This window comes from Durio zibethinus, chromosome 22 (assembly GCF_047325235.1).
Source record: "Durio zibethinus cultivar Kanyao isolate XHJ-2024 chromosome 22, ASM4732523v1, whole genome shotgun sequence".
Classification (NCBI taxonomy): domain Eukaryota; kingdom Viridiplantae; phylum Streptophyta; class Magnoliopsida; order Malvales; family Malvaceae; genus Durio; species Durio zibethinus.
The window spans coordinates 7,542,901-7,603,848 of NC_143183.1; the positions used below are offsets into that span (position 1 = coordinate 7,542,901).

Below are 60,948 nucleotides of genomic sequence, written 5' to 3' on the forward strand. Positions count from 1 at the left end.
GTGCATACCAACATTAACGTACAACATACAGCAGTTGGCTAAAAGCTAAACATCGTTATATAATTGTGTGAGCTGAATGATTTTATTAGTTTCCTGGTAACAAATGAGAAAAACTTATTTTATTGAATTTGAGTATGAATAATTGATCGAGCAATTCCTTTAGCCATTGTGATTTCTTCAGATGCAGCAGAATCTTACATCACATCACCCTCGATTCATTCACATTCAGATGCTTATTACTTTTAACATTGAATTTGAGTTTCAATCATTGATCCGTCTGACGGCTCTGATCTAACACTTGCTTTAGCCACGTGATTTAACAGAATCTTCCATCACATCACCCTCAACATCTCTAAGTACTACCTTGAAAAGTTCCCGCTAACAATTACTCATGTGGTGGTAGGACATTAAAATTTTAATTTGAGTAATAAATAAAATTTATTGTTTAAAAGTTTATTTGGATAAATAATTAGATTAATTTTAATAAAATTAAAAATAATGACATAAGTTAAATTAGTTATTGTAATAGTAATAATAAAATTAATTGTGAGATAAATATTTGTATGTAAAATTAATTATGATGATAAGGTGAATTGTAATAAAAAAATAATTTAACATATTTGAAGACCTTCGGTCACCGTTGGACCCATGCACACTAGCACCATAAAGGAGCATACAGTAGCTCGCTCGTCTTCACCACGTGATTCTCTCTGAGGAATAGCAGAATCTTCTTTCACATCCTCTTTCAATTGATTTGAAATGTTTTTTTCGTAACTCTATCTCATAAATATTGCTTTTATTTAGGTTTAAATATAAAATTTTCTTTTAAGTATTAAAAAAATATAAGTCAATTATGTAAGAGATTTTTATATTTTATAAAAATTTAAATTTTGATTTTTTATTATAATTTATATAAATTTAATCTTAATATTATTTTGATTTGATAATTTTAATATAATCATTAATATTATCAATTTTTTAATTTTAAAAATGTTGACATATTCATTAACTTGATAACATAAGGATTTATTTTATTGATGTGACATTGATTTTGTTGATATGACATTGATTTTGTTGATGTGATTTTAATTTATTAATGTGATATTTAAGATGAATAAAATCAGTTGTTAAATTTTACAAATGATCCTTATACTTATATATGAAATTTAAAATTTAGTCTTAGTATTCACACGAAATTTAAAATTTAATCCTTATGTTTACATAAAATTTAAAATTTAATCCCTCTAATACAAAAATATTTTAAATTTTTTTAGAGATATTGTAGTTTGTTAAAAAGATTAAATTTTAAGAATTGCCATAATATTTTGTCACAATATTAAAAATCTATCACAATATTCTTTCATAATTTTCATATATTGTCACCAAATCTACTATAATTTTTTGTCACCCATGTGAAATACTATTACTAATTCTGTCACTATTTCTTATTACATTCTATCATAAAATATAAAATCTACTATTAATTTTATCAAAATTTTCTATCATAATTGTAGTATATTGTGACCATATAAAAAAAATCTTACACAAATCTGTTAAAAATCTATCACAAATTTGTCAATATATAATACAAATGTGTCATTATCTAATTTTAATTAAATTATTATTTTTATTAATTTATTAAATGAATTAGAATTATAATTCCATGCCATGAGGATAAAATTATCCACCAAAAAGTGTTTCTATTCTTTTAAATTAAATCATATTTAAATGATTTTTTACAATCAAATCTAGGTTTAAGATTTTAAATTCATTAAAGTAATTTACTAAACTCAATATGTATTGGTTTTAGAATTAACTTTATTATTTAATTTAACATAATTATTTAGATAAGTTTTTTTTTTGCAAAAATAAAAAAATTTTATTATAATATATGATATTGATGTTTTAGTTTATCAAACAAATTATTTTCTCCTTTTGTTTTATTAAGATTTAAAGTTTTATCTTTCAAATGAAAAGGAACTCGTCCCTCATAAGAATTTAAGTTTGAATATCTTATTTTGTGATGGAATGATCATTCCATTCATAATCTATTTTGAGTTTATTACAAATATTACTCTATTTAATAGTTTGGTTAGTTTTTGTTTCATGATTATTTAAACTAATTAAAATAATATTAACTTTGATATATTAATTTAGATTATTAATATTATAATTGATTAATATAAATGATAATAACATTATTATTAATATGATATTATTAATAATTAATTATATATAGTAAAAATAATAATGTTTTTTAAAAATATTTTTATATTAAAGTGACTAAAATATTTTTAAAAAACTAAAAAAATTCAAAAAAATTCAAATATTTTTTCTTAGAAGGATTAAATTTCAAAATTTTGTAAGCATAAGAACTAAATTTTAAATTTCATGTGAATACATGGACCATTTATATAATTTAGCACCTAATTTTATTCATCCAAGTTGCTATATTAGCAAGTTAACGCCATATCAGCAAAGTCAATGTCCACGTCATCAAGTTAGTGGCTTTATCAACATTTTTAACAATAAAAAATTAACGAAGTTAATTATTAGATTAAGATTATTAAATTAAAATAATACGATGACTAAATTTATGTGGGTTACAATATAAAAACTAATTTCTAAATTTTTGTAAAGTATAAAGACCTTTAGCATAATTTGACCAAAAATCTAATTAAGTTGTTATATTAATCCTTTTAATACAAAATTTGAAATTTAGTCCATGTACTCACACAAAATTTAAATTTTAGTCCTTTTAATACAAAAAAATATTTTGAATTTTTAGAAATCTTCTAGTTTTTTAAAAAGATTGAATTTTAAAAATTACAACAATATTTTGTCATAATATTTTGTACAACATAAAAAAATCTATCACAATATTCTATTACAATTTTTATATATTGTCACTAAATATATCATAATTTTTTATCTCTCGTGCGAAATACTATTACTAATTTCGTTACTATTTTTTATTACATTACATCATAAAATATAAAATCTTGCTACTAGTTTTGTTTTATTTTTCTATCATAATTATAGTATATTTTGGCCATATAAAAAATCTTACACAAATCTATTAAAAACCTATTACAAATTTGTCAATATATAATACAAATGTGTCACTATTTAATTTTAATTAAATTAATATTTTTTATTAATTTATTAAATGAATTAGAATTATAATTCAATCCCATAAAGGGTAAAATTACCCATCAAAAAGTGTGTCTATTTATTTAAATTAAACCCTATTTAAATGATTTTTTATAATCGAATCTAAGTTTAAGATTTTAAATACATTAAAGTAATTTGCTAAACTCAATTTGAATTGGTTTTATAATTATCTTTATTATTTAATTTAACATAATTATTTAAATAAGTTCTTTTTGCAAAGATAAAAAAAAATTAAAAATTCTTAGTATGATATACGACATTGATATTCTAATTTATCAAATAAACCCTTTCCTCTTTTCATTTTGTTAGGATTTAAAGTTCGTCTTTAAAATGAATATAAGCTCATCCCTTATAAGAATTTAGGTTTGAATTTCATATTTTGATTGGTTAGATGGAATGGTCATTTCATTCATAGCCTATTTCGGGTTTATTACAAATGTAACTTTATTTAATAGTTTGGTTAGTTATAAATTTTGTTATATGATTATTTAAACTAATTAAAATAATATTAATTTTGATATATTAATTTAAATTATTAATATTATAATTGATTAATATAAATGATAATAACAATATTATTAATATGATATTATTAATAATTAATTACATATAATTAAAAAATATTTTTATAAAAATATTTTTATATTAGAGAGACTAAAATATTTTAAAAAACTAAAAAAAATTCTAAAAAGTTCAAAATATTTTTTATATTAAGACTAAATTTTAAATTTTATGTGAGTATAGAGATTATTTATTTAATTTAACAACTGATTTTATTCATTTAAGTTGTCATGTTAGCAAATTAATACTACATCAGCAAAGTCAATACTCATCTCATTAAATCAATAGTCATGTCAATATTTTTAATGACAAAAATGAAGTTAATGATTGGATTATAATTATCAAATTAAAATAATACGATAATTAAATTTGTATAAATGATAGTATATGAACTAAATTCTAAATTTTCATAAAGCATAGAGACCTCTTATAAATTTGACAAAAAATCTAATTAAGTTGTTATATTAGTATTGCATCTAAATAACTAAAGAAGTATCTTAACTCTTATTTTCCATTATCTAACTCCTTATCGTATTATTACATTTAAATAAATCTTTAAACTTTTATTTTTTCACTATCTAAATCCCTCTAATTAATAAAAGATAAATATTTATAATTATATATAATTAATAAAAAATAAAAATAACTTTTGTAAAATACAAATAGAGACCTTTTTTTATTAACTTTATATAAAATTTTTTCTTTTTTGCTTATTATTTTTTATAATGGTATCAAATAATTAATTTTTATACTAATTTTGCATATAAATATAGTTATTTTTTATTAATTTTATATATAAACATTTCCTTTTTATTAATAACTAATAATTTTACATATAGATATTTCATTTTCACTAATTATTTTTACTAATTATTTTCGATTATGATATCAAATAATTATTTTTTTTATTAATTTTCATATAACTATAGACATTTCTTTTTTATTAATTTTATATAATGTCAATTCATTTCTAATCATTATTTTTTTGTCATGATACCAATTATTAAAAATTTTTGTTAGATCATTTTTTAAAACTTTCTTCTTCTTTTTTTACTCATTTTTCTTTCGTGTGTATAACTTTTTTATCATATTATTATGCGGCAAATAAGAGTTGAGGTACTTATAATTAGATGCACTAATAGTATATAGGCTTAGGTAATAAAAAATAAGAGTTGTGGACTTATTTAGTTTCAATAATAGTATAAGATTTCAATTGGATTTTTTTTTTAAATACTTGAAGGATTTTTTTTTTCATATTTTAGCCTTTAATTTAATGTTTTAGTCAATTTTTATAATTTATAATTTTGCTTGTTTTAAATGTTTGAAAAATATGTTTTGAAAGTTATTATCATCACCATCAACCTATCCATAGCTTTTGGACATGTTCCGGAATTACATTCAATTCCGGCATAAATTGTTATCCGGCAATATCATATTTAGTCTTTAAATTTTAAGGAAATTATTAATATGCTCTGTTTTTTTTTTTTTTAAATGTTCGCTAGGAAAACATAAGTTTTAAAATCTTTCAGACATCTTGAGTTTAGTTTTGTTACTTGAAAGTAGAAAAAAAAAATCTTTTAACAAAAAAAAAAAATCAACAAATCATGGATGTCATGCGGCATCGAAATTGAAATTTTAAAAATTATTCAAAATTTTGAAAAGAAGCTTCAAAATTTTAATTTTACCATATTAAGTGATCTATAATGTTACTCACTTAAGTGATCTATAATATTTAAATAATGGAAAAATAAGATTTAAAAGGAATAATTTAAATATTAAATTTTTCCTTAAATCTTGTCAACACGTTTGGTGAAACTTTAAAAAATCTTTTCATCTGGAAAGTATTAAGAAAATCATTTAATTTTTTATAAGAATTTGTTATCTAACTCATTTGGTATTAGAAAAGGATTTCATTTATCCTTTATTTTTTTTCTTTTTCTCATTGTTCGAGCCTTTCATACTTTTTTTTTATTTTTCCATTTTTTAATGTTTATTATTGTTCATTCTTATCTTAAACTTTTATTTATTTTACCTCATTGTTCTTATTCCGTTTCAAAATTATATTTTGAATTAAAAATGGGTTCACTTTATTGAAACAGTAAGTGAAAATTTTTGATATTGAAAATTTACAATTTTAAAGAATTTTCAAAATTTTCCTCACCTAAGAATTTTGGAAAAGATTGTCAATTAAAATTTTCATGGAATTACATAATTTGTTCGATTTCCCTTTACTTTGATAATTAAATGAAATGCACATAATGCAATTTGCAATTATTTCACAATTTTATTATGATATGTATTCATTTTATTAAACATGCATTTGCAATTTTTGGCCAAAAAATTAATGCTTTTGTAATTATTTAGAAATAATTATTTAAGAGTTACTGAAATTCACCGTAAATCTGGTACTTAAACTCTTTAGTGATTCAATGAAATAAAAGTTCTAGTTTTTGGCATACCTAAATTTAAATTTTATTAAAGAATAATTTTCTAGAATATGGAATTGGTTAATAAGAAAATAAATAAATAAAATTTAGTCAATTTTTAATTTAATAAGAAAATTATAAATTAAGGCTGCAGATCCAACAATTGAGTTTTAAAGGTTACAGATGAAAAATAAAATTTACTGAAAGTTTACTTTAAATTAAGGATTTTTATATTATTAAAAAAATAAAATTATTCAATATTTTAATTAAATAAGAAAATCATTAATTAGTGACAAAATACTTTATTTGATAATATCATTCACTATTTATACTTTTGGATTTGATCCTTTATAATTAGTGTATATATATTTTTGTATATATATACTCTATTATAAAACTCCTGATCACAAGTCCAGTGGCACCAACACAGCTAAGAATTTATATAAAAATATAAAATTATTACAAGAAAATAAAATTAAGGGTATTTTTGTCTTTTATTCATTTTTATAAAAAACCATACTTAAAAATTTATCCACCTTTTAAAATTAATTTATATTTGATACATTAACGGTCTATAAATTTTATATGTTATTAATAAATCATATATTAACACCTCACTTATTAATAAATTTAAAAAAAAAAAAGCGCTTAAAAATAATATTCATAAACTTAATAAATATTAATTAGGAAAAAATGAATTACTAGGGTTTTCTTTCTCTTCAATTGCTTCCTTCTTGGCTTCTTGCAATCTTGCCATGTATTACACAACCAAACCCTCTTGTTGTATTTTCATTTATACCACCTCACTAATTAAGACTTTGGCCATGCCATGAATACGTTTACTGATTGGCGAGGTTTTTGTTTGAAATTTGAAGAGTTGTCCACAATTGATCACAATGAGCAAGTCCAGAAGTTTTACGCTTGGTGGTAAGAAAATATCAAATTTCCTTTACTACCTCAAAATAACCAAACTGAACATGAATATCTTCAATAAAAGTGTTTTAAACCAGGTTATCACGTATTTGAAGGTTTTTGCCATCCAAACTTCAAGTCGATCATAGTCTCATCTCTCTCATGTAGGTTTAACAACGTCCCGAGTGACAATATGCCAGAGTTTACGCATAATCAAAAAATTTTCATGCCTTTCACCCATTATAATTTGTTCCATTCAAAACAATGGTAATTGGCCTAGAAATATAATGTCTCCATATTCCAAGTATAGCAGAAATTATTGATAATTTAAAATATGGTGCATTTCACTTTGAATAGAGAGAATTAATTATTGATGAATACATTTAATTTCTTTTATTAATTTTATTTATATTTTGAATAATTATGTTTGAATAGTAATAATTATTATATAACAAATGATTATAACCATTTGAATATAAATAGATGATTGCTCACATAAGTTATAATTGTATAAGTGATCATACTCATTTGAATAAAAATTTATATTTGTTTATTCATTTTGAATAATTTAGTATAATTATTTTCACTACTTTTGATTGAAAAGTTTAAAGTTTTGATATAACCTAAATGTATAATTGCCTTTAAGAAAGTATTCTTCACGTTTCAAAGCCAATTCTTTTTTATTGTTTCTATTCCTTTATTTATTTTTTTTTTAACAATTTAAAAGTAATTATATGAAATTCATATTTCACATGAGAAAGATATAAAGAAAAATTGACAAAATTGACTTTTGAAACTAGCATGAAAAGTCTCAAATATGCAAATCTTTTATTGGTAAACACATACTAAAGATCAGATAAGTTTAATATTTCTTTTTTTTTTTTGTTTTTATATTCTATTAAAAGAATTTATGTTACGAATTCATAAGAGACTTTGAGCCATATTGAATTTTGCTTTTACATTGACCATAAATTCTTTTAATTTTTCAATCCTGAATTAAATTATTTAATTTATAATTTATGATTTTATAGTCTATCTTATATGGATTTTCTTGATCATGGCATTGAATGGTCGTAAGCAAAAGGGCATGAAGTACTTGCTAGCTTTGGTTATGAATCTTCTATAACCTTATTATATATTGATAGGACCATGGTTAACAAATCAAAACGATAAAATTCTCAAGAATTATTTTAAAACATAAAAGAAATTGTGAATTTATAAATTTTTTCAAAAAAGAAGCAAGTACGTGTCTTCTTATCATAAAATCATATTTTATGGTTCATATTCCATGATTGCATTTTATTAACAAGAGAATAATGCATGATTCATATTATCTAATTTATATGATATTGTTTCAATAATTATTTCCTATTTATTTTGTTTATTTTATATAAGAAACAAACATATTATTTAAAATAATTTCAATTCAATTGGAGAAGTTATATAATTCTTTGTAATTAGTTAAAATGCTTTCTATTTATTGGGTGGAAAGTTTCATGTATTTGATAACTTGGATGCAAACTTTATATATAGTATTGTGTTGTTATACATAAAATTATGATTGTTCTTAATACCTAAAACATGGTGGGTATAGCTTTAGTGTCCATAATAAAATAATTTTATAAGTGTCTATGAGTTGGTATGACTGTCTCAAAAGGAGACTATAGAAGCATGAGTTTACTAAATTGAAGCAAATTATATAAGGATGATTATATTTGGCATCATACTTATTGATGTTTACTCTTATATTAGGTTAAAATATAAAAGTTATGAAATTTTTATGAAAGAAAAATATTAAGATATAGAATATTTGCTAGTTATCTTTCACTGAGAGTGAATTTGGAGGCCTCCTATTTAAAAAAAAAAAAATCCCACCAAATAGTGAAAAGATAATGAAATAGCAACTTGATTAAGTATATATGATATCTTAATAATTTAATGGGACATTCTTTAATAAAAGAATGCATATTTGCACATGGTGGGGTAATAAGAATCAAAAGAAATAAAAATTGCCACTATAGTGTTGTAAGATTTTAGTATAATTTTATGAGCAATTTATTAAAGTAAAATCATAAAAAGTCTTTAAATATCTTAAAAAAACTAAAATGGCTTGGTTTATTAATTGAGTTTATCCAATTGTGCTAGAAGTATAATTGTATTAAAGATGTATAAAAGTATGAAAATAGAAAAGTTAAAATTTATGAGTATAGAATTGTGGCCACAAACAATACTAATTATTTTTTAAAATGATTTGAATAAGGAAACAACATCTAAAGCATAAAAACCATCTGTAAACTGAAAATTTTGGACATTTTAGCCTATGAAGTGGTTATATTAGAGATTTAATCTCAAGTGAAGGTAATTATTATAAAAGAAAATTGAATTCCAAGATATTTGGTTAGTAGTACTACAAATAGAATGGATTTAAACCTTTACTATTAGACACCAATAATGGAAACCCAACTTTAAATTAGTAACCTCTAATTACAAAGTTTAAAGAGTAAAAATAAGTTATTGTTATATGTTTGTTAAACATTAGTAAAGCCCATTCAAATTTTAGAAACTAGTGTGCCCATCGCGTGAAAAGGATGAGTTTTTTATACTTGTAATAAAGTTTATTAGTTAAATGTCTAAAGTAATGAAGATATTATGAAAACTCTACCTATATAAATATTAAAGTGGTGCCGCTTCAACAAAAAATATTGGGGTCTCTTTTGTAAATGTTTATGAATAGGATAAGCATATGGTCATAATAATACTGAAGCAGTTATAAACTTTTTACAGAAGAATAAGTAAGTATTATGTGTGTTATATTTTTTATTATAATACTAGGAGTTGAGGTTTAATTTGTAGATACCATGAACTTCATTATAACTATAAGGTATATATGTTAATTGAGGCTTTACATCAAGAGATACTTTCTTGTATTCATAATATATGTTAATTTTTGTGAAAGGTTAAACATTAAACACTAATATTTCAAAATAGCGGTGGATTGTCATTAGTTTAGAATATGGTGCATCCCATATTGGATATAAAAGATAATCTAATAATATAAACAAGATCATATATGGATAATGATACAAAAGATGTACTTGATTATGAAGGCATAATGGAAGTGTTTTGACAAAAGAGTTATGAAAGTATAACAGAAGTGTTTTTACAAAAGAGTTACGAAAGCATATCCGACTTGATTCACTGGTTGGGGACAAGATTACACATTTAGAAATTGTTCACTCTCCACACATAAGTCTTTAAACACCGGTGCAAGGGATTCTTTGAAGAGTTCACAAGAAATGTCTTATTCCTTTGCTTTGCCATCTCTCTCTTTTCCTAATCTAATTTTCTATGTGACTTATCATATAATCCCATATATGAATGAGACTTGTTTCATACTTTCAATGAATACTCTTTCATCCTAATTCATCATGGCTGAATGCCATGCCACTTTTTGAGAGAGAAAAAGACTGCCATTCCTATCTTATTTCATGATGGTTAAATGCCATAATCATAATCACTTTCATGATGGTTAAATTGAAACATGAAAAATAATTTCTATTAGAATAAAAAGAGTGATCATTCAAGTGAACCAATTTATTTGTTATTATTAAAAAAAAGTATCTTTCTAGTTTAACAAAGTGATATTCGATTGAAACAAAACAATCGAAAGAGTCAACCTTAGATTTAATCTTTATAAATAGAAATTGTGAGTGTTCATTTGTAGATGTTCAAAGGAGTTCAAGAATTTAAAATCATTCTCTCTTTTCTCCCATTCTTTCACAAATAAATGCTAGTTACTTTGATATTATTTCTATAGAAATTAATGCTTAAAGTTTTCCATCTCTCTTCAATGGATGCTTAGTGGTTTAATATCATAAGTCTGAGATGATATCATACAAAACTTTATTGTATCTTAGAGGCATTTTGGTTAGATCTCTTTTATATGTTATAAATGATAGGTACGAAATAAATCTTAAAAGAAATAGTATTTACAATATGTCCTAATGTCATTTCATTTGTTCTTTGAAGTCTTGATCTTAAATTCATTTATTTCTTTAAAGGACTACAACCAAAGTCATAAGTGGATCATTATCAACTACAAATTTTTAATTCGTAGCAAGTCTTGTTAATAACACTGTGGATATACAGGTCGTAGATCTAGGGTTTTGTTGAAAGGGGAATTATTATGCGGAGAAAACACTGGATGGCTGAAACAAAGTGATAGACACGTCTTTTAGGTAGGATTTTAGATATAAACTAGAAAGAGAAGCCCTGACATCATGTTGTACAAAACAAAATTCTTGTATTGTCAAATATGTAAAAGCTAGTACAAGAGTACCCTATATATAAAAGATTCTCAAGAATCATATCGTAATCATGTCTACACGATGCTGGTATTGTAATGCTAATATCTTTCTAAATTAACGGTGTTCAAACTTCAAACTCTGAAGAATTTTTTTTTCGAATAAGACAGCATTTTCAATACTCCGAAGATCCAATCATAAAGAATGATCCGATTGTAATTGAAATATTCGTTCAATATGATTTCAAGTTATATTTAGTACACAAAATTATAATAAGATAAGATATAATTATACTATGAATAGGATTAGATTAAATAATGTCATCTTATCTTATGTTTAATGCTAAAATTATTCTTCTTCAAAGTTGATACAATTTAAATTATTGATGTAATTTTTAAGAGTATAATAAAACATGTAAGTTTAATACTATGAATAAAAAATAATCATCTCTACTTTAAAAGGATTGAATCATTGCATACCAAGAGCATGATAATTTTTCTTATAATCTTATCTTTTCAATTAGATAGAAATCAAATATAATATAAAATGACTATTGTACTATCCTATCTATCATTTTATGTATCAAATATGAACTCATAATATTAGTTAAAAGCCTAATCGAAGATTGCAAAATTATTGGTACTAAGAAAGAGATTCATGGAAAAAATACTTATATGACCTTTAACTTAAAACAATTAGGGCAATTTCTTTTGTTTATTTCCTTTTTCTTTTGATTTTTCTATGAACTGTGAATGCGATCATTTTATCCCAGAGATTAATGCACTGTTACAAACTTAAACGCATATGGATGTAGATGGTACAGAAAGTTCAATCCTTGTACATTATTTTCCAATGTATTGTTCTTAAACTACTAAAAGCCAGCTTAAAGCTAGGGCATAAACCAACGTGAAAATTAAACAGAGAAGTGATTACTATCTAATTTTCTTTCTAGTGATTATGATGAGATGATATTCTATACGACTCTCTTCTTATTTTCAAGAAATCTATGACTCTGTTGTGATCAGGGACGTTGTCTTTGATTACAGGCTCTTCACTGAAATTCTTCATCCATGCATGTAGGCGGGGGAAGGTATCGGCTTTAATAAGCTTCACTCCTACTACCTCTTCCATAGGCACTAACATATGAATAACCATTCCAAAGACAAGATCAGGTAGACCAATTTTGTCACCACCAAAAAACTTCTTCTCTCCAAGTCCATGCTTCTCTATTGTTCTCAAGATTTCTAAGTTAGTAGTGATTGCCTTTTCCTGTTCTTCACCAAATTTCTGAAAGAATTCCCACATAGTTCGAGTCTGCAAACAGAAACATAATAATAAGGCTAGAATCAAACATCATCAATCCACAAATGGCTTGAAACAGACATGAGCAGACCTCTAAAAAGGTACAAAGTAAAATAAAAGCTCTTGTGCTTTGAAGAAAAAGTAGATAAATTAAAGACTGGGACGAAAATGATGAAACTTATGATTGTTTGAAGAACAAAATCCTGATAACATATACCTTTTCATCTATAAATTTGGCCCAAAACCGGGCAACGGATCTCTCATGAGCATCATTTGGCAGCAGGGGATTCTGTGACCACACCTCATCAATGTATTCTAAAATAACCAATGACTCTGCAATTGCTTTTCCTCCATGAACAAGCACTGGAATCTTCTTGTGAACAGGGTTGTACTGTAGCAGCAAGTTGCTCTTACTATGAGGGAGATTTTCCTCTATGTATTCATAATCCACACCTTTTAGTTTTAGAGCCCAAATGACCCTTCGGCTAAAAGGACTTGGCCAAAATCCAAAGAGCTTCACTTCATCCATGCTGTGATGTGTGATCTCTATTTTGATTGAATGGCCTTTATATACTAGTTTGAATGGGGATTTTGTTGTTCTTAGTCAGCCAAAATACAATTTAAAGTAGTAAAATTGTAATTGTATTGTACAAATTATAGACCTATATCGGCCAAATTACTTGTTTAATTAACTATTATTGCCTGGGGTTGAATTTTCATCCAATCATATGCGTCATGGATGATGCATCTGAATGTCTATGCTTGCTGCAAAATATATTTTGTGAAATTGTGTTTCCGGGGATGTGTTCAGCTTCCACAGAAAAAGCAAAAGATTTTTATCTGTCATATCTCAAAATAACTACTATAACAACGTATATGCTGACTTAGTTTCTTATTTGGTATTATATCTTTCAAGCCAAGCAAAACTATTTTATCGACAGCGCCAAAGGGTTAAGAATTAGTTGTTTATTCTTTTCGCTTGAATCGAAGCTATAGCTATACCATTTTAATAATTTATGATTTAATCTCTAAATTATATTATTTTTTATGATTTGATAGTTATAAAAAATTAAGATTAAATATTCGAATTTTTTGTATTCTAATTATATAGAAAAGATGAAACTAAGATTTCTTTTCAACGTATATAGAACTTTAAGATAGAGTGGGCAGCACTTTTAGAACTCCAAAATTCCAAAGTGAGAAAAGGGTGCTGTTGAAAATGTCTTTGATCTACACGTCATGCATGATGCATTTGGATTACTTAGATCTCAGGCAAAACTATCGTCTCATGGGACAGCCTAAGGTTGGGAATTAGTTGTTTTTTCTTTTCGCTTGAATTGAAGCTAAAGCTATACACTTTAATAATTGTGATTTAACCTCCAAATTATCTCTTATTTATGATTTGATATCTATTAAAAATTTACAATAACACATGACATTTTTATTGGTTAATATTTGTCACAATAATATTTTAACTAACGATGATAGTCAATAGTCAACAATATAAAATATTTGATGGAAACAAAGTTTATGTAACCAACCATGAATGGTTAAAGCTTTCTTAAATTTGAACTAATAGGTGTAGTTGTTAGGAAAATGGGGTCCAGCCTCATATAAGTGATTTTGGACCAAGTAAAGGTCATGGGCCTTGATTTTTCATTTTACACAGAACCTTAGCTACTTAATAAAAAAGAAGTGGGATTGTTTTAAGTGGTTGTCGAAAACCAAGTAAAAAAAGAAGAAAAGCCAGAAAAAGCAGAGCGAAAAAAGAGAAGGGTGAGTTAGTTGAACGGAAGTCGATCCGTGGTCCCATTGAGTTGGAACCTTGTCAGGAAGTTTATGATTCAGAGTTCTATATTCTGAATGGTGAAGATCGGGTTTGAAGCTCTTTAGGAACAAATTCATGATGTATTTGTTGAGTCACTTATTTGGTGAGATTTCTCCAATTGTTTCTCTAATTGTTGTTTAGCTCTAGTTTTAGCTAGAGAAGAACTTTGTATACATATTATTTGATAGTGAAGATTTTTCTGGTGGTCCGTTATTTTTTCCCTCTACATTGGAGGGTTTTCCACTTAAATCTTAGTGTGCTTTATTTTTCTTGTATTTTTTATTATTGATTGTTATCTATTGCTTCTGTATTGTTGTGATTATTACTTCAGACGCAACAAGTGGTATCAAAGCGAGGGTTATTTTGAGACATCGATACAGAAACAACCTAAGATAGAAGTAAATTCTATTTGAAATCATGGAGGGTGATACAGGTTCCATGATAAAATTGACAGCATCGAATTATTCAATTTAGAAGCTTATGATGGAGGATCATCTATACTGTAAAGATTTGTATGAGTCAGTATTGGGTGATTTGGCTAAACCAGTAGATATGAAAGATGAAAGCTGGAAGAAGCTAGGTAGAAAAACGCTGGCTATAATCAGAAAATGAGTTGATATCAACGTGTTTCATAATATAGCGTAAGAGTCAGATGCTCACATTGTTTGAGAAAAATTAGCAGCATTGTATGAGAGAAAAACAAGTATGAATAAAGTTATGCTTGTTAAAAAGCTTGCAACTTTATAGTATAAGGATTGACGATCTGTTACAGAGCACTTGAGTGATTTTCAAGATATATTTAATCGGATGACTACTATGGAGCTTAAGATGGATAATGAAATGAAGGCGTTATTTCTTTTGGGTTCATTACCAGACAGCTAGAATACTCTAGTTGTGACTGTTCTTAATTCAGCTCCTGATTATAAGGTGAAAAGATGTAGACCCTGGGAATCAAGCTCTGGTCACAAAGAATAGTGGTAGAAACATCGACAGAGGTCAGGACTCAAAAAACCATGGTAAAGTGAAGTGTTTCTATTGTGGTAAGGCAGGTCATATAAAATGAAACTGTAAAATCTTGAAGCAATAGCAAAAAGATGAGAAAGGCAAGAGTTTAGATGATGACAATATTGCAGCAGTGAATTCAGATAATGATTCAGTTACTTTGATTTGTACACATAGTGATTGTAATCATGTTAGTGATCCCGACATTGAGTGGATAGTTGACAGGAGCGGCATATCATTGTGTTCTTAAGAGAGAGTTGTTTACAACTTACAAAGTAAAAAACTTTGGTTGTACCAAGATGAAAAACAAGAGTGTGTCGTAGATTGTTAGAATTGGTGATATTGTTGTACAAACTAGTACAAGCTATATGTTGACTTTGAGGGATGTCAGATACATTTCAGATATGAGAATGAACTTGCTTCCTATTAATGTCTTTGATAAGGAGAGATATGAAAGCCGACAAAAGAATGGATAGTGGAAGCTTCTCAAAGGATCTATAGTAGTTGCAAGAGAAAAATTATGTTGCACAATGTATAAGACATGGATGCAATTGAACGATAACCAGGTAAATGCCATTAAAAATGATGCTTCAGCAAACTTATGGCATAGGAGGCTGACACACATGAGTGAAAAGGGGTTACAGGTTTTGACAAAGTAGTCTGTTATTCCTTTGACTAAAGGTATGTCTCTCGATTCATGTGATTATTGTTTGTTTGGTAAGCATCATAGAGTTTCTTTTCGTAAAAATTTTCAGAGAAAATAAAATAGATTAAAATTAATTTATTCTGACGTATGTGGTCCCATTGAGGTTGAGTCATTAGGTGGTAGCAGATATTTTGTTACTTTAATTGATGATGCTTCACGTAAGACTTGGGTGTATATGTTGAAATACAAAAGTCAGGTACTGCAATATTCTCAAAAATTTCATGCCATGGTTGAAAGGATGACAGGGTTACCCTTGAAGTGTATTCGAACTGATAATGGTGGGGAATACACATCTAAAGGTTTTGAAGAGTATTGTTCAAAGTATGGGATCAGGCATGAGATGACAGAACCTGAAACACCGTAGTATAATGGTATAGCTGAAAGAATGAATCGTACCATTGTGAAAAAAGTCAGATGTATGTTGAGGATGGCAAAATTACTAAAGCCATTCTGGGGTGAAGTAGTTAACATGGCTTGTTATTTACTTAACAGATCACCATCAGTTTCTTTGGGCTTTGACATTCCAGAAAGAGTGTGGACAGAAAAAGATACTTCATACTCTCACTTGAAAGTTTTTAGGTGTAAAGCATTCATGCATGTGTCAAAAAAGTAGAGATCAAAGCTTGACAGTAAAGCCACACAGTGTATGTTTGTAGGATATGGTGATAAGGAATTTAGTTACAGGGTATGGGATCCAGTAAATAAAAAGACAGTCAGAAGTAGAGATGTGATCTTTCATGAAAAAGAAATCATAGCAGAACTTGAAAAAAATGAGAAGACTACATGGATTATTGTTGAGTGTGATGTTTCAACACCGACAAGGATTCTACAGGAAAGAGCCACAGATGGTAAAAATGAGCAAGAAACAGAACTTGGGAATATGAATGAGCCAGTCACAGTTGGTGATGAGCCAGATGCAATTAGTTTTGAGTAGGGAGACCAATCTTCTCTACCTGAGAGTGTTGAGTATGGGGAGCTACCTTTGACATCAAGTGATGTAGAGTCTCAGCTCAGGAGATCTACTAGAGAGCGTAAGCCATCTACTAGGTATCCAAGTTCAGATTTTATTTTAGTTACCAGTGAAGGGGAGCCAGAAAGCTTTCAAGATGTGTAGGCTACTTCGGATAAAGAGCACTGGTTAAAAGCAATGAAAGAAGAGATGGAGTCATTGCGAAAGAATGATACTTATGATCTTGTTAAACTTCCAACAGAGAAGAGGCCATTAAAAAATAAATGGATGTTCAAGTTGAAAAATGATGGTGACAAACTAGTGAGGTACAAAGCTCGATTGATAGTAAAAGATTTTTCTCAGAAACCAGGCATCGATTTGATGAGATTTTTGCTCCAGTTGTAAAGATGAGTTATATTCGAGTGGTACTGGGATGAACAGCTAGTTTGAATCTTGAGCTTGAGCAACTTGATGTTAAAACTATATTTTTGCATGGTGATTTATAGGAAGACATTTATATGAATCAGCCTGAGGGTTTTGAAGTGAAAAAGAAAGAGCACTTAGTTTGCAAATTAAAAAAAAGCTTGTGTGGCTTAAAACAAGCTCCGTGACAGTGGTACAAGAAGTTTGATTCTTTTATGGTGAATCATAGCTGTAAAAGAATAATAATAAATTCTTGTGTGTATGTTAAACAATTCCCTAATGATAACTTCATTATCTTATTATTATATGTTGATGATATGTTGATTGTAGGATAAGATGCTAGTATGATTTGCAGGTTGAAAGAACAATTGTCTAAGTCCTTTGATATGAAAGATTTAGGTCCAACAAAATAGATTCTTGGTATGGATATTATCCGGGATAGAAAAGCTAAAAAGCTGTAGTTGTCACAAGAAAAGTATGTTGAATAAGTGCTTCATAAATTTAACATGCAACATGCTAAATTAGTTAACAGTCCATTTGCCAACCATTTTTATCTAAATAAGAAATCTTGTCCAGTGTATAAGGAAGAGCAACTAGCTATGTCTAGTATTCTTTATTCTTCTGCAGTCGGTTCTTTAATGTATTTTATGGTTTATACAAAGCCTGACATTGCTCATGCAGTTGGTGTAGTGAGCAGATTTTTTTTTAATCCGAAAAGGTTTACTAGGAAGCAGTGAAATGAATTTTTAGATATTTGAGGGGTACCTCAAAAATGTGCTTGACTTACAGAGTTTTACAACCAGTTCTAGAAGGGTTTACTAATATTGACATGACAGGCGATCTTGATGGTAGAAAATATACTTCAAGATATTTGTTCACTTTTACAGGAAGAGTTGTATCTTGGCAATCTAAGTTGTAGAAGTGTGTTACTTTATCAACTACAGAGGCTGAGTATATTGCAGTAATCGAAGCAAGTAAAGAAATGCTTTGGATGAAATATTTTCTTTTTGAATTGAGGTTGAATCAAAAAGAGTATGTGGTATTTTATGATAGCCAGAGTACTTTAGATTTGAGTAAGAATGTCATGTACCATGCTAGAACAAAGCACATTGATGTTAGATATCATTGGTTATGTTTAGTGATTGAAGAACAACAGATACTGTTGAAAAAAGTTCATACTGATAAGAATGTAACAGATATGTTGAGTAAGATACTTCTCAGAGAAAAGCTTGAACTTTGTAGTAACTTGGTTGGAATGAGTTCTCTAGCCAAGGTAAGTTCCAAATGAAACTACTATGGTGATGAATCTCCTCCTAATAGGGCTGGAAGAAGAGATTGTTAGGAAAATGGGGTCCAGCCTCATGTAAGTGATTTTTGACCAAGTAAAGGCCATGAGCCTTGATCTTTCATTTTACATAGAACCCTAGCTACTTGATAAAAAAGAGGTGGGGTTGTTGTAAGTGGGTGTCGAAAACCAAGTAAAAAAAAAGTCAAAAAAAGCAGAGAGAAAAAAGAGAAAGGAGAGTTAGTTGAACGAAAGTCGATCCGTGATCTGATTGAATTGGAACCTTGTCAAGAGGTTTATGATTCAGAGTTTTACATTCTGAACAGTGAAGATCGGGTTTGAAGCACTTTAGGAATAAATTCAAGGTATATTTGTTGGGTCACTTATTTGGTGAGATTTCTCCAATTGTATCTCTAGTTGTTGTTTAGCTCTAGTTTTAGCTAGAGAAGAACTTTGTATACCTATTATTTGATAGTGAAGATTTTTCTGGTGGTCCGTGATTTTTTTCCTCTACACTGGAGGGTTTTCCACGTAAATCTTGGTGTACTTTATTTTTTATGTGTTTTTTATTATTGATTGTTGTCTATTGCTTCTATATTATTGTGATTATTGCTTCAGGTGCAACAGTAGTAAGGAAAAGGAATGAAGTTGCCCACAACCTAGCTAAGCAAGGTCTGAATGCTGATATAGAAATGTATTGGATAGAAGAGCCTCCACTTTTTTTATTAGGTAATGCTTGCAGGTTGAATCTTTTGCTAATGAAAGAATGATGATAACCTTTTCTCAAAAAAAAAAAAGTAGTATAATTCATGATGGGAAGGAACTACTTGGTCGTGTACCGAGCTTGGGATTAGGCCCTACATGAGGACCTTAATTTCCAGGACTTGGTTAATGATGAATTATGTTTCCAGGACAACGGTTTTGGACTATAATGAGGCAACACAAGTATCACATGATGAACCAAGCCTGCCAAAACTATCTCTGAACATTATATTTGAGGAATGTTTGATGCCGATTGTGTGTCTTTTTCTATCACATTTTTTTATTAGTGATTAGAGATTTTATGTTAAAAAATTTTAAGAAAATAAAAATAATAAGAAAGAAGAAATATAACTTTAAAGCATGAATAATACTATTTTACAGGCAATTATGCCTATAAGATACAATAAAATCTTAAAAAATTCTTCAAATTAGAAGTAGTGAAACTAATCAAACAGAAAAATCTATTTATAATAAACGAACGGTTATAAAATAAGTCAATTCAAGAAATCATGACATCTTATATAGTTAAGTTTTTTTGTTTAAACAAATTTATTTAAATAATCATATTTTCTTAATCAGATTACTTATTTAAACCATCATGTTTCCTCTATTCAAACATGCTTATTTAGAATAAAAATAATATTTTATTAATATTTTGAAATGAAAAAATAAAAAATAAAAATAAAAAATAAATCTATTTACTAAATAAATTCAAATGTCCATATTTTACTTTTAAAATTATGTTACTTATTAGGAAAACTCATAACAAATCCAAATAACTTAGTCCATTCCAACACTTAACTCAATTATTTAAATAACATAAGTAATCTCTTTTAAACCATATGATTTTCCTATTCAATATAGGATACACCACGTTCTAAACTACCAACAATTTAAATTCTATATTCATGGATGAAAAAGGACTTATAATTGCATCACTGCTTTTATATCATTATAAATTAACTTAATGCATATTTTTTTGCAGGTAATACAAAGTTGTTCTAAACTGAGTAAAATCTTCTTAATTGTAATGATTTATGAGCTCTATAAAACAGGGATAAGGGAAACTACATTTGAAAAGGTCAACACCACAAGCTTATTTTTTCTCTGATTTTTTTTCATGTGCCATGATATTATGAGTTCTATATTTTTATGCCATGTGATGTTAGAAGCTTTAGATGTCATTCCTCAAGTACAACAAGTATTTATTACTTTTGATGATTAACTTCTGTCTCTGTAAATTCTCTGAAAGATTTTTTTTCTATGTTGTGATTAGCAATGACTATTTCATATCTTTGCATAAGCAACGGAAAAGCATTTCCTTGTTGGGACACACTTTTGAAAGTTGGGCAAGCATCTTTTCTGACTTCTTCAAGCACATGGAGAGAAGAACGCGGTTCATATTTTTGTCCATAAAATGGTAGTTTTACATGTAACTTTTTGGGCTATAAAAAAAACTTGACATTTTTTCAAACTAAAGTATCTTTGTTACTAAAGACTCAATTACAACACAGTTTTACATGTTAACTTTTAAGAATATTCCATTTCATTCTATCATTGGATCATTAATTCAAATCTTTCTTAGCTGAAGCAATTCATAGTCCATCTTCATGTTTGTCTAACATGAATCTTTATATAATAAACTACACAGGTTTATTATAAGTAGATGCAGCATTACAACCATACTTTTTCAACCTTATGAGGCATTGAAAACTTTACTTTCAAATAGGGAGCTAAGCCTATGAAGCATATAATAGACTAATTAGGCTGGCCCAATATCATATTATTAGCAAATGCGACATCTACAACCATAAATTTTACAACCGATGTAATCATCCTTGGTTTCATCTCTAAAGAGATCGGTAGTTTGATAGTCCCTTTAATTGGTACCTATTCATTTTTAAATTCGATTAGAGTCGTGGTGATTAGCTATAGCTGGTCTTTCATGATTTTCATCTTTTTTATGATGGCATGGTACAAGATGTTGATTAAGCTTTCATTATCAAACAAGATCCTTTTGACCACATAATTATACACCATAACAATGATCAATATAGCATCATCGTGGGGGTATTAAATTTCTTTCAAGTCCTCATAACTGAATGAGATTGGGTTATCTTTTTAGTCTTTCTTTTTTTTTGCTAAAGAACCGATGGCCACGACTATACCTTAATCAAAATTGCTTTTGGCCAAAGTAGAGCTTTCCCTAGTGATAACATTGATTATCCCAACTATTGGTCCATTATCAACAACTCGACCCTCCTTCTATCTTTACTCATCCCTCTGAACTTTTTTTTTCTTATTTTTTTCTTGCCTACCTTTCTTGCCCCTTGTGAGTTCTCTTTGGTCCCTTTTATAGTCCGACCTATTTTATCCTTGTCTTTATCAATCTACGAACCTTATTACCTAACTTTTTCTGATTAAAGCTTCAATCTTTTCAGGTCGACACAGTCTTCGATGTTATGGCCTATGTCTTTATAGAAGGCATATTTTTTGGTTGAATCTCTCATTGTGTTTTACCTTAGTGGCTTTAGCCATTTGAGCTTTGGATTTTTTTCAACTTGTATTAGAATTCTTTTTCAAGAGATATTTAGTGTTGTGTAGTTTCTTTCACCACTAGGGCTTCTGGCCTTATGTCATCTCCCTCTTACGAAAAGATCATTAAAAATTTACCTTTTTTATGGTCAATAGAGGGATAAGCCTCTCTCAATTCGATCACCAAAGAGGGTTCTCTCACCTCAATTGTTTCTCATGGTAGCTTTGGCATTTATATATTTCTCGATCATAAGTAGGACATTGACCGACATTTTTTATAGCCCTAAGAACAAGGTCAGCTTAAGATGGTACTCTCTATCACTGAGTCCACTTGTTAAGGTGGCTACAGTGGTAGTTACTCTAGGTCTTTCACTATAAAGCCTTCACATTAAAATGCATAACATAATCTTTCAAAGATTTATTTCTATCTTGATGAACTGACATCAGGCTCAAGGTTATTTTTTTATTCTTCGACTGCTTACAAATTGAGACAAAAAAGAGTGGCTAAGCTTTTTAAATGTCATTATCGACCTTAACTTCGGACTACTATACCAAGATCGAACTGTATCCTTGAAGGTAGTAACTAGGCCCTTACACATCAAAGCTTCGTCTGTACCCTGCATCATCATATTAGTTTTATAAAGCTCTAAATGATCAAAATGGTCAAATGTATTGTCATAAGTTTCTAAGGTTAGCATTTTGAACCCTTTTGAAGGCATAGCTCTATCAAATTCTTTAGTGAAAGGTAAGATTTCCAAGAACTTGAGCTCATCCTCCAAAGCAACCCCCTTACCTTTCAATTTTTTTTTATGGCTTATATCCAAATTTTCAGGTCTTTGTTCAATTAGGGTTTTAAGTCAATTTGTTTTGATTTTTAGGTCATGACGTGTGTCGAATTATGGCTAAGGTAATGGTAAATGGTCGAAACATTATACTCTTTTTCTCTGAATATGGATGAAGCTTCTACCTTTTCATAACTTAGTTACCTTTCTATAGCCTATCATCTAAGGGTGACTAGATCGATACCTTTAAAGCTTTAGGTGGGGTTATAGTTTTCAACATTTGCTTGAGGGCTTGTATTTTTCTCTGTTAAGGTTTGAAATTGCTCCATTTTCAAACCAGTTTAAGTTAGAGCATCTCAATCCATGTGCTGGCTGTTTTGCATTTTTGTTCTAACCAAAATGGTCGTCTCTCCTTCCTCCAAAGCTCCTTTCCTAAGAGGCATAACTCTAAGCTTGACTGATGAATGAAAAAACCCCTACCCGGCATGCCAAATATTTGTGCTAAGCTTTGACTTGAAAATATTCTTGAAAAGACAAAAGAAGGAAAAAATGATTAGATGCACAAGCAGGGAGTGTTTCCTATGTTTACACTTCAACGTGCAAGTAGAGACCAAAATTAGGGAGATTGGTAGCAAAAAAGTATAAAAGGTTTAAGAACATATTGAACCTAAAATGATAATGCTTGGATGTCCATATTTATAAGTGAGAGGTAAGGGACCAATAGGGGACAAGAATGATGTGACCAAGCTGATGTAGCGCTAAACATGTCAGGCTGACTCAAATGTTTGAAATGCCTCTAGTTGTCTATTGATAGCCTCTAATGGGAAAAAAAGAACACAATGTCTTTTTGACAACTAAATGCCCCAAATAGTAATAAAGTCCATTGGTATAAGTAATTTTTAATTTTAATAATTAGGATTCAAATTTTATGAACTTAAGTATAAAAAGAAAAGAATGAAAATTAACTGGATTTAAACATAGCACACTACAATATCATATATATTTATAAACCAATAAACGAGAAAGCATAAACTATGAAAAATCATATCCATCAAATCAAAAGAATATTTACCTTATCATTAGTAAATTTAATCTAGAAATAAGCAACTACTCTTTCTTGGGAATCAATTGGCAACAAGGAATTTTGTGGCCATATCTCTTCAATGTATTGAAGGATGATGATGGACTCGTATTGATTTTTCATCATGAACAAGCCCAGGAATCTTGTTATGAACTGGATTATATTGAAAAAGTAAAGGACTCTAATTGGAGAGATTTTCTTCTATGTATTCATAAGGTATGCCTTTGAGTTTCAAAGCCTAAATTACTTTGTAACAATATGGACTAGTCCAAGCTCTAAGCAATTTCACAATAACCACAAATATGATAAAGAGATCAATCAATTTGGTAGATCTTAAGCACCTTAAAAGTAATTTATAATTATGATTATAGGTTAAAGTTTACACTAAGGTAACCAATTCCATATCATAAAAATAAAGCTAAAGTATAAAATAATTAAAAACGGAATTAAAGAAAGTAATTGTTTAAGAATTAAAAAAAAAAAAAGACATATTTGAAAAGTCTATATATCAATTTCAATGGATACGAGTGGCTAAAGTTAGTAATTGGGTGGATTGCATTCAATAATTTTGAGTCTAAAGAAATTCGAATTATGTGGAGTTTGGAATCATCTTGAGTTTGTGTTTAGTATTATTTTGATTAGGTGAATTAGGATATTGAATTTTAAAGTAAAATTTATTTAATTAGTTTCGGATTATTTTCAATTAATCTTTAAGATATATCATTATTTCAAGTTCATATCATTTAAAATTCAAGTTAATTTTGATTCAATCATTTTGAATTGAGATTAAATTGAATTAAATTGTGATTTTTTTTTAGTTGTAGTTTAACATTGTTGTTGAAAGTAACATTTGCATTCAAAAGTTGCTTTAACTTAATTTCAATGCTAAATAACAAAAAAATAGTTTTTCAATTTAAAAACTTAATTTGCAAACTCAAATCAGAAAGCTATTCAAGGTGTTTTATGGTGAAATTGTTGGGCTTACGTTTCTCCAATGTAGAGTAGCCCTTAACTAAAGCCCACATTTTAACGATATTTTAGTCTTTGTCTACATTGTTGAAGGGTTTTTAACACCCTTATTTATATATTGTTTTATGTGACTGGCTTTTAGCAACATAGAGGTCGGCTAATAACAACAACAAAAAGAAAGAAAAAAGAGAGAGAAAAAAAATAAGGTTTGTACACTTTTGATCAAGTAGTTTGATCAAGGTTAATTCGTGATTTGATTAAGTAAATTTTATCAATGTATTCTTGACTCATTTTTTATATACTGAATCTATGGGTACTTATTAATCCCTAAATTTGGTGAGACTTCTCTAATTTTTTTTACAAGAATATTTAATCTTGAGATATTATGATTGTATACCTCTAGTTCTAACTAGAGAGAACTTTGTATTCACATTATTTTGATAATAAAGATTATTTGTTATTGCTCATGGTTTTTACTTCTCATTTTGGAGAGGTTTTTCACGTAAAATTGCTTGTGTCTTTATGCTTGTGGTTTGATGATTTATTTGTGGCTCTATTTGTTTAATTCCTGCTAAATTCACATAAAAGTGGGATAATTTAATTTTTGCTGTGTGACATGTTCGATTTAAATAGTGTTTGAGGTTGTTTTGTCCTATTAAAGTGATATCAGAGCCAGGTTATTTGATTTGTGATTTGTGTTGAACAATAAAAGTCAATATAAGTAGAATAATTAATTTGAATGGTTCAAATTACCATGTGTGAAAAGGTAACATAAAAGACTTACTTTATGTGAATGATTATTATTTACCCGTGTTTGTCACTTAAAACCTTGAAAATAAAACAAATGTAGAATAAAATTTTATTTCATTCAATAAGTATATAATTATATTAGACAATGGATAGATGATAATATTTTGAACCATGTTAATAGAGAAACACATGCATTCTTTTTGTGGAATAAGCTTGAGGAGTTGTATGCCCAAAAAATTGAGAATAACAAACTGTTTTAATTAAGCAGTTGATGAGTTTAAAATATCATGATGAAACTCATATAACAAATCACTTGAATGCATATCAAGTTATTATTAATTAGTTAGCTGGCATGAATCTCAAGTTTGAAAATGAGATACAAGATTTATGGCTTTTTAGTAAATCGTCAAACTTGTGAGAGAGTTTAGAATGACATTGTTTAACTCAACTCCAAATGGTGTCATCACTATGGATTTGGCTAAGAATGGTGTTTTGAATAAAGAGATTAGAAGAAAGTCACAACGTTCCTTTTTATAGTTAAAAATCTTAGTCACAAAAAATATGGGGAGAAGTAAAAGTAAAGGTCTAAAAAACAAAAACAGAAGCGAAAGCAAGTCAACATATTTGTAAATATTTAGTATCATTATTGTGGTCTTAAGAGGCAGATAAGAAAATATTGTCAAAAGTTGAATAAAGACTACTTTAGTGATAAGGATAAGGAAAAAAAATGGTGATGGTAATGATACTGATAAAGTTACTACTATCATAGATAATTTTTTTATTTTATATGATGATGATGTTGTTAATCTTAAACACCATAGAACTAGTTAGGTGATTAATAGTGATGCTACAATTTATGTTATATCTTGGAAAAACTACTTTACATCTTACACACCAAGTGATTTTGAAAGTGTTAGAATGAGTAATGATGGCTTAGCTAAAGTCATTAGTATAAAAAATGTTTTTTTTTTTAAACCAATAATGGCTCTATGTTGGTCTTAAAAAATGTTAAACATATTTTTTATATTTGGATGAATTTGATTTATGTATGAAAGCTTGATGACGAAGGGTTTTGTAACACCTTTTATGATAGCCCACTAAAGGTTCTATGGGTATAGCTAGGGGTACGAAATGTTCTTCGTTGTATTTGATTTAGGAAAAGGTATCTAATTCCATTATCAATGTAGTAGATAATGATATACAACTGAGCTTTGGCACAAGCGATTTAATCACATTAGCAAGAAGGGTTTGAAGGTTTTAGCTAAAAAAAATATTCTTTCTAGAGTAAAGAATGTATCATTAAATAAGTATGCTTATTGCTTGGCAGGGAAACAAATCAAAATTGCATTCAAGACATCCATTCCATCAAGAAAGCCAAATATACTTGATTTAATATATTATGATGTTTGTGGTCCTATGAGGAGAACAAAAACACTTAGTAGTTCCATCTATTTTTTGGCTTTTATAGATAATCATTCAAGAAAGATATGGGCGTACACCTTAAAAACAAAATATTAAATGTTAAATGTTTAAATAGCTTCATGCCCTAGTTGAAAGATAAACTAGGTTGAAATTAAAATGCATAAAGACTAATAATAGGGGTGAATTCACTTAACCTTTTGACGAGTATTATAGATAGCAGGGTATTAGACATCAAAGGTCATTTCCTAAAACTCCTCAGTTAAATAGGTTGGTTGAGAGGATAAACAAGTTATTAGTGAAAAAAGTGAGATGTTTGCTTTCATAAAAACAATTATCAAAATTCTTCTAGGGTGAGGTTTTGAGTATAGTTGTACACATTTTGAATCTCTCACTATGTATTTTTCTAGATTTTGATATTTTAAATAGAGTTTGGTCAAGCAATAATATGTCCTATGATCACTTGTGTACCTTTAGATGTAAGGCTTTTGTGTATATTCCTGAAGATGAGAGGTTCAAGCTTAATGTCAAGACTAGACAGTGTGTGTTTTCCAATTATGGCCAAAATGAGTTTGGCTACAAGTTTTATGATCTAGTGCAAAAGCAACTTGTGAAAAGTAAGGATATTGTTTTTATGGAAAACCAGACCGTATAAGATATTTAAAAGATTGATATATCAATTCCATGATGTAATGATGTGACTTGGATCTAGTTCCCTTAATATATGTGCCTATAGAGGTTGAAGATATTCAAAATAAATATTATAATATAGGTGATGTTGATACCAATCCTACATAGGTTGAGGTGGGTAATGATACCCATAAATAGTCATCAGTACCAGAGGTTCTACCAAAGGTTTTACCAGAAGTTCCACTCAAGAGATATACTAGAAATCAATATCCTTTCACACGGTATTTGTTGATGAGTATATGTTACTAATGATGAGGGAGAACCCAAATGTCATGTAGAGGCCATGAAAGATGAACACAAAAAAAAAAGTGGATTGATGCCATGTAGGATAAGATGAAGCCTTTGCATGAGATTAATACTTTTGAGCTAGTAAAGCTACCTAAAGGGAAAAGTGCATTGAAAAATAGATGTGCATATATAGTGAAGCAAGAAGAACACATTTCACAACCACATTTCAAAGTTAGATTGGTTGTCAAGGGATTCAGTCAAAATAAGGGTATTGACTTTGATGAAATCTTTTCTCCAATTGTTAATATGTCATATATTCATATGGTTTCGAGTTTAGCAGCTAATATTGATTTGGAAATTAAACAAATGAATGTTAAAATTGCTTTTTTCCATAGTGTAATTAGACAAGGAGATTTACGTGGAGTAGCCAAAGGGTTTCATAGTAAAAGGAAAAGAGGATTATGTGTGCAAGATAAACAAAAGTCTTTATGGAATAAAGTAGGCACTGAGACAATGATATAAGAACTTTGAGTTAGTTATGGCTGAGCAAGACTACAAAAAAACCAATTCTAACCATTATGCATTTGTGTAAAAATTCTCTAATGATGATTTTATTATATTATTATTTTATATTGATGACATGTTGATTGTACATAAGAATACTTTTAAAATTGATTAGTTGAAAAAGTAACTGAGTAGGTCATTTGCTATAAAGGACTTAGAGCCAGCACAACAAATTCTTGGATTTCAAATTCATCGAAACTGAGCAGCTAAGAAGTTATACATGTCACGAAAGTACTATATTGAAAAAGTACTTCAAAGGTTCAATATGGGTCAAGTTAAAGTGGTCAGCTCTCTTCTTGCTACACATTTTAAGCTAATTATTAAGCAAAGCCCTTCTATAGCTAAGGAGAAGGAAAGCATGAGAAGAGTTCCATATGCTTTAGTAATAAAAAGTTTGTTGTACGCAATGATGTGTACTAAACCAAACATAGCCCATACAGTTGATGTTTTCTATCAAATCCAAGAAAAGAGCATTGGAATACAATTAAGTAGATTATGAGATATCTATGAGGCACTTTCAACTTAAGACTCATTTTTGGAAGTGTTTGGAAGTGGAAAATTAGTGCTAGTTGGCTACATTAACTCATATATAGTAAGAGATGTGGATTCTTGAAAGTCCACTTCAGGTTATTTGATTACATTCTCAAGAGGGGCTGTGTTTTAGCAATTAGGACTACAAAAACGTGTTTTATTTTCTATAGTAGAGGTAGAGTATGTTGTAGCCATTAAAGCATGTAAAAAGTTATTATAGATGAAAAAGTTCATACAAAAGCTCGGTTTTAAGTAGCAATATTATGTGATATTTTGTGACAACCAAAGTGGAATTCACCTTGGTAAGTATTCTACTTTTCATTCAAGATCAAACCACATTGATATGAGGTATCATGAGTAAAAGATGCTTTCAATGATAACTTGTTTAAACTTGAAAAGATTCACATCGATCATAATGGCTTTGATATATTGACAAAAACACTACCAAGGGAAAAGCTTGAAGTTTGTTGTTTGATCATTGGGATGACGATTCTCTCCGCATAATCGAAAAAGGAAACATTTTTTGGGCTTAGCTCTTCTTTAATGTGGAAGCCCATAAGTAAAGCCCATTCTTTAATGACTTTATAGTCCTTTCCTACATGGTTGAAGGGTTTTTAACACTCTTGTTCATATATTGTTTTATGTGGTTGGCTTTTAGCAACATAAAGGTTGGCTAATAATGACAACAACAAGAAAGAAAGAAAGAAAAAAAAAATGAGAAAATGAGGTTTGTGCAGTTTCAATAAGGTAATTTGGTTGAGGTCAATCCGTGTTACAATTGAGTTGAAATTGTATTAGTCTGTTCATACTCATTGTTCTTTAATTTGAATAATGAAAAATGGATTTCAAGTTTTCTACTTATAGAATTCGTGAATATTTGTTAATCCTTATTTTTGGTGAAATTTTTTCAATTATCTCTTATAAGATAATTTCTTTATTGAGATTGTTTAATCTTGAGATATTGTGGTTGTATATATCTAATTCTATCTTAAAAAAATTTTATATTTTTTTTATTTTGATAGTAAAGATTATTTATTATTTATTACTATATGTGGTTTTTATTCCTTGATTAGGGAGGTTTTTTACATAATATCGCTTATTTATTTGAGTTTGTGGTTTAATGATCTATTTGTTAGTTTTATTTATTTAATTTTTGCTAGATTAACGTAAGAGAGAGAATTTAGAAATAATTTGATTTTTTATTATGACATATTCGATTTGAATATTATTTGATATTTTTTATCTCATGAAAAATTATATTAGGAATAGATAATATTACGTTATTTTTATATTTTTAATATTTTATTTATATATTTTTAGATATTTTAATTATTTAATATTATTTTTTATCACAATTTTTAAACATATTTTTTTTCAACTTAAACTATTTTCAATCACAAAACACAGTACTAAATTAATCCTTAATCAAAATTGAATTAGATTGAGTTTAATAGCGTTGCAGGAATTTTTTAATACACCTTTTTGTGCTCAGATATGACCAAGGTTATTGATTCGAGTGTCCTGAATTTAATTGTATCACTTGCTCGGTATTAATTGGTTTTGTACGAGTCGAAGGAAACTTCACTACGTCCTCCTTCTTGTCAATTATGAAAACAAAAAATCACAGTTATTTGAAAAAACACGTGTCTTTTTTTAAAGGGGCTTTAACAAACAGAAATATCTAGATATTTTTCAGTTTTGGGTTATCTCCTTGCACACCTCAACTCTTTCATTTCCACTTCGCCTTTCTATTAATTAATTAATTAATTACAGGTGACATTTCCCTTTGATGCCTTAAGTAAGCAAACATGCAATCAAGGTCAGGGAGGTTTTCTTTGATGACGGGAACTTGCTTGAAATTTTTGAGCCATGCCTGCAGGCCATGGAGCTTATGAGCTTCAAGTAATTTCTCCCCTCCCAACCAGTGAGCGAGTCCAAACACGATATCCACCATGTTAATCTTGTCCCCTCCAAAGAACTTCTTCTCTCCGAGTGCTTTTTCTTCAATGATTTTTAGCATCTCCAAGCTCTCTTTCTCAGCTTTTTCCTGTCCTCGATCAACCATCCACATTGCTGGGCCCTGTTAAGAACCGAAGAAATGGAAACATTTTCATGTTAGAAATGGCTTTACCCATGCAAAATTCAAGTCTCAAATTTCACAAGTGAAAAAAAAATGTACCTTATCTTCAGCAAACTTCACCCAAAATCGAGCGATGGCTCTCTCATAAGGATCACTTGGCAGCAAGGAATTCTGTGGCCATATCTCTTCAATGTATTCAAGAATAACCATTGACTCGCAAATGGATTTTCCACGATGGAAGAAAACTGGTACCCTCTTGTGAATGGGGTTATGCTGGAGAAGCAAAGCACTCTTATTGCAGAGATCTTCTTCAACATAGTCAAACGTTATTCCTTTCAATTTCAAAGCCCATTTGACTCTGCAAGTGTAAGGACTAACCCATGTTCCGAGCAGCTTTACTTCAGCCATGTTTGAGATCGAGAGATCAATGGAGTATTTTTTTTTTTTTTTCTTTTTTTAACATGGACCAATATATAACTTAAAAAGCAAAGACTACCCAATTGAACAATGGATGGATTCAATGAATAGGTTAATAATTCCCGAAAGTTGAAGTCAATAGTCAAACAAAGTTAACAATAAATTCAAACTTGGGAGGCTGAACCAAAATTTGATGGGTGGGTTATTTTAAATTTAAGCACTTGCCTGTTTATTGCACCAAAAACAAAAGTAATCTAGGCCGATGCTGATTCTATCAATTATTATGGATTAATTACATAAGAAAACTTTATGATGTATATTAGATGAAAGAGCAGCAGAGAAAATGAAATATATCAGTATATTTCACTTTGAGATTTATAGGTGTCAATTGGCCGGTTTGTGTTTTAGATTCGGATCTTTAGATATTCACATTCAGATTAATAGGTTTGAATTAATTTTTTGAATCTTCAAATTTGAGCCATCTTAGATTTAAATTAATTTGCGGCTTGTTGACTTTTTCATATAAATCAATCGGATCAGATTTAAATTTGAACAATTTGGATGAGTTTTTAGCGTTCAGATGAACTTTGGAACGATGGAGCATTTGAAGCAGAATGAAGTAATCACTCAATTCCTTCAAGAACTCTTTAACTTCTCGCGAATTGGCAGTAATAATCCAAAGGTAGACCACTGATTACGTTAACTTGAGAGCTGTTAATGTTTTCTTTTCACCCGGCATTAGGTGTTTTAATTTTTATTTCTAGAATATGAAAATATTGTTTTTCTTTTGGGTGAAAAATAATTTAGATAGTTTTGAATATGGAGTGGTTATTTTAAAAATTATAATGATTTATATATGATAATTAAATCAATAATAATTAAATCAATGTATTTTATAAGCATTTGATGATTCTATATAGTAGTGATTTTGGATCTTCAAGAGCGATATCATTATTCTCATATAAAAATATAAAAAAAATTTTATCGTTGAGATGAAGTGATAAAATTAATAATAATTAATTTTATCCATTTAATATATAAATTAAAAACTTGATGTATTTGAAAATTATAATTATTTTATATTATAAATTTTCATATTTTCAAATTAATATTTATGGTAATAAGTTCAAAAATAATTTGTATACTTTTTTATTTTTTTAAGATTTTATATAATATAATTTTTTGGTTTTCTTTTATTATAGTTTAATAGATTGGTTTGATTTTTTAATTCAAATATTTTTTACATAATTTTATATTATAAAAATCAATTTACCTATCAATAATTATATTTTATTATAAAAAATAAATATTACTAATATTTTACGAATTATTTTTTAAAACAATCTTAAAATTATTAATTTGTGTAATTATTAAAATTTGCATTGCTATTTTTATACTTTTAAATAAAATAATGTTTAATTTTTAGTAATATAAAAAACAATTATATTTAATTTTTAAAAGTTAATGATTATTAACTAAATAAAATGATTTCAAATCATAGACGTTAACATCACTTTGATAGTAAGATCACTCCGATGATTATATTTATAACAAATATTGAATCACGTTGATGTAACTTAAAAAAACATTTAAATTAACTTTCTAATTTTTATTAATAAAGTTTTAAGTTTTCAATCAAGTATCAAAAGTGTATTATTTTTTTAATCGATTGTACTTATTTTTTCATTTTTTTGTGACATTTTAAAATTTTTTGTTTAATAAAACTTAGAATAAATTGATTATATTTTTTATTTTCCTAAAAATATTCATGTTCAGTACATAATAAACGTAAAAATAAAGGTTGGATAATCTGAATGTAAATATAAACTAAAAAAAAAAAGAATATGTTTATATTGGACACATATCACATCCAACACTTATTCTTAAATCTATATAACATAGCAAATAAAAAATACATATAATTTTAATTGGCCTCCAAGATCAACAAGTGGTTGGGAGGCCAAAAGAAATGCACCTAGCAGTGAAAGTAGCGTGCATAAAAACAAAGCAAAGCTCCAGCAGATAAATTTGTTTATTTGGGTACATGAAGTTCAAGCAGATGATGAACATCTACGACTCTCGCTTGAACAGACGATCAAGATCAGGGAGGTTTTGTTTGATTTCAGGAACTTCCTTGAAGTTGTTGGTCCATGCGTACAGGCGAGGAAACATGTGGGCGTCGAGTAGATTTCTGCCAAGTTCTTCTTCAGTCATTCCTGACCAGTAGGTGAGTCCACCAAAGGCTATATCCACCATGCTAACCTTGTCTCCCCCCAAAGAATTTATTGGCATGTTCTTCTATGGTTTTTAACATTTCCAAGCTCTCCTCAATTAGTTTCTTTTGTTCTTCGCCTCTAGTTCCATAAATCTTCCATATTATTGAACCCTGTTTGAATCAAAAGTCATCATCAAACACATTCTCTCAATAACAAAATGTAACATTTTTCCGTCAGCATGATTTTTTCCTTTTTTTTTTTTTTTTATGTACCTTATCATCAGCAAATTTGATCCAAAACCGAGCAATGGCTCTCTCATACGGATCACTTGGCAGCAAGGAATTCTGGGGCCATATCTCTTCGATGTATTCAAGAATAACCGAAGACTCGGAAGTCGGTTTTCCACCTTGAATGAGCACAGGTATCTTCTTGTGAACCGGGTTAGACTGGAGAAGCAATGGACTCTTATTGAAGATATCTTCTTCTATATATTCATATGCTATGCCTTTCAGTTTCAGAGCCCAAATGACCCTGTAACTATATGGGCTAAGCCACATTCCAAGCAGTTTCACTTCTTCCATCTCTGAGAAATCAATCAGAGTGGCCAATTTTTATACTAAAAAGACTCCCAATTACAGAATCAAGAGGTGCTAAAATTCCAAAATGGAAGCAAATAAAGAAAATTGGTTTTATTTATAGAATTGTAGATGAAATCGAGAACGTTCAATTTGAGGAGCTGGAAGTTTTTGGATCATTTCCGCTAATGAGACAGAATTTGGAGGCATATCTATATGCCTAGAAATCTGAAACCAGTGTAGTGTACATCGAAGGATAAAGGGAATTGGCCTCAGCTATTGGTAGATTTTCACCTAGTGTAAAATATTATATTCATTTTCTTTGTCTATTGACTAGTTCAATGACAGGAATTATCATCTTTTCTAATTTTCCATTATAGAATTATGAGATATAATAGAGTTTCCAAAAGGACAACCGGTTTTCAAATTCAACCAACAAAATTTGAAACTGGAGAACTCCATCAATCACAAGAAATTGACTTTTATATAAGGCATACAATGTCTCAATAATCTGAATTCCTGATTGCTCAATCATCCAGAAAAGTGAAAAGCATTAAGAATCTGAATATGGTCAAGTCCTTTTTTACAGAGTGTTGTGGGCGCTGAAACTTAAAGGAGTAGCATATGAATACATAGAAGAAGATATATCTAGCCAACAAGATTCCCTTGCTTCTCCAGTATAATCCAGTTTGCAAGAAAATACCAGTACTCACTCATGGTGGAAAACCGATTTATGAGTCTGATTATTCCTGAATACATGGAAGAGATTTGGCCACAAAATTCCTTGCTGTCAACTGATCCCTATGATAGAGCCGTTGCTCTTTTTTGGATTAAAGGCAAATCTTTTGGCTTTCAGACATGGTTTTGAAGCCTGCTTTCTATATTTTAATTTCATTTATCTCCATTGTACAAGATCAATTTAATTGTCATATTCCATCCTTGATTCATACAGAGTCCAGCAATGTGGATGATTTTTTGGGCCAATGGTGAAGAACAGGAGAAGGGTGTTAAGGATAGCTTGGAAATGCTAAAAACCATTGAAGAAGATGCCTTGGGAGAGAATAAATTTTTGTTGTAAGAATTGTATTAACTTGTGAAGAATTATTTCAACTTGCATAGGTGGTTGAACGGTCTTTCAAAAGCCGAATGCTACCAAGATAGAGAATAGAACTTCAAGGAAATGTTTAGTGTGATTCAGATATCACTTTATTTTAGACTAATTTTGCCTCCAGCAATAACAGTATGCAATAAAGGATTGAACCCAATAGTTTAAAATACCTTCGCTTTTAAAGAAAGCTCCTTCATCAAATAGGATGGCAATGGATACTTTGGCACTTTGCAACCCGATTAAATAAGATTAAGGTATTTTATAGTCGAGTTCAAATAGGATTCAGGCAATAAAAAATATTTTTTATCACGGTTCGAGTTGTGATCTTAGGATATCCATTTTTCGAATCCAATTAAAAAAAATATTTTTTTAATATTATATGTTATTTATAAATTATTTATTATCAATGTAATATTTAACTAAATTAATTCATTAAATGATCTAGTTATAATTTTTATCTTTAATTTATTAACTTAAATTTTTTAATAATATTCAATAAAATTAATTTTAAATTTAAGTTTAAAAATTAAACTTCAATTCAATAAATAAGTATTTAGGTTATATTTAATATATAGGATAATGGATAAGATCGTATAATAATAATTTTATATTATGTTTGATTTATATATAATTAAAAGGAATAAAAATACAAGAATGATTATCATCCTCTCGAAATAAGATAATTCAATAATTCCAAAATAGAAAAGATTACTTTTAATATATGAAATTAAACTTATATCTTTTATTATACTTTAAAAATTACATCAATAATTTAAATTATATAAACATTGAAAAATGATAATTTTGACTAATAAATAAATTATCATATCTTAATTTTTACATATATAACATAAAATAGACTGATATTATTTAATCTAATCATATTTATAATATCATCGGTTTCTATCCTATCATCTTGAATGCAAAATATGACCTTAGTGGATTCAATTAGTTAATGATAATTGTCCCCAAGTCTTTAGCCTAATAGCTAAATAAGTTTAAGGAGACATCAAAAATTTGATTTCGAGCTAGGTCTTTTTCATTTTCTTTACTTGTTTTAGGATTTTACCCTCTTGATGTAATAAAAAAAAATTAATTAACCATAATTCTTTATATTGTACATGTGGAATTCAAAAACAAAAATTAAAAAATATTCAAATAATTATCAAATTTAAATATCTTGATAATTATTCAAATTCGGATACAGAGGATAACTTAGCCCTTACCATCACTACTTGAATGGGCTGCCTTAAAAAATTTAAATTTGTCCCTTCATGCAGTGCTACCTTTTTTTTTATATAAAAAAAAATTAAAAAAAAAATAAATTATTCAATCTTTCAAGTCATGATAAAATATATATCCTATCAATATCTCAAATCAATGATAAATTTGATTTGGATCTTACTCCTGCCTAAACGACACCCGAATTGAACCGAACCATTTGTCAGGCTATTATTCTCTTGTTTTGTTCCTTTAAAGTAATGGAGTAAGACATCGATTTCTCAAAAGGATCAATTTTTTTTGATTTTATGATAGACTCCCCTGAAAAACATTGGCACGCGTGTAAACGAGTGCTCTACCTAATTGAGCTATAATCCTTGTGTTTGTGATACATATTTTATCGTATTATTTAGATAATTTCTTGTCAAGATAAATATTACATGATCTAATAAGTAAGATGTGTCATACCTAACGATAGATGACTGTAGATTATATATTTGAGGTGATCTCAATAAATGATCACCGATGAGATTAAAACTCAAAATCTTTTTATCGAAATAAACAATCTTAACCGATTAAATCATTTATTTATTAGTTGCTTTTTTTATGGTTTTGTGGGTTTTTTGACATGGGTTTCATATTTGGGCTTTGTTGGGCTGCTATCGGGTTTGAGCTACTTAACTGGAGTTCTTTCCTCGGCCGATAGCTCCGTTTCTAAAGAAAGCTCATCATCTTGGAGAGTAAAGCAGTTAGTCGACTCCCAGAAAAAGAAAAATGAACTCCTAAAAATCCACAATCTCCGCCAAAGTGTCCTTCAACCATGTGGCGAAACTCTGCCACTTTAGGCTTCTATTCGAAACTTCTCTCCCCTTCTTCCTCCACCAATCCTAATTACTTTAATTACGCTTCCGCTTTTTCCATATTCAGTCAAATCGGCATTGTAGAACCGGCACTTTCTCCTTCTTATCATCGCTTTTACTGTTCATCGGAGGCGCCTTCACCCTCTCCCTCATCGGAATCCGTTATAAAGCTAAGGTTTCTTGCCTACAAATCTGATGTGTTTCGACCCTTAAGTTCCAAAGCTAGAGATGCAGTCCATCTTGTTCGTCACTACGGCCGATGTTACTGGGAACTCTCCAAGGCTCGTCTCAGGTCAAATCTCATTAAGACTTTTAGGCAAATCTTTGAATTTTTTTCTTTTTATAATTTGACTTTTTTTTGTGTTCGTTTTAATAGTATGCTGGTGGTGGCGACTTCGGGGACTGGATATGTACTAGGGAGTGGAAACGCCGTTGATTTGGTGGGCCTTTGTTGTACCTGTGCTGGAACCATGATGGTTGCTGCTTCTGCAAATTCGTTGAATCAGGTTGCGTTTCTCCTTTTTTTTCAGTTCTTGATTGCTCTCTTTGAGCATTTTGTTAAGCATAGTCGTATCATTCAGAAACCTGAATTAAGTTTTAGCTGATCCTATTGAAATGTGCAGTTTTATAGAATAGTATCATTATCAATTTGATATCTACTATTGACTATTTATATTTGCAAGCATGGTAATGGCTCTATCTTCAACAAAAAGTCACATATCAACAATATTATCTCTTTCTTTTCTTAAAGGGTTCTTGTAGAAAGATCTTTTGTCTATCTTGCTTAGTTGAACGTATAGCTCATGAAAAAAATAAGGAAAACATTGAGGAGAAAAACATCTCTCCCTTTAGGTGTGCCTTTCATTTAGCTGTTGCTATAATGAAGAGGTACCTTTTAGGTGCCAAAGGCTTGCGCTTGAGTAAAGGCTCATTGCCTGATGGTTGAGAGGGAGAGGCACTTTAATTGATCTCTGCTTCACCTTAGCACCTAAATGCACCTCGGCACACACCTTGACAGTACTAATTGGGACCAAAATCTTCAATTCAATTTATGCTTTTAATTTTTTTCTTATTAGCCTAAAAATGCCCTTATCTAATGTTCTGACTTTCTTTTCCTTTTATTAACCTTAGGACAAACTAGGGAATAGTACAGCTAGTATATAGATATTTACAAATACACATAATTTTACAAAAAGTAGCACCTACACCTTGCTAATACAAGGATCCTAGTGACACTTGTGCCTTTGAGGACATATTGAATTTTTTATATATTAAATTATCAAGGCTTTCTCTCACCCCTGCCCCTTTCTTTTTATTAGTTTTAAAAGATTAATATGAGGGTATAGCTGACTTTTTAGGTTATTTATCTACAAATCTCATATTAGGAATGTTGTGTTAGTGGCTCATTATCAAGTTCGATGAGTTCTCTTGCACTACAATTGATGATGAGGTAGATTATAGCTCATTGGGCATTATTTAAATCCATCAAATAACTTTCCTAATATAAGAGAGATAAATAACCCTACAAGAGGAGAGGAAAAGAAACAATATAAATTCTTTGAAATTCTAAGAATTGAATTCATGATTTGTAAATTGTAATTTTCTATCACCTTTTTTTCTTGACCACTATGTTTTTATTACCTTTGGTTAATTGATTGGCAAGCATGGTGATCATACATGATGATTGTATTTTAAGTTGCTTTTAAAATTTTGACTAGATTGACTGAATTTCAATTAACCCATGTATTCATGTCCCTAGGTGCTTGAGATAAATAATGATGCCAAAATGAAGAGAACAAAGCAAAGACCTCTACCTTCAGGACGCATCACAATACCACATGCTGTCACCTGGGCAACTTCTGTTGGGTCTGCTGGCACTGCTCTGTTGGCATGCAAGGTGACCAGATGAGTTCACTCAGTTCTTTTCTGGATTTCTTTAATTCTAAAATTTGATTCTTTTGTGTTCACCAAACAATAAAATGTTGTCAGCTGAGTGACTAATATTGCTGCTGTGACAAGATTATTGCAGGCTAATATGTTGGCAGCTGGACTTGCTGCTTCCAATCTTGTTCTTTATGCATTTGTGTATACTCCATTGAAGCAGATTCACCCTGTCAATACATGGGTTGGGGCCATTGTTGGTGCTATTCCTCCTCTTCTAGGGTAATTTTGTCTTGAAATTCTATTAACTTTTTTGTGGTGATTGTCTCTAAAGGTGTGTTTGGATGAGGAACTTAAAAATTTTGAAGAATTTTGAAATGAAAGCTTTTTAAAATACATCAAATCAAAATACTATATTTGTAATTGCTAAATATTTTTTAGAAAGAAATTTAGAATATTGGAATTTGATGAAATAAAAAAAAATAATTATAACCGAGAAATAATCATATTAGGGATAAAATAAGAAAAATATTGAGAAAAATATGCAATGAGTATATTTGATTTGTAAAAGCACATACATATTACTAATAATACGAAAAAAGTAAAAAAAAAAAAAAGTGAAATGAGTTTTTGTAGTTAGAAGTAAAGAAAATAAAAGTTGCATAAAAAAGGGAGCATAAAAAATATCGATATTTTATCAAAAAATCAAGGAATTTCACAAATTCCACCGCTTGAGGTGGAATTTAAAAAGAGAATTGAACCCTCTAAAATTCCTCTTTCAAATTCCAAGAATTTTGACAATTCTAATTTTTATTTTGCCAAACAATGTAATTGCATTTTAGAATTTTGAAAGTCTCTCAATGAATGAATTCCCTCAAAATCCCTTATCTGAGCACAACCTAAGGAAATTTTAGTTGTTCAATTTTTAATGGTTGGTATAGTATTTAATTGTGTCAAGTTTTTCCCATTTGTTAATACTTGTTTGTGCCATACAAAAAAATTGGAGCTAAAATGTCTTGTATGGGACTCCCACGATATGCTACCTATTTTATTTGATCTTTGTGGTTAAAAGAAGCTACTTGGAATATAGAATCATTAACTAGCAAGCTAGTAGAGATAGGAGAGATAATGGCTAGAAGAGGAATTAATATTATGTGTCTCTAAGAAACTAAGTGGGTAAGGGAAAAGACTAGAGAGATAGAAACACGAGGCTCTAAGCTTTGGTACACAGGTAAGGAAAGGAGTAGAAATGGAGTGAGAATAATTGTAGATAAGAATTTGAGGGATGATGTGGTTGAGGTTAAAAGAAAGGGAGATAGAATTTTACATGTTAAACTTATATTAGGAGAGGAAATTGTTACCGTCATTAGTGTTTATGCTCCGCAAGTTGGTTTGGATCAAACGAGGAAGCAAAAATTTTGAGAAGAGTTAGACGAGATAGTGTGAGCTATACCAAATAGAGAAAAGTTGTTTATTGGACGAAACATGAATGATCAGGTAGGCAAAAATGGTAGTGACTTTGAAAGAGTGCATAAAGGATATGGCTTTGGAGAGAGAAATGAGGTCGGAGATAATATTCTTTACCTAACTATATTAAACACGTATTTAAGGAAAAGAGAATAACATTTGGTGACTTTTAGGAGTGGGTCAAATGCAAGTCAAATTTACTTTATTTTACGAGGAAAGAGGATAGAAGTAGCTGTAAGGATTGGAAGGCTATACCAAGTGAGAGTGTGATAATACAACATAGACTGTTAGTACTTGATATCTTTCATCTCAGGGGGTCAAAAAGGATATATCAGAGTTATGAACCACGTATTAAGTGGTGGAACTTGAAGGGGGACAAAATGTTAGCTTTAAGGGAGAGACTAGTAAAAGAAATTGATTGGAATCTTGATGAGGATGTAGAAGTAATGTGGGAAAATATTACTACTAGAATTTAAAGAGTTGCTAAAGAGACGCTTGGCGAATTTAGGGGTCATGCACCATTAAGAAAGGAATCTTGGTGGTGGAATGATGATGTGAAAATGACAATTAAAGCTAAGCAAGAGTCTTATAAAAAAAAGAAACAATAGGCATGAGGTGAGTTACCTGCTGTGTAAGACAACAAAAAAGGAAGCCAAACAGGTTATTTGAGATTCATGAGGAATTATATAGAAAACTAAAGATAAGATGGAGAAAAAGAATTGTTCAAAATTGCTAAGATAAGGGATAAGAAGAGTAAAGATCTTAGTGGCGTAAGATGCATTAAAGGCAGGGACGAAAGAGTTTGAGTGAAGGATAAAGAGATTAAGAAGAGATGGAGAGATTATTTTGATAATCCTTTTAATGGCAATTTTGAGCATGATATAAGTGGGCTTAACATACTTTTTAAGGATGTAAATTGTGTGTTTAAACGAAATTTTAAAAGGTATGAGGTTAAAGAGGCTTTGAGAAAGATGAAAGTAAAGAAAGCTATAGGACCAGATGAAATCTTGATTGAAGTTTGGAAATGCTTGGGTAAAATAGGGATAGAATGATTGACGTATCTTTTTAACAAAATTTGGCATACTCAAAAGATGCTAAAAGAATCGAGGAAGAGTAGTCTAGTGCCTTTATACAAGAATAATGTGATATACAAAATTATTTGAATTATCTAGGAATAAAGCTTATGAGTCATACTATGAAACTTTGGGAGAGAGTAATTGAATGTAGGTTGCGACATGTGGTCACTATTTCATTTCCTAAAACCAACTTGGGTTTATGCTAGAACATTCCACAACAAAGGCAATCCACCTATTAAGGCTTTTATTGTAGAGTTTTCGAGTGAGAAAAAAAGATCTACATATGACATTTATCAACCTAGAGCAAACATACGATAAAGTTCCTCGAGAGGTGTTTTGGTGGGGCTTAATAAAGAAAAAGAGTTCCTTTAAAGCACATTAACATAGGTAAATATATGTATAAAGTAGTAATAATGAATGTGAGGATGGTTAGGGGCATGACTAAAGCTTCCCCATTACCTCAGGATTGCATCAAAGCTCAACACTAAGTCCATTTCTTAAAAAATTAGTTATGGACGAGCTTATTGGACATATACATGATAAGGTGCCATGGTGTATGTTATTTGCTGATGATATAGTCTTCGTTGCTGAAACTAGTGATGATCTTAATGTGAAATTAGAATTATGGAGGCATACATTGGAGTCTCAAGGTTTAAAATTGAGTAGATCTAAAACTTAATATAGGGAATGTAAGTTTAGTAATCATAGGGAAGCGAGTGCTAGCATGATTAAGTTGGATGGTGAGGTAGTACAAAAGAGTAGTCATTTTCAATATTTGGGATCAATTATTTAGAGCGATGCTAAGATAGAAAAGGATGTAAATCATACAATTCATGCAAGAGAGTGAGCTAGCGATGTGCGTTAGTTGTGTTGTGTGATCACAACATGCCTTTAAAGGCGAAATTGTATAAAACAACTGTAAAGTATGCATTACTATATGGAACTCAACGTTGGGACGTAAATCATAGGATTCAAGAAGGATGGTGAGGTGGCGAAGTGTATCATGTGTGTTGTATGATCACAACATGTCTTTAAAGTTAAAGGCAAAGTTATATAAAACAATTGTAAAGCTTGCATTGTTGTATGGAACTCAATGTTAGGTTATTAAGAAACAACATGAGAAGAAAATGGGCATAGCTAAGATGAGAATGCTTAGATGGATGTGTGGTAAGGCTAGAAGAGACAAAATCATAAATGAAGAGATTCTAGGAAAATTAGGGGTAGTCTGAATTGAGGAAAAGATGAGAGGATGGTTTGGACATGTGAAATGTATGCCTCTCTGTGCACCAATTAAGAGAAATGAGTTTTTAGATTTAAGAGAGATCAAAACTTCTAGAGGTAGAGGACAAAAGATGCGGATGCAAGTAATAAAAAATGATATGATAGTACGAAAGACATGGATGCAAGTAATAAAAAATGATATGATGGTTAAGGAAATAGATGAAAAGGTTGTTGTTGATAGAAATGAGTGGCGCAAGAAGAGTCAAAACTACGACCTAATATGATTTTCCTTTTTTGGCCCTTCATATAGTCGACTCCAGAGTTATGAGATATAAGGCTTAGTTTGTTGTTGTTGTTTGTGGTTAAAAGACTTGTATGATAAGTTGATGTTGATGGCATGATTTGACTACTTAGCAGGTTCAGCGAGCTTAGGTTTCTGAATCTTAGTTTATTATTTTTACTGTAACTATGGAGGTCAAGAAATAGGGATAGCCTTTTGGTGCTAGAAATATTGTTTCTGCAAGTTCCTAGCTTGGTAATATGAGATTAGCACAATGAAGTGGCATCTTGTAATATGCCTTTTTTCCCTTGTTTTCTGATTGAAACAACCAGGTTTCAGCCCTACTGTTTGGCTTCTGATTGCATCATAAAGAGATTTGGAAATAATTGAAGGTACTGTCCAGTTGCTGGAACCCCATATGACTGGAGGTCTGCAGCACTATTTTTAGAAGTGTTAGCTAGGACATTGAAGAGGTTGCCTGGCTCTTAGATAGCTTGTAATGGAGCTTTCCTTGAATCCTGTGGCCTTAGGGAGGGGTTTATAAAATCTTCAATTCATCTAGGTTGCTTATAGTTAAGAACTTTTTTCAAACATCTATGGGCAGAACTTGGACATTAGAGCGTGAATGGTTCTAGTTTCATGATAAACTTTCCTGACATGGATGTGATACCCCATCTCGTGTAACCAACTCAGCTGATTTTTCTATTAACTTAACATATTATTGTTGACTAGTGCTTCTGCTTTTGTTTAACTTTTTTCATATGAAAATTGCCCCTAGTTGACATCGATGATGGAGAACACTTGCCAATGTTCTGCAGAAGAATTATTCTCTTTTTGTGGTCTCTGGAGGCTGATGGAATTCTGAAGTTTCGTATATCGCTTATAAACAAATCTGTGTATGACTAATGAAACAGGGAAAAATAAAGCCTCCTCAAATTTAAGGGAAAAAGGAACAAAAGATCCCCATATTGTGTTGAAAGATGTATATGTAATCCCTGTTTCAGAATTATAAATATAAGTAGCATATGCTGAGGGGGTACAGAAATGCGTAAAATCTTTTGCTTGAAATATAGAGGTCATTTTATTTGGAAAAGGAAAAGATGATCCTTAACTAGGCTTTGCTTTGGGTTGCTTTTAAGTTTTATTTTAAATTTAATTTAACCACTTATACTCAGGCTTACTTTTTTCTGTTCTGAATTCTTAGGTGGGCTGCTGCTTCTGGTCAGATTTCCCTCAATGGATTAATTCTTCCAACGGCTCTCTACTTTTGGCAAATACCCCATTTTATGGCCCTTGCATACTTATGCCGCGATGACTATGCTGCAGGAGGGTATGTGGATGTTTTTGCAATAGACATTTTCTGAACCTGTTTTGCAATCAGTCAAGCAACCTTTTATTCTTCCCTGCAAAAAAATAAAAATAAAAAAAAAAAAAAAAATTGAACTTCTCTATTTCGGCCCTTTCTAAGTAATCTTTTTTGAAACCTAAGCTTTGGCTTGGAGAAATGATCTTAAGTTTCTCGACTGCAGTAGACAAATGCCATAATATAACGTGGAAAGTGGAGACTTTTACCTTTCTTGAATTAAGAAATGTATTTGGTTTACTTTGTCAGAAGATATCATTGGGATGATTCTTTCATTGATAATATCTAAGGCATCTCAGCGCCTTTTGCGTGTGAATTGGTGAATTATTAATTCATTTCACTTGATCTTGGTCCCTTGATTTCATTTTCTATGATGTGTTATTTTTTCAGGTATAGGATGTTCTCTCTTACAGATCCTTCAGGTCAGAGAACAGCTGCTGTGGCTTTCAGGAACTGCCTGTATCTTATTCCTTTGGGATTCATAGCCTATGACTGTAAGTTACCTTATTCCATACATGAAAACTATCATACCAGGCTTCCTTTTGCCTTAGTCATTTATATTTATTAAAATTTCACATTGCAGGATTTAGCACCATATACTGACATAATTTTAAAACATTGGGTATGCACAAAAACTATATAACCTGAATATGAATTTAGTAGTTTCTGTTTATACTATCTTAATTTGTACTACGGTACATGGGGTATGGACTCTACTTTGTCTTAATTCACATTTTTATTTCATCATACAAGCTAGTGAAATTTTTTTTTTCCAGGGGGGGTGGCTTCTGGGTGGTTTTGTGTTGAATCATCTCTTATTACCCTAGCAATAAGTGCTGCAGCATTTTCATTTTACCGTGACCGTACTACTCAAAAAGCAAAAAGGATGTTTAATGCTAGCCTTTTGTATCTTCCTGTGTTTATGTCTGGACTCCTATTTCATCGGCTCTGTGATGATCAGCAATGCCTTGCGGATAACCCTGACAGGATTGTTGAGCTTTCATCTTCCTCACAAGATGTAATTGATAGTGGAGAAGATGATCAAAAGAAGAAAGTGAGGCATTTCACTGCTGGTCCACAAGCACGCCCACCTGTAGCATATGCATCCATTGCTCCATTTCCCTTCCTTCCCGTCCCTTCATATGTTGATCCTTGATGCATCAATTGGCTTCAAATTTCCTATACCAAACAAAATTGTTGGAAGGGAACCCTGAAATCTTTTCAGCTTTCTTTAATTTCTCTCTCTCTCTCTCTCTCTCTCTCTCTCCATTTTACACATTTTTGCTTCTCGACTTTCATTAATTTGAAATTAATGTAATTGTGATTAAGCTGTTAATGCACTCTGAGTAGCATTAAACTTGCAGGTCTTCTGCATGCGCTTCCTTTCAAATAAACCCGTTATTCATGGATCCTTGGCAATGTACTCTGCCTTTGGTATTTGGTTTTGATGTCATACACTTTAGCCATGAGCATTTGAAAAATTCACTTCTATTTGATCTTTCAACATATAATCGGTTGTTTATAAAACGATGCATCATGGAAAACTAAACGATGAGAATACACATCAAATGCAAGTAAACCAATCAACTGCAACCTAGAGTTTGCAAAATGTCGCTCACAGCTTAATGTACTGCTTTATTTTCAACAATGAAATGGAAAACCAATGGATATGAGTTTTAAAGCCACTTTTCAGGTCAAAAGCTACTTTTGATGCACTTTTAATATTAAACAGAAAAAATGTAAGTTTTTAATTTAAAATTTTGATTTACAAACCCAAAATAAAACTCCTAAAATGATAACTACCGCAATCAGTTGCAATTTTTATAAAATAATTTAATTATTCTTGACATCTCTAAACTTTTATTATCATATATATTTTTAAATATTTCAATTAACCATAGAAATGCTAATCACTTAAAATTCTTAAACCATATTTTCTCACCACTTTTAAACATTGTTTTCTGCCATTTTTCAACCACAACAACAATTAAGTTTGGTTACAAACATGATAGACAAAAAATGAATGACCAAAAACCAAACTAGAAATACAATTACAATCTCCAACTACAAATTATTTCTAATACATGGCTGACCAGGATAAATTTCCGGTTTTTCTTTTTTTTTTTTCCCCCCTCATCACGTTTGACGCTACCCACCCTCTCCTTTGAGAAATCTGTTTAAGTCTAATGCCTAAGTTTGAACCAAACAAAAAAGAAGCAGCAGCTTATGTCTGACCAAATTCTCTATCTAATAAAAGAACAGCTTAAAGACAGCTACAAAATCCAAAATCAAGTTTGGTCAAATGAAGGGGTTCAAGAATCACGACATCTATAATAGTTGCAATCTACCATACACCCAAGAATCGAATTACGGCAGAGACACCAATATTCTTTGTATGGAACATATAACCATGGCATTGTTGAAGGTAGTGTGGCTCCCAAAGTAGATGCAACTCTGGGCAGGGCCGAGGGTAGACAAATTAAGTTTAGAATACAATGTTAAAGCTCAGAACAATGAGTATGCCAAAATATATTATATTAACTTACTTGTTACCGCTAAGAAGTCCAAAAACTGATGTTGCAAAGTATGATCGAGAAACTCCAGAAAAAGCTTTTCTATAATGCGGTAAGACCATTTGTCCTGTAAAAATTTTCCCATTATGATTAGCACTAGACATTCCAATGAAAATCCAAGCAAAGAAAGAAAATCATGCATTAGGTCCTTTATTGATTTTAGCAAATGGTGTATGCTAAGAATTTGTTAAGAATTGTCCATAGTGGTCTAGAATATCCAATGAAAATCAAGACTTTCAGTGAATAACTGATCAAGGTCTCACCTATGCTCAAATAATTGCTGTGAAGAATTGAAATCAAAACATTAGATATCATTCTATTTATATCCTCTCTTTGCGGTGCCTCTTCAAATGGCAAACTGTTTTTATCAATATGCGCACTACATGAGGAATCACTGCTACTATTGTGACAGGCAATGCTTTCAAACCATATCCCCAATGGAAATCTTCTAGGTTTTATCAACCGAAGGACAATTTTAATATAAGGAGTAGCATGGATAACAGATATGATGACTTCGATGAACATACAGCTAAGGCTGATGACTGTTTTCATGATGGTGAAGAAAATATAGAAGACAGAGGTTGTCGGCAACAGAAGCAAAAGTGGTGTAAATAGAAGAGATCCAACAACATGTTGCTTCACATTGTAGTCAAAGCTATCTAATCTTTGACGAAGAGGATTCCACTTCCGTCCCCTGCCAACAGTACATCAGCTCTTAGAACAGCTTGAAAGAACTAAATAAATTTATTGATGTCTGATGTGACATAGTTTACTTCTAACAAAACCAATAAGTTGTCTGCTTTTCAAATTCTATCAGATAAAGCTATATGGAGATACAAATGTATAACAAAATAATGATACTGATATATAAATAAAGAAGAAAAACGCTAGTCTTTTAAGAGCATTTAATCCCTTCTCCAAGCAGCCAGTAATTTAAACAGAAACAGGATTCTGGACCAATTGATATTAGAAAACACTTTGATTGAGATGGAATAGGGTTGGGTATGGTATGTTCTTCCAGGAAATCAAAATGACAGTCATAGTTTAGCACTATCAGATGTAGAGATCAATTTTTATCAGACCTGATATGATATATAAATATGTTCTATTTACTTTCCAGAGTTTTTGTTGCACCACTATATACAAAAATACTGCCTTCAATAGGCCCTAATGTCATTCAAGGTCAGATTAATACAACTTCTATGAAAAAAGACTCAAACCAGGCCTTTAATTGGTTCTAATATATGTTAGCAATAACCCATTAACACAGATGTGACTACCAGCTGCATTATACGCAACACAATCAAAAAACTTTATAATAACAATGAATGGATTAGAGCCAAACAAATCCTAAATGAGAAATGCTGAAGTGGTACCTGAAAAGACGCCACAAAGCTGCTAGCGTGTGTAACTGCTGTGAATAGAGAATTGAGATTAACCAATGAAGTGTTGACACATGCAATGTAGCTATCGCAATCATGTCTATAACCAACGCAGCAGGTATTGTCAACCCAAAAAGAATTGCCAATGTAGCAAGTACTTTGATCAAATAAATGAAGAGAGAACCCACAAAAATCCAAAGGGTAGACCAAATTTGAATCGTATTCAGAGAAATCATGCCAAGAACTCCAGCCAATTCTATGTTCAACTTGAAACCTGCCGGGACACCCATCAACCACACACATCCTGACCTCAACAACTCATTTGTAAAGTTACGGGCAAAATTAGAAATCCATAAACAGACAGATTCTGTGTGAAATAGAAGTGCCAAACCAATCAAGTCTCCCAAAAGGATATCAACAACCAAACTTGACCACATGGAATGCTTATGTAATGCAACCTTTTCCGCACACTCCACACTTGATTGAGACCTAACAGAAAACATTATTATCGGGATAATGAGGGGAGGCATAATGGGCACTATTCTGAAACTTCATATAGAAAAACATGCCTAAGCTCAATAATGAACTGAGAACATGATATATCAACAAATGAATTCATATATATTCTACAGACTTGCCACCTGAGGTCACTGTCCTGAAGAAAGATTGGCCAATATAATATCTGACAACAACGAATTCGAATATTTATCCAGGTATTGCTAAATGCCTTTGCTGATGCAGAGTATACCCATGATTGAGATCCAAAATTCAAAATGTAATGGAAAAACTGAAGAAAAATATAAAAAATAGTAGATAATGATGCGATTGACACGGCCAATATATGCCACGTAAAGGTACAAAACCTGCAAAGCCAAATAATGGTATATCAGAAAATGCAGACAGACATGACAAAGGCGAGCAGCAACCTAAAGTTAGGATGAGATTACATCCAAATAATGGGAATATTAGCAGAGGATCTCTTTAAGCCATCATGTCTCTCAAAAAATTTCTTAGCTGCAGTGGCACTGTTGATCGCCAAAATGACTGTATCCTGCTTTCAAAATTTTTTAAAATTAAAAAAAAGAAAAGAAAAGAAAAGAAACTGTCCTAATTCCACCAAAAGGTACTTGTGAACTATTTTACCAAGTCATTTAAAGGCTGCTTTTGTTGAAGTTCATCAACCCACTGAGGCTTCTTAAGAGAAGGTTTCTCATGCTCAGAAGAATTCCAGAATCTCAATGAGAAATGGTGTCCACCAAATGTTGGAGTTTCATAGAATATAACCTAAAATTGTTCAGACAAGCCAACATAGATTAGTCGCCATTAAGAAATACAACTAAATGACAAACCAAACAGTAGAAGCAGTCAGACCTACATACATGGTCGTCAAATTGAGACAATATTTCCCTGTTCCAGTGAATATGATGCAATTTAGGAATCCAACAAATTCCCCAGGCATTAAGATGAAGAGAATCATATACCAGCTCGATCCAGTAATCATTTTCTATAGATGTCTGCCTACACTGGTCTAATAACCCATCAAGTTTAAGGCATCCACAGCATTCGCTAACATCATCAATACTGTGAGCGCAGGATTTTCTGACATCATCCTCTTCTACTCCATTGTAAAACACTTGACCATTGCTGAGACAAGGTCTATACTGACCCAACAAAGAAAACTTCGATTTACCTTGAAGAGATACATGCATATTACCATTGATGGAATGGAGGATCTCCTATTTACAGAAAATATCCAGCATTGTCAAATAAAGTCCCAAATTTAAACCATTTCCAAATACCAAAGCTAGATGCCGTATAATATCAAGCTCAACAAGATAACAGTTCAACACAATAAGCAATTTGGTTTCTTTAATTTCAAAGTACCCATTTTTTCTAAGCAATTATAATTCATACATAAAATTCTTTTTTTCCAAAAATAATTTGAAAGAAAAAATAAGTGCTTTACACGGAGCATTACAAAATCAGCAATAAATAACTTCAAAACACACAAGTAATTTTCGTTATTTAATTTCTAATTACCCTTTCTCAAAGCAATTATAATTCATAAAATCTTTTAGAAAAATTGAAATCAAAATTACTGCTTTACCTGAAAACTAGATTGCAGATTCGAAGAAGACTCGTGATTTGAAGCGAAAGCGACGACAATGTCAACAGAATCTGAAGAACAAGACACGAACCAGCCAAACAGAAGATTATAAGTAGATGGTAGGGTTGAAGAGAGCGGCTTTGGCCACCAAATCCTACACTTTCTTCTCATTTTTTTTTTTTTTTGGTTTTCACGTTATTATCTTAAAAATTTACTCAAAATTGCTTTGCTTTCACTTTAAACCCTTCAAGAAATTTTATAACGTGCTTAAACTCTTAATTCCGGCCAATTTCATTTGTTTTCTAATTCTCCATTCTTTCCTTTTTCCCTTTTTCATTTCACTGATTTTATTATCTTCTTCCAGCTTGAAAGTTGAAACCCTAGTTCATTTCTATACAATTTAGAAGAAAAATAAATAATAAAAAAGACGATTATGTGGCAAAAATATATTATATTATGAAAATTCTTTTTCTTGCTTTTTTCTTGTTTAATTAATTTGACAAAAAATAAATACATAAGTTTGTATAATTTACCATGTAGCATTACGGTTTTCATTTTCAACTACCTTTAATTATAATTATTAACTAATTTGTTATTCGTACAATATACAAATAAATTTTATTTATTTAAATGTATGTAAATATATAAATTAACATTATATTGTTTAATGTATATATAAAATATATATAATATAGTCAAGATATAAAATTATAATAAATTTGATTAATAGTTTGTATTTATTTCATTCAACAGTTTGAATTTTTTCAATAAAAATAATAATTAATTTTTAACTATATATTTATATTTCTTAAATTACTTTAATTATTTGAAATTATAATATTGTTAAATACTATTTTATTTTTAAAATTCAAACAATTATTATGTTAAATTTTTATTGTCATTTTTTAATATTTAATTTATCTAAAAATAAAAAAATTCTTAATTTTATTATCAACATAAATAATAAAAATAAATTTTCAAAAATAATAATAATAACATAAAAAAGTAAAAATACTTGAAAAATAAATCTCACAAAAAAATAATAATTTTAGATAATACTTGAGTTTTAATTTAATTAGTTTTTTTTAGCAATGGGCTTTAATTAATTAGTTGGGTCAATATATTTTATGAGTTTAGCACACCAATGGCCCACTTATTTTCTTTCATTGATATGAAATCCTAAAATTCTAATCATCATGCTTAGACTTGATAATTTATGTTATCGTATTGTATAAAATATTATATTTATGTCATGTTTTACACGAAAATCACGTGTCACAGTTCATATCTACATCAAAATATAAAATATAATTTTTTTGTTTTATTAAACTTATTTATGGTTTTCTAAAATTTTAAGTCGTATTATCTTCGTATCTTTTATTCGTATCATTTTCATATTGTATTATTGTATCGTATTTCAAATTGTTAGGTCTAATATGCTTTCTTTTTCCTTCTCTAATTGGACGTTTTTCTCCTTTGCTCTATTAACTTCTCAAAATAATTCCCCACATTTCATTCTATTCTCTTCCAATGTCGTCAACTGTCACTTTCGACGATGCTCAGCAATTCCTATTCTTTGCTTTTTTTTCTTTTTTCATCCATTTTCCTCCTCATTGATTTTTTTTTCTCACTAATCTACTCCTTCTTGTATATTTTATCCCTCTTCCATTATTGGTGGTGGTGGTTTTAATCTTCTTTCCAGTTCCTTTTTTTGTCTTAGCTAAAAACCTCTTAATTATTTTAGACATAATTTTGTCCGAATAAATTCTAAATAAAATTCATCGCTCACAGTCAAACTCGAGTCAAATTTTGAAATACCAAGTTGATTAGAAAAAGTAGGTATAGTGCATGCAAAGAAAATTAAAGAGCCTGAAAATTTTAAAAAAATAGGAAAAATATATATCCCAAGTGAAATTGATTCATTTTAATGATAAAATACATGGAATATAATTATTTGAGTTTAAAAAATCAATTGGAGAATTTTTTAAGAACTAATTTAGAAATTTAAGTTATGAAATTTTTTATTTTTCAATTCTTCCTACTTACATTAAAAAAATTCTCGTGCAAATTCTATGAGATTTTATAGTAATGTTTATGCATGAAACTACATGGAATTACATGATGAATAAATAGAAATTTATTTAATAACAATACATGACTAGAAGGTGAGGAATTGGAGATTACAAATTGCTACATTTCAAGACTACTTTCAGGCATGTTTTAAGAAGATTTGCAAGCTAGATTTTGAATAACTTGGGATGAGAATTTAAGGCTGAATTTTTTCACACATGTGCTACACTAGATAACCTATGTTTAAGACTTTTTTTATGATTTTAAAGTACAAATTGGTGCTCAAAAGAAATAAAACATAAGCCACATTTAGATTTTTCTGAAGCTATGTAAACGACATTTCAAGCTAATTTGAACCATTTGGGATAAGAACTTGGACTTGAGTTTTTTCATACATGTGCTACACTAGATAAATGTGTTCAAGAATTTTTGGACGATTTTAGAAGAAAAAATTGATGCTCAAAAGAATTAAATACTAAAACCACGTTCAGAATTTCCTAAAGCCATGTAAGTAGTATTTCAAGGTAGTTTGCGATAAGAATTTGGGGATGAATTTTTCACACATGTTGCAACACTATCTGATCTATGTTCAAGATCTTTTTGGTGATATTAAAAGTTCAAATAGGTGCTTAAAAAGCTAGATAACAAAGGCCAAAAAATTGAAATCTTTCATATTGTGAATGGATAACCTCTTCTGAATGTATAGGCTATTTTGCATGGTACAAAGTTTGAACGTACAACCATATGGACAAAATTTAGGGCTTTATTATGTATAAAAATAAATCAAGTAAGCTAAAATATAAAGCACATGCAAGTGAAAAAGCAAAACATAATAAAAGAGTGACCATTTACACAAATTTTTACAACCAGTTGTTGTTCTTTTTTTTCTTAATTGTAAGAAAAAACATTAAGCCCTAATTGCAGAGCTTGTGTGGAGTTTCTTTGCTCTTTCATTGCCAACATGAAGACACAAGGATTATCTTATCTTGGGACCACTTACACCATGTAAAATGAAGGAACAATAGCTAAAAAAATCTATTGCAACCTTTTTTTTACTGGTCATGGGTTGCATAAGTTTGGCCTATAACCAAGCCTTGATCAAATTTCCTTTTGGCTAAGGTAGAGCATTCCGCAGTAATTACATTGATTATGCTTGCAATAGGTCAGTTATTTATAGCTCAGCCTTCGTTCTCCTCTTGCTTATTCATTTGATTCTGACCATCCTTATTGTTTTTTTTTTTTACACTCTTAGGTTCCTTCTTATCCTTTCTTTTTAATCCTTATTTCTGTACTCTGTTCTATCTTGACCTTGTCTTGATCACTGAACAAATATGCCCAACCAACCTTTCCTGATCAGACTTTCTATTTCATTCTTCAGGTTGACACAATCTTTCATATTGTGATCGAAGTCCCATTATAAAGCACATCTCTTGGTCGGGTCTGTTCTTATGTTCTGCCTCAGTGGTTTTGGTCATTTGAGGTTTGAAACTTTTTCTATTTGTATTAGAATCCTTTTTTGAGAGGCATTCAATGCAGTGTAGTTTCTTTCTTTACTTGGGCTTATGCCTTTGTGTCATCTCTCTTTTAGGATAAGATCATAGAATTTTTTTATCTTTTTTTCGATCAAGGAGAGGGATAAACTTTTCTCACCTTGGCCATTGAAAAAAAGGGATAAGCCACTCTCACCTCAATTATTTTTCATGGTGGCTTCAGCATTTATATATTTTTCAACCATGAGTAGAATGTTAGCTAGCGTCTTTGGTGGCTCTAAAGACAAGGTAAGCTTCAAATAGTATTATCTATCACTAAATCTACTAGTCAAGGCAGCTATAATGGCCCTTTGCTCTAGGTCTTTCACTTGTAAAGTTTTTACGTTAAAACGCATAACATAGCTTTTTAACCACTTTTTTTGCCTTGATGGAGCTTAGAGTAGTTTTTTTTGTTCTTCTGTAATTGACAAAACGAAAAAGAAAAGAGTAGCTAAGCTCTTTAAATGTGGTAATCGACCTCAGTTTAAGGCTATAGTACTAAGATTGAGCCGTTACTTTAAGGGTTATGACCAATCCTTTACACATCAGGGCTTTATATGCACTATGCATCATTATGTCAATTCTATAAAATTTTAAATGATCAAAGGGATTAGATGTACTATCGTATGTTTTCAAAGTCAGCATTTTGAATCCTTTTGGAAGCATGATCTTGCCAATCTCCTCGATAAAGTGCAAGGTTTTTAGGAATTTTAGCTCATCTTAAAAAACAATAGCATTCCCTTACAATTCTTTTTTCATGGCCTGCATTTTGGCTTCTAGGTCTCTGTTCAATTGGGGTTCTTGGTCGATTTGTTTGGATTTTTATGTTGTTACATGGGAGGAGTTATGGTTCAGATTGTGGTGATAAGTAGCTTGGGAGGCATGTTCTTCTTCCCTAGAGGCTAAGAAGGCCTTCACTTCTTCATAGCTCAATTATCTTTCTATTGGTTATTTGTTATGGGTGAACAAGTCAGGTATCTTCGAGGTTTAAGATAGCATTATGGTTTACAACATCTACTTTTGGACTTGGATTTGTTCGATCAAGGCTTGAAATTGTTTCATGGTTAGTCTTGCTTGTACTGGCACAAGTTGGTCAGTATGTTAGCTATTATGGGTTTTAGTCATAGCCAGGACAACTGTCTCTCCTTCTTCATTGGCTCTTTTTCCTAAGTAACATGGTATTTGGCTTGGCTAAAGAATAAAATTGCCTTTATCTAGTGCGCTAAATGTTAGTGCCAAGTTTTGAGTTTAGGGTTAAAATCCTAAAATCACAAGAAAGGAAAAAGAGCGATTAAGGTAAAGGCAATGAATTTTTTTGCATTTGCACTCCGACACTCAAGTTAAAAGTCAATATACAAGAAGTTGAAAGAAGAGAAAAATAAGGATGTAAGAATAGAATAGGACTGGATCGATAGTACGTGAATGGCTTTTATTTATAAGTGAAGGTGAAAGGTCTGTGGGGTAAAATGGTGAAGTAGTAGAGTTGATGTGACATTATATATACCAAATTGACTTGACATACCAGGTCGACCCAAAAGTTAAAATTTTTTTTAGTTGTTTATTGACAGTCTCTAATGAAAAAGATGACCGATATGCCATTTAAACTCAAAAATACCCTTGACACCTTTCTTTATAATAGAATAAAACTGAATCATTAAATACAAAAATAAATGTCAATTAACAACACACAATCCGATAAGGATGTTGTAATTACGATAGAGGACACAAATATAAATAACTAGACTTGATAGTTTAAAATACGATACGATAATACGACACGAATATAATATGAAAATAAGATACAAAAGTGACACGATTTAAAATTTTAGCAATAACTATATATGGGTTTAACATAACTAAAAAAATGTATTTTATGTTTTTATATCAATACGAATTATGACGCGTAATTTTATATAAAACATGATATGAATACACAAATTTCAATATTTTACAAGATACACAATACACAAATCATCAAGTCTATACATAACCCATGTCAACTTAAGAACTAAACTTTGGATAAATAGTTTTGAAAAGAAAATTAAAAGAAAAGATATTGTGCTAGTTAACATTTACTAAAACTTATATGAGAATAACAAAAAAAAAAAAAAGAGAAAAATTGCACAACATGAAACTGTTTTTGATAACATGGATATATCTCTCTATATGCAAGATAGTTGCAATATCATTTATCAAATCTGAAAAGAAAAAGTTGATGGTCATATCTTTTTTAAATATGAATTTGATAATTTTATTGGAAATAGACATATAATACTATTTATAGTTCATAATATTTTAGTGAGTGATGAATTAAACCATTAAAAAGGTATAGACATGCCTTTAATAATGTGATCTTGATTAATCATGGAGCAAAATATACAAAATATTTGGAGATGTGTGTAAAGAAACAAATTGAAAATATGTTTATAAAGAAAAAAATGAAAAGTAATATATTTTTGAAGTTTGAATGAAAATTTTCAATTGAAAAAGAAAAAAATGATATAGCTCATTCTATTTATAGACTTGAATGCATCAGATAATTCTTAGATGATAATTATGACATATAAATCATTTTTAACTATTTAAATTTTAAATTTATTTAAAATTTAAATATTATACATATTTTAAAACTTGTTTGAATTTTAAATATCATTCATGTTTGAAAAGAGTGATTTGAGAGAAACTTGGTTTAATTTAAATAAAATTGAAAACATGTAATTTTGTTTGAATTGATTAAAAATTGTTTCAAAGTAAATTTTATTGGATTATGAATTTCGAGCATGATCCGGATCCATTTTAATGTATGTATCAATTAAATTACTTTTGTTTGTTTAAAGTTTCTTTTAGGCTATTGGGTTTGATTTAAGTTAAAATCAAATTCAAATATCATAAGTTATTTGGGCTTGAAAGCCCAAAACCCAAATCATTTAGGCTTAAAGGATCCAAGCCCAAAATCTAAAGCTTCTTCCTCTAAATAATAACCAAGATTTACTTTTACTTTTAATTTTTTTATTTACTAGTTTTATTTCATTTGTGTTAAAAAACTAAACTAAAAAAGAAAAATCAAAAGTGCAATTATTGGTGTCATGCACAACACCAAGAGCCTTGGTAACCTCCCTTGATAGCCTGTTACCCTACTCCCTCTTCTCTATACTCGTCACCCTCTTTTTTTTCCCTTGTAACCCACTTTTTTACCTTCAGTCAACTGCTAGCCACCTTACTCTCTCTTCCACGTACCAGTCATTCCTCATTTATCCTCTACAACTTAAATTCTCCCTTAGTTAGACCTACCATCCCAGCCTTTCCCATAATCCCAAATCTCTTTTTAAGGCTAGACAAAATCTAAACAATTGAGGTTTTTTTTTTTTTTTTTTTAAAGAGACTCCAAAACTCTTTTAAAAAATTTTCAAAACACTACTATTAATATAGCCAATCTCTCTAAATCAAATTTGTCACCATACAATTATAGACCTAAATCCCAAACTTAACCTAACTCACTACCCATCAGCTACTCAAATCATCCTTTCAACATCACTGTTACCATCATCAACCTCACACAACCACCACCACTCATCGTTACTACAACCAACAACCAAAATGAAGACCCAACAATGGCTCTAAAACCTCATGACTTACATAACCATCACCTAAGCACCCAAGGCCCCACACCACCTAGCAATCACCACCATTGCCATCGTACCATCATCACCTAAATACCAATAAGTCAAAACCCCCCAACTAACATTCGCACTTCAAAACTCAAAAAAATCCCCATGCCCACCATATTACAATAAAAAAATACTGAAATCAACCACATTCCTGGTAACACCATACAAATAAAAAAAATCATAAAAGTAAACAACCAAAAGCAAAAAAATGCAAAACAACAGAAGCTAGTGGTTTAGTTTAAAATGGGTTTTGGGTTTTGGAAGTTTCGAAAGATTTCAAGATTTCAAACTTGGTGAAAAGAAAAATAGAAAAGCAAGGAACAACATACTAAAAGATCGAAGGATTTGGTATGGAGGTTAGTCTTTTGAGGTGTTTATGTTGTAACTTTAAGTGTAAATCTAAGCTTTTAAAATGAAATTTTCAAAAAAAACTAAGGTCAAAATGGTGATTAGAAGGTCGAGATAAGCTTGAGGTAAAAATCTAGAGTTGAAAGGAAATTGTTGGTGGCAATCGATGGTAGGTTGCACATTGGCCAATGACTAGACTCTGGGTTTGCTTTGAGTTTTTTCGACAAGATTAGAATTTTTAGAGAAAAGGCGTCTTAGAGAAAAAGAGATAAGAAAAAAATGAATAAAAAAAAAGGTTTTATAGTTAATAAAATATGGTATTTTAAAGTGATAGGATTTATGCATCAACCCAACTCAAAACTCGTATGCCAATTGGATGTGGAATTCTAAACTATACATGGAACCATATCGAACCACCTTGAACTAGTCATCGAATCGCTCCAAACCTTTATGAATAATTAACTAGCCTATTTTAGATGATTTTTGTTTTCTTTTATATTTTAAGTTATATATATATGTGTGTGTATATATATATATATATACTCTCACATTTACATTTTAAATCCTTAATTTTAATAAATATACTAGTGTGTAAAGCCTGGCTTTGTATGGTTTGTTGTAATAATTTTTAGTATTCTATTGAATTGGAAACTTATTGATGGTCAATAAAAGTTTCAAAAACTCGATGAAAGTAATTCAATTAAGCATAAACAAGAGACCGCCTAAATATATTGTTCCATATTCAATTGTGTTGCAATATTTTTTATCTTACACAAAGACAGTAACAACAATGACTGTACTAAGCTCAAGCTAAAATAAAAATGTAGAAGTTATGAATTTTGGTGTAGCCATTCTATTAAAGGCGTTGATGAAAAAGAACAATGTTATTCACCTAACATATCTTAAAAACATGCAAGATTGCATTTTTTTCATCAAAATATTTTTTCTTAATAAATAAATTTTCATTAATTCCTTTTTGCTAGCTATATATCTAATTTTTGTCAAAATTACATGATGACTTTTGGACATATCAAACACAATGTTTACTAATGACTCTTTCAAGTCATTTCATAAAACATTTTTTCTCTTGGGACATTTAAATCCCATGGATTCAAAGAACTCAGGAACATATTCATGTGGGCTTTGATAGACAATTCGTCCTTCTTAAAGAAAAATAATATCATCAAAGAAATTTATCAAATCAAAGAAAGAGAATAATAGAAACAAAAATAGAAGCCAAAGAAAAACAAAAGTAAATCCAACTTGTATAATGGTTATAGGCTTATTTATACTTCTTTCTAGTTTTTTTTGCACCTATTTTAAATTTTAAAAGGCACTATGCTTGTGTGAAAAATGATTGTTTAGCAATTGTAGTATGTTTCCAGCATCACACATGCACAACACAACCCCTGTAGGTTCATCTGTCTTTGCACTCTTGAATAAACCAATTAAAAAATTAGAAGGAATAAAAAAAATTAAGTAATGTTAATGGGCAATGTTTAAACAGACTTAGCAAGAACAACAAACATAGATGAAAACTACATAAAAAAACATAAGGTATAATAGAAACTATAAGAAAAACCATAAAATGCAGCAAAACATAGCATGAAAACAATAAGATTAAAAATAGCTTTAAAAAACGAAATTAAATTGAATGTCAATGGCAACATGAGTTTTGTTTATACCTCATATTGGTTTTGTTTGCACATAATTTTTTTTTTTATAGGAGATCCGAGGGAAAAAAGTTCCCTCATTGTCTGTTTGCCATCGCTAGATTTTCCAAAATCCATTAGCAACATTTGACCTATACCATCTTTGATAAGAAGCTATACTTTAACATTGCAAGAATAAGAACAGAAATATAAGGTAAGTTACATTTAAGACATAAGAAAAAACTAATAACAAACCATGTATGCCATGGAATCAACAACAGAAACAAATGAGTTTTTTCATAATCCTTTGAGCACTAAGGCTTGTCTGAACAAATTTAGAGAGAATTAATTTATTCATTGCACACATTATAAAACTATCAATTTATCTTATCAATATCAATAATATTTGCATTGAAGTTGAAAATAGTGTTTTGACAAACAAATAGATCAATATTAAAAGCAACATAAGAAGATTGCAGTTTTGATTTCTCCATGTTTGTCAAAGAAAAAATGTTATCAGGTTTACCTTATTTTTGTTGGTTCAACACCAAGTAATTTTACAACAATTACATTTTACTTTTGTTTGTTTTTTTTAGCATAGTGAGCAGGATTATTTTTTCTTTGCAAAACCTATATTTATATTGAAGTATCTTTGTAACAAAATAAACAGG

The 60,948-nt window shown here is 29.8% G+C and overlaps 4 protein-coding genes and 1 pseudogene across 5 annotated transcripts; 1 reads left to right on the top strand and 4 right to left on the bottom strand.

Annotated features, from left to right (window-relative positions):
* Positions 1–12,195: 12,195 nt before the first annotated feature.
* Positions 12,196–13,232, bottom strand: LOC111307906 (glutathione S-transferase U7-like). Its single transcript, XM_022906239.2, has 2 exons — positions 12,897–13,232; positions 12,196–12,691 (listed from the first exon to the last, which is right to left on the bottom strand). Exons 1-2 carry the CDS (start codon positions 13,206–13,208, stop codon positions 12,326–12,328), a joined length of 678 nt encoding a protein of 225 aa, XP_022761974.2. The 5' UTR covers positions 13,209–13,232; the 3' UTR covers positions 12,196–12,325.
* Positions 13,233–30,788: 17,556 nt separating this feature from the next.
* LOC111307306 (putative glutathione S-transferase) lies at positions 30,789–31,671 on the bottom strand. Its single transcript, XM_022905322.2, has 2 exons — positions 31,363–31,671; positions 30,789–31,263 (listed from the first exon to the last, which is right to left on the bottom strand). The coding sequence occupies exons 1-2, from the start codon at positions 31,669–31,671 to the stop codon at positions 30,943–30,945; spliced, it is 630 nt and encodes a 209-aa protein (XP_022761057.2). The 3' UTR covers positions 30,789–30,942.
* Positions 31,672–33,588: 1,917 nt separating this feature from the next.
* On the bottom strand, positions 33,589–35,576 carry LOC111307307 (putative glutathione S-transferase pseudogene; annotated as a pseudogene).
* Positions 35,577–37,510: 1,934 nt separating this feature from the next.
* LOC111307909 (protoheme IX farnesyltransferase, mitochondrial-like) lies at positions 37,511–46,357 on the top strand. The gene is made up of 7 exons (XM_022906244.2): positions 37,511–37,952; positions 38,037–38,166; positions 39,420–39,557; positions 39,690–39,823; positions 44,790–44,915; positions 45,339–45,442; positions 45,725–46,357. Exons 1-7 carry the CDS (start codon positions 37,621–37,623, stop codon positions 46,102–46,104), a joined length of 1,344 nt encoding a protein of 447 aa, XP_022761979.2. The 5' UTR covers positions 37,511–37,620; the 3' UTR covers positions 46,105–46,357.
* A 524-nt stretch (positions 46,358–46,881) lies between these two features.
* On the bottom strand, positions 46,882–51,524 carry LOC111307907 (N-acetylglucosaminyl-phosphatidylinositol biosynthetic protein gpi1). Of its 2 annotated transcripts, none has more exons than XM_022906240.2 (9): positions 51,011–51,524; positions 50,283–50,639; positions 50,047–50,187; positions 49,851–49,954; positions 49,545–49,766; positions 48,898–49,392; positions 47,785–48,215; positions 47,495–47,588; positions 46,882–47,402 (listed from the first exon to the last, which is right to left on the bottom strand). In XM_022906240.2, the coding sequence occupies exons 1-9, from the start codon at positions 51,179–51,181 to the stop codon at positions 47,261–47,263; spliced, it is 2,157 nt and encodes a 718-aa protein (XP_022761975.2). In that variant the 5' UTR covers positions 51,182–51,524; the 3' UTR covers positions 46,882–47,260. The 2 variants fall into 2 exon arrangements, with proteins under 2 accessions (XP_022761975.2, XP_089608113.1); XM_089751987.1 differs by having other exon boundaries at positions 50,279–50,639; positions 51,011–51,090.
* Between the last annotated feature and the right edge of the window lie 9,424 nt (positions 51,525–60,948).

Excerpts from the sequence above, each read along its gene's own strand:
- LOC111307906 (XM_022906239.2), bottom strand. The coding sequence starts at position 13,208 with ATGGATGAAGTGAAGCTCTTTGGATTTTGGCCAAGTCCTTTTAGCCGA. Across the intron at positions 12,692-12,896 it reads CCAAATTTATAGATGAAAAG|ACTCGAACTATGTGGGAATT; the intron begins GTATATGTTATC and ends TTCTGTTTGCAG.
- LOC111307909 (XM_022906244.2), top strand. The coding sequence starts at position 37,621 with ATGTGGCGAAACTCTGCCACTTTAGGCTTCTATTCGAAACTTCTCTCC. Across the intron at positions 37,953-38,036 it reads CTCTCCAAGGCTCGTCTCAG|TATGCTGGTGGTGGCGACTT; the intron begins GTCAAATCTCAT and ends TCGTTTTAATAG. Across the intron at positions 38,167-39,419 it reads CTGCAAATTCGTTGAATCAG|GTGCTTGAGATAAATAATGA; the intron begins GTTGCGTTTCTC and ends TCATGTCCCTAG.
- LOC111307306 (XM_022905322.2), bottom strand. The coding sequence starts at position 31,671 with ATGGCTGAAGTAAAGCTGCTCGGAACATGGGTTAGTCCTTACACTTGC. Across the intron at positions 31,264-31,362 it reads TGAAGTTTGCTGAAGATAAG|GGCCCAGCAATGTGGATGGT; the intron begins GTACATTTTTTT and ends GGTTCTTAACAG.
- LOC111307907 (XM_022906240.2), bottom strand. The coding sequence starts at position 51,181 with ATGAGAAGAAAGTGTAGGATTTGGTGGCCAAAGCCGCTCTCTTCAACC. Across the intron at positions 50,188-50,282 it reads TGTCTCAATTTGACGACCAT|GTTATATTCTATGAAACTCC; the intron begins GTATGTAGGTCT and ends GAACAATTTTAG. Across the intron at positions 49,955-50,046 it reads AGCAGCCTTTAAATGACTTG|GATACAGTCATTTTGGCGAT; the intron begins GTAAAATAGTTC and ends TTTTGAAAGCAG.